This window comes from Malania oleifera, chromosome 7 (assembly GCF_029873635.1).
Source record: "Malania oleifera isolate guangnan ecotype guangnan chromosome 7, ASM2987363v1, whole genome shotgun sequence".
NCBI lineage: Eukaryota > Viridiplantae > Streptophyta > Magnoliopsida > Santalales > Ximeniaceae > Malania > Malania oleifera.
Genome location: NC_080423.1, coordinates 17,911,885 through 17,983,973, shown reverse-complemented (window position 1 = coordinate 17,983,973; position 72,089 = coordinate 17,911,885). Strand labels below are relative to the sequence as shown.

At 37.1% G+C, this 72,089-nt stretch overlaps 1 protein-coding gene and 1 non-coding gene across 6 annotated transcripts; both read left to right on the top strand.

Moving 5' to 3' along the window:
• The first annotated feature begins 8,035 nt into the window (after positions 1-8,035).
• On the top strand, positions 8,036-8,142 carry LOC131161051 (small nucleolar RNA R71). Its single transcript, XR_009138213.1, has one exon. It is a non-coding gene; the product is annotated as a small nucleolar RNA R71 (small nucleolar RNA).
• A 13,459-nt stretch (positions 8,143-21,601) lies between these two features.
• LOC131160502 (UDP-rhamnose/UDP-galactose transporter 6) lies at positions 21,602-47,934 on the top strand. 5 transcript variants are annotated; one of them, XM_058116263.1, is made up of 7 exons: positions 21,602-21,897; positions 21,997-22,102; positions 23,183-23,381; positions 40,937-41,121; positions 41,218-41,418; positions 42,174-42,335; positions 47,284-47,934. In XM_058116263.1, exons 3-7 carry the CDS (start codon positions 23,249-23,251, stop codon positions 47,611-47,613), a joined length of 1,011 nt encoding a protein of 336 aa, XP_057972246.1. In that variant the 5' UTR covers positions 21,602-21,897; positions 21,997-22,102; positions 23,183-23,248; the 3' UTR covers positions 47,614-47,934. The 5 variants fall into 5 exon arrangements, with proteins under 5 accessions (XP_057972246.1, XP_057972247.1, XP_057972249.1 ...); XM_058116266.1 differs by having other exon boundaries at positions 21,612-21,897; positions 22,058-22,102; XM_058116264.1 differs by having other exon boundaries at positions 21,602-22,102.
• Positions 47,935-72,089: the final 24,155 nt, after the last annotated feature.

Genomic DNA, 72,089 nt, shown 5'->3' with positions numbered 1-72,089 from the left:
TCCAGGTCTCCAAATGCCATCGTATGATATTGTCAAGATAAACCTACACATAAACTCGGCAGACATTAAATATCTGAGTATTTGTCATAATCAAAATAGGATATGACCCATAGGGTCAACATGTACATATATATATATACACAAATATCTTCTTATGAAATAAATCTCTCTCTCTCTCTCTCTCTCTCTCTCTCTCTCTCTCTCTCTCTCTCTCTCTCTCTCCCCCCCTCAACTGCTTTCTCTCTCCTCAATTTATTCGATGAATCCTACGTCGATTGAAGAATGAAAAATATCCTTGGGTTCCAAATTCGACCACCAACATTTTAACTAGAGTGGATTCGTCATTTGGGCATTGTAGGCACCTCTCCCGGGATAAGGTAAGGAGAATAGATTATGTCAGGTTTTTATTAAATTTGAACTGATTAAACGAAAGTATAAGATTGTAGGGTTAAAGTAAGGGATTTTTTGAACGATTTGAATGGTTGAAATTATTAGTTTGAGTTATTAAATATGTTTTGTAAAGGATTAAAGTGAGTAGGGATGATCATCTCCATTCTCTTTAAATATGAATTCTTAGGTTATTATAAACTGTGAAGATGATCATATCCTTATTTTCAGGAATAATGTATTCAAGCACATTATGGTATATTTTCTACAAGCAGTATATTACAGTATGGTTAACACTTAAATCGTGTGGCATGAGATTAATTCTTCATAATAAATCGGTTGTGATTATTGTGGTGGATAAACTTATATGTTTGGGTGATGTGTGGTTATTCGTGTATTTCACAATATAACGTTGGTAGGTATGAGGAGTTTGTTATATTGTCCTTGATATAAATCGCAATATAACGTTGGAAGGATATGATGAGTTCGTTATATTGTCATTTATATAAATAAGGTAAAACGTTGGCAGACCTAAGGAGAGTTTGTTTTACTGATTTACTATGAATATGTCATTGTGAAAGTGTAACATTGGATGTCTGTTGTGAAGTACGTGCTGAGAACGATGGGGAGGGATGCTTAATACGTAGAAGGAACGATGGGGAGGGATGCCCTGAGAACCATGGGAAGTGAAGAATTTGTGCATTATCCTTTGTGGGTGTGAGTGCATGTATGTGAATTAAATGTATTGTGATTGTGGATGTGTTATGGTATTACGTATGATATGTGTATACAGATTTATGTGGTATGATTGATGATGTATGTGTAAGTATAGTTTATGAGTGTCCTTACAGTTGCAGTTGATTAACAAACAGTTATGTTTTGTATATACTAAAACTCATGTTAGCCACACATTGGTAATGTTGATTTAGGTGTCATCCCAAGAGAGGGGGGGTGAATTGGGTATTTTAAAATTTTTTGAAACTATTTACCACTTAATCCCTATTTGTATATTTAACAAATCAATTGCAGGGATTTAAGTCTGAATTAAATTTATTTTATCAATGAGTTCTTTTTACCCAATTAAGTGCGTGCAGAGTTATTCAACATACACATGCAATACGATTAATGAAATGTAGTGCGGAAAGTAAAGAGATAAGGGAATAGAGAATGCAAACGCGATTTTATGAGGTTCAGCCAACCCGGCCTACGTCCTCGCCTTGAGAAACCCACTTAAGGATTCCACTATAATCCTTGCTCCTTAAATTGGGACGGAGCTTCCCTTACATCCGTTGCTTACAAGAGGTACAACTTCCTCCTACTCCGCTGCTTACAAGAGATACAACTCTCTCCTCAAACCCGATTCACAACCCGAACCGTGATTACAATCAAATCTGCAAAACACTCAATGTTGCTTCTAACAAAGCTAGTGAGTACAATTGAAATTCCTAATACATAATCATATGAAAAAACTTGAAGCTCAGAATGTATGTGACGATATAATTGTTATATGCAAGAGTATGATTCACTAACTATCCCTTTTGTTAAATCCCCTAAAAATATTTATATAAGTCAATGCTTTGGAGAACTTAGGTTAAATCTTTGAATACATAAAAAAACTTGGAAGATTGCAAAGATTTGAAACATACTTTGTCACAACAATCTTTCTCTCAAGTTTTCAACCACAATATGATTTAATATGTAACTTAATATATATATGATGTAATTACCAAAGATCAAAACCTAATATAAGATTTTTCAAAAAATATCCCTAAAAAATATATATATATAGTTATGAACTTCTAAGGATATTTAATCAAATGATTTTAAAGTATCCAAAATATCAAGTCTTTAACTAAGGACACACTTGAATGATAACTATTTAATCAATGGCCAAAGAAGAACTTTCTCAAGTAATGAACTTGTCAAAAACAATCTCTACATGTATATGAACACTCAAGATCAATCTCTCTAATGATATTAAATAACAACTGATGAGATGAGAAACTCTTGAAAATAATAAATTGATTTACCAAACCTCAATACACAGTTGATATCAAGATGTGTAAATGAACTCCCTTTGATTTTCTGAGTTGATTTGCCCAAGATTGATGAGTATAAGTTGGTGTGCAGGCAATCGTATAACAATATGTTCAAGTCTCTCAAATTTATTTCAAAAGCAATGTTCTTTTCTCTTCTCTTTGATCTTAACTTACGCACTAGGGTTTAGAAGTTCAATATATAGGTATCTCACCCTTAGGATAGATCTCAACCATTGGCTCAAAAAATAGCTTGCGTGTTCTCTCATTAAAAATCAGATTTTTAAACTTTTTCGCAAGTTCAGACGACTGAGGTCAAAGTCCTAGATGACTGAAGTTCCTTAGAGTTTCAAAAAAATAACTTGGACACATGGTCAGACGACTGAGGTTAAAGACCCAAACGACTGAAGTATTGGGTTCAAACGACTGAAGTCTGAGTTTAGTTTTCTAAGGTGCTTCTGCCAAGTTCTGTGTTTCACCATAAATTCTTCAAGCGACTGAACTTAATCTTCGGTCTTCTGAAGAAATTCTTCAGATAACTGAGGTCAACTTTGGTCTTCTAAAGTTGTAACTTCAGGCGACTGACCGTTGACTTCGGTCTTCTAAAGTTCTTATTTCCTGAATTTTTTCTTTCTAATTTAAAATTCTGCTTTGCTATCTTTCTTGGCTCTTTTATAAAAATATTTTTCTGGGTTTTAAAAATATTTCTAAGTCCATGAATGTCCCCTAATGATGTTCATGAAATGCAGGAGTCCTAAGGTCATTCTAAGATTTTGATTTGAGCCTCAAATTAAATCATATGAAAATTTAAATACATTAGTTCTAAGTACCCATTCCCATGACATTCTTGAACTTATTGCTTGCATCTTCATTCTCGTACTATTTGAGTTCCATGGATTGTGCTAAGATATGTATGCTTTAATATTCATGACTTCCATGACTTATTATCCTTCTGTGCATGATTAATATAGTTTCTATTCACAATCTCAATGCACAGATTAAATACCAAGTGCTTTGTCATTATCAAAGCAGGATTGGACTCATAGAGTCAACAGGTAATAATTTATTCCGTCATAGTGAGAAGTGTCTCACCCCATTGTACAACTCATTTTTTTCAGGACCTTCTAGTGATCGAGTTTAGCTAGCTCCAAGGCAGGGTTGGATAGTTTGGAATAGTGTGAGTGGTTGTAAGAACTTGAAGTATTTAAGTTTATGTTTTAAATTCTTGGTTATGTAATATGTTTGAATGGATACACCTTTTTGGATGCATAGTATAGTACTATAGTATTTTATTTGAGAATGTTTAATTATTTTTCGTTGTTTAGATGATATTTATGGTATCAGAGATCTGCGAATGGAACACATTACACACCAAACCCCAGTCTCGGGTTCGGGGCTCTGGGGTATTACAAGTGGTGTTAGCACTTTAGGTTGTTAGCTTCTGTAGATTTTAGGAATGATCATTACCAGAGTATAGGTATGAATGATAATGAGGGTAGGAATGGGTGCATGATGGATTTTATTCGGAGTTATCTTTATCAAATTTTGAGGACGAAATTTTTATAAGGAGGGGAGGATGTAGAAACCCGAAAAAGAAAAAATAAATAAATACTAATAATAATAATAACTAAATAAATAATTAATTATAAATATTGAGTAAATAATATAATATAATAAAATGATATATTAATATAATATAATTTAATATAAGGATATAAGATTATGATCTTATGATATATATATATGAACAAATATCTTCTTATGAAATATATATATGTACATATACAATATCTTCTTATGAAATAAATCTTTTTTTTTTCTCTCTCTCTCTCTCTCTCTCTCTCTCTCTCTCTCTCTCTCTCTTCTCAACGCCTTTCTCTCTCCTCAATTTATTCAGCGAATCTTGCGCCGATTGAAGAACAAAAAATACCTTTGAGTTCCAAATTCGACCATCAACATTTTAACTGGAGTGGATTCGTCATTTGGGCGTCATAGGCACTACTCCTGGGATAAGGTAAGGGGAATAAATTATGTCAACTTTTCATTAAATTTGAATCGATTAAATGAAAGTATAAGATTGTAGGGTTAAAGTAAGAGATTTTCTAAACAATTTGAACGGTTGAAATTATTAGTTTGAGCTATTAAACATGTTTTGTAAAGGATTAAAGTGAGTAGGGTTGATCATCTCTGTTCTCTTTTAAATATGAATTCTAAGGTTATTATAAACTGTGGAGATGATCATATCCTTATTTCCAGGAATAATGTATTTAAGCATATTATGGTATATTTTCTACAAGCAGTATATTACAGTATGGTTAACACTTAAATCGTGTGGCATGAGATTAATTCTTTATGATAAACCGGTTGTGATTACTGTGGTGGATAAACTTATATGTTTGGGTGATGTGTGGTTATTCGTGTATTTCACAATATAATGTTGGTAGGCCTGAGGAGTTTGTTATATTGTCCTTGATATAAATCGCACTATAACGTTGGAAGGATATAAGGAGTTCGTTATGTTGTCATTTATATAAATGGGGTAAAATGTTGATAGGACCGAGGAGTTCAATTTACTGATTTACTATGAATAGGTCAATATGAAAGTGTATCAGTGGATGTTTGTTGTGAAGTACGTGCTGAGAACGATGGGGAGGGATACTCAGTACGTAGAGGGAATAATGGGGAGGGATGCCCTGAGAACCACGGGAAGTGAAGTATTTGTGCATTATCCTTTGTGGGCATGAGAACATGTATGTGAATTAAATGTATAGTGATTGTGGATGTGTTATGGTATTACGTATAATACGTGTATGCTGACTTCTGTGGTATGATTGATGATGCATTTGTGAGAACGGTTTATAAGTGTCCTTACAGTTGCAGTTGATTAACAAACGGTTATGTTTTGTATACACTAAAACTCATGTTAGCCACACACCTGTAATAATTTATTCTATTTTACTGAGAAGTGTCTCACCCCATTATACAACTCATTTTTTTTCAGGACCTTCTGGTGATCGAGCTTAGCCAGCTCCTGGTCAGGGTTGGATAGTTTAGAATAGTGTGAGTGGTTGTAAGAACTTGAAGTATTTAAGTTTATATTTTAAATTTCTAGTTATGTAATATGGTTGAATGGAAACACCTTTTTGGATGCATAGTATAGTACTCTGCTATTTTATTTGAGGATGTTTAATTATTTTCCGCTGCTTGGATGATATTTATGGTATCAGAGATCTGCAAATGGAACGCATAACACCCTGGACCCCACTCTCAGGTTCGGGGCGTTACAAGTGGTATCAGAGCTTTAGGTTGTTAGGTTCTATATACTTCAGGAATGATCATTACCAGAGTATAGGTATGAATGATAATGTGGGTAGGAATGGGTAAGTTAAGTTGAAAGGTTTTGTTCATTGTTTAGCAGCTTGGAAGCAGAATCCATCAACGAATTTTTGTGATTTTTCTGAAGGAGTCGACGATTTTAGAAAAGCCATGGCAAACCATAGATAATTTTGTTTCTAAGTAAAGAGACTGAAACTTGAAAAATTAAAATTGGAACGTTAAGTTGGTTGTGTGTGTTGTAATTTCTATAGTGATTTTAGGCATGTTCCTTGAAATGACTAGATGTATACAAGAAAGGGATATTAGGGCAAGAGGTGTAATCCATTAGTTCATGTTAATAATTAGTTTTGATGAGTATGTTTACAAGTTTAACTTAACCCAGGTCAACACTCACGCCCAAGAATCTATTTGTCATGCCACTTCTTCGTTCGCTCTTTGTAGATTTAGGCATTTTCATACGCATCACCTGAGAAAGCATAGTGAAGATGCTCAGGGAATTGCTTCAACTCTGGAGATAAAGGTTGTTGCATATTTTCTTTAGAGATTACAGAATCAGTCTTTACTACCATAGGTTCTAGCCTCCCCACACGTTGCTGTGTTGTAATCTGCTGCAAGGATCGTTCTAGGTGATCAACTGGTACATCATTTTGAAAGGCTTTTTCTACACCTTGCTGAATGACATCTACCCGAAAGCAAGTGCTTGGATCTTTGGGGAATCTCATGTCTTGGTAGATGTTGAACATAACCTCTTCCTTGTCCACTCTCAAAGTTAACTTACCCTTTTGAACATCAATTAAAGCCCTTCCAGTGGCCAAGAATGGTCGGCCAAGAATTAGTGGAACTTCTTGGTCTTCCTCCATATCTAACACCATAAAATCAGCAGGAAAAATAAATTTATCCACCTTTACCAATACATCTTCTATGATTCCACGTGGGTACTTGATGGATCAGTTTGCTAGTTGCAAAGAAATGGCTGTTTGTTTCATCTCTCCAAGTCCCAATTTCCTGCAAACAGAAAGTGGCATAAGATTAATGCTAGCACTAAGATCACATAAAACTTTATAAAAAAATGAATTTCCAATAGTGCAAGGCAAAGTGACACTCCCTAGATCTTTTAATTTTTAAGGCAATTTCTTTTGAAGAATAGCACTACACTCCTCGGTAAGCTTCATTGTTTCGAACTCCTCCAACCTTCTTTTCTTTGAAATGATGTCCTTCAAGAATTTGACATAGTTTGGCATTTGTTCGAAGGCATCTGCAAAAGGAAAATTTATGTGAATTTTCTTTAAAATATCCAAAAACTTAGAAAATTACTTATCTAATTTTTGTTTTTGAAAACGTTGAGGATAAGGAAGTGGAGTAAAGAGAATAGGAGGATTGTCTAGAAATGAAATTGCTAGAGGCATGTCCGTCTCTCTTGGTGTATCATCCACAAATCCTCTTCTTCCCCTTTATTCTTGCTTTGGCCATTATTTTCAGCTATAGGTGTGGACATGGTTTCCTTTGATGGTGATTTCTCAATTTCTCTTCCACTCCTATGTGTGATGGCCTTGCATTGTTCCTTTGGATTCACTTCAGTGTTGCTAGGAAAAGTTCCTCTCTGTTGTGTATTGATGGTCGTGGTCAGTTGCCCAATTTGCATTTCAAAATTCTTCATAGTGGCTCCCATATTGCTACAATGAGTCTCAATGTTGTCCAGCTGTGAATCGGTCTTTTTAAACCTTACTTTTGTCTCCTTAACAAATGATATCGTGGCATCCTCAAGTGACATATTCTTCTCACCTTGATGACTATCAAGACCTGGAGAAGGTTGCAGCACAATCCTTGTATTTCCATAAGACAAATTCTCATGATTTCGAAGCCTTGGATGGTAATATTGTGGCAAAGGATCACCACGATAATTGTAGTTCCGATTGTTGATGTATTGAACATAATCTTGACTCGTTCCATTGCTTGGATCTATCCTACTTGTAACTGCCACATATTCTGCCCTTTGTGGTATCCTTTGAGTAGTCAAAGCTAAAATCTGACGAGATAGAGAAGCAACTTGAGTAGAAAGTGGAGCAAATGACTCCAATTCATGAATCCTAGCAACTTTCTTAGCCATAGTTCTTTCAGTTGGCCATTGATAGTTATTTGAGGTCATTTCTTCCAAAAGAGTAGTAGCACCCTCAAGTGTCTTTGACATCAAAGTTTCCCCAGACGCAGCATAAGCTAAAGTCTGAGTTTGCTCATTTAACCCATTATAGAATATATGAATTTGCAATCAATCCGGCAATCCATGTTGTGGGCAGCGTCGAATCAAATCCTTATACCTTTCCCAAGCTTCATAGAGTGATTCAAAATCATGTTGCCTGAATTGACCAATCTCACTCCTGAGTTGAGCTATTTTTGCAAGTGGAAAGAATTTAGTTAGAAATTTTTCTGCCATGTCTTGCCAACTAGTGATACTTCCTGGTTGTAAAGATTGTAGCCAACCTCTTGTCTTATCCCTCAAAGAAAAAAGAAACAATCTCAGTCTAATGGTGTCTTTAGTAACACCACTGATCTTTACAGTGTCACAAATCTCCAGAAATATCGCCAGATGGATATTGGGATCATCAAGTGGTGATCCAATGAATTGGGCCTACTGCACCATACTAATTAATGCGGGATTGAACTCAAAATTATTGGCATTAATGGGATGGCGTCTGATACCCAAATAGTTGTCATTTACAACTGGGCGTGCATAATCCTTCAAAGCGCATGATTGTACATTTTGTTGTCTGTTATCCATAGCTAGTACCCTCTTTTTCCCTAGTGCTCTGAGCGTTATTTCAATCTCCGGATCAAACAGAATAATGGCACAGGTTCTAGCACGACGCATCCAACATAAAAAACACACTTGAAATAAGGAAGATAAAAAAATAAAATAAAATAGAAAGAAATAAAATAAATAAAAAATATATAAAAATAAAATTACAAATTAAAACCAAGATTACCTTGTATCGATATTGGTAAAAATAAGAAAAACGCAATCCCCAGCAACGATGCCAAAAACTTGATTGGTGCAAAACTGCAAGTGCACAGTATCGTAGTTTTATAATATAGTGATGTGAAGAGTATCATCCTCAGGGATTGGTGTCTAATTTTACCAAGTACCGAAATTATACTAATCTTGATTATATTTAGAAAGATTAATAATTTTTGAATGTAAAATTGAAATAAGGCTACTTTAAATAAACTATTCAAGGGAAAATAAAACTGGTTGCCACATATCAAATTAGTGAGGATGAAAACTTCTAGGAAACCGATTTCACCTAGTTCCTTACTATGCTTTACGCATCTAGCTAATTCGACGTTGTTTTCTCTGTTTGTTAGCAAATCTCTAATTTTTCCAAAAGCCTCTTTCGATAGTCGATCAGAGCTTATTCTTGTTTATTATTTAACATAAGAATATGCAAATTAATAACGTAAGAATACAATAAGACCCTCGATTTTATTTATGCTACATAAGTTCATACAAGTCTTTTGATCTCTACATTCACCTATGCTGAATTATCCAAGATCTATCATATAATTCCCCTTTTCGGTAGAAAATCACAAGACCAATATCATCTACTTAAAGGCCAGTTAATTAAAAGCATTAAGCGCAAATTAACTCAAACAAACATTTAAGAAAACTACTTTAGATTAGCGTCGAAGAGCAAGCATAGTTTAAAACTAGGCTACATCATTTTCCTAGAATACAAAAATTAGTTCATGCCGAAAATTAAATCAAACATAAATGATTTCACCATGCTTTCTTTTATTTGGAGAGTAGAAGGCAAAACAACACCCACAGCAACGCCGTTGCGCGCCGTGAACTCCTCGAGCACTGCCGTTGTTCACCGCTTTTCGGTTACCGAAAAGATATTAATTTTTCAATGTACTGCCAACCACCCTTGTTGTTCGTGTGTGGTGTTTGCACAACACCCCCAAAAGAAAATAAACCTCCAAAACAGAGTTGTTGCTGGCCGAAGCCTCTACTACTCCTCCCCTATCTGTTTTTTTTTTTTTTTCAGCACCAGCCTCCTCTGTATGTCTCCCATGAAAAATTCAAACCCTCATTCAAGTCTCCAAGAAAGAAACCATAACCTCCCCCAGCGCCTCACCTAGCTCTCCTCACGCATGAGCCGCATGCGTGGGTCACATCACAACCCATGCACTTTCAATTCCAAGCCCAGCTCACCTTTTTTTTTTTTTTTTAAATTTCGTGTTTCTATTCTAGACAGCCCTAGCACTCCTCACACACCAGGAAGCCCATCTCCATGCAACCACACCAGCGCCTACACTTCTTTGTGTTGCATGGCCACGTCACATTAGATGGGCCGACCTCTCTCATTTTTTTTTTAATTGCCTGTTGCTCCACACACACACTCCTTTATGAAACCACAAGCCTCTAAAACCAACCCCCACCATTGTTGACTATTCAATTTTGAATTTCCAACCCAAAGCCACTAATTTTGACTTTTCAAAATTGAATTTCCATCTAAATGCATTCTCTCCTTTTTTAACTTGCATGCCCAACACACACACACACACACACACACACAGATATATATATATATATATATATATATATATATATATATATATATATATATTTTCTTTTTGATTTTTTTTAAATGTCCAAAATTACTCTTTTTCCAAAATCACACAGTTTCATTTGGTCCATGCACAAGCCCGCGATTATTTAACAGCTCAAGTACAAGGCACCTCTTCATGCTCACGATTTGCATAGTGCATGCGACATCTCCTTGTGTAGAGCATGACCTCTTCCGCATTTTTAATTTCCGGATTTAATGTCCAAAAATTTTCTTTCTTTTCTTCAAATTTGCATTAAAATCAAAAGACCGCAGTGAGACCTAAAATCGGAAAAAAATTAAATAAAATTAGGTCAAAGTTTAAAGTTAAGAAGTGCTAAATTATTCTAATTTATGCCACTCACCACCTTCCATCCTAGATTGGCAGAAACAATACCCGATTGATCAAAGTTGCAGCCTAGTTAAAATAGGTGTCTTTTATCTTTGCAGGCTTGCGGTTACAAGTAACGTAGGAGATTTCCTACTGTTACATTGAAGTAACAAAGCCTACAAAGAGGGGCAACTATAGACACCCCAATTTTAACTAGACCCACCTAAGAAGACTCGGCATAATAAGACTGGCTTTAAGATCAATCAAGCACTGGTAATTTTATCGGAGGTCCCGGTTGTGTTCCATCGAGTCTTTTTCAAAGTAGGTAGTCTAAGAAAAGTTTTTGAGTCCTTTTGCTATAGTTTTTAAACTAAGCTTTTATAAAGGTTCTTTTAGTTGCAAAATTAATCTCTTTCATTAGTTGAGGTCCCGTAATTAATCCCTTTTGACCAGGTTTTGTTAAGTAATTCTGTGGTTTTCACTCAAGTCCCCCAAATTTCAAAATTGAGTTCCTTATCTTTTTCATTTAGAAATTGAGTTTGCTTTAATTTGAGTCTTAGTCTTGAAATTTTGAATTTTTGTTTTAGTTTTAAATTAGGACTTCTAATTTTGAAAATCGAGTATTTGACAAAGTTTGTTTCAAATATGGATCCTTTGTCATTTTTTGGGAACTTAAGGTCATGTTTTATTGTTGTGGGTCGAAATTGGTCAAACAGGATTTTGTTTCAAGTCAAAATTGGAAAAATGCACGAGGTCACACTTTATTCAGAAAAGGGGTGGGCACGTGTCCCAAGTACAGGTGAGCGCAGCACATGCTGGCAAGCATAGTGAAATGCAGATACAGGAGAGAGAAAATACATACAAAAAACTACATACATACAAAGTGGCTATACAGAAAAGGGAAAGCAAGTACAAATAAATGTTGCACTGAAGGCTGAAGGCAATACGGGGGTATATGCAAAAATTACAAAAAATAAAAAAATACAGTGAAAAATGCAAAAGCCCTCCAATTCTCAAACGCCAGCTAGGAGCACTCCTTAGTTCACCTACGCATAGAGAAGCAGAAAAATCAGTTGATTGGAATTTCCAACATGAAAAGGAAGATGTATTCCCAAGGGGGGGGTGAATTGAGCTTTTAAAAGTTTCTTTTAAATCTTTTTACAAATTCCTAACCTTTTGTAAACTTTGCAAACAAACAAGAATGATTTTGATTTTTAATGCTTTAATTAAATTAACCACAATCCACACAAACCAAATACTTTCAACAATGACAATCCAATAAACCAATCAATCAAATACAAAATACTTAACCAACACAAAAGTTGCAACAACGCTTCCTTGAATCAGTGTTTGCAAAACTTAGCGTATAGTTTGATTATAACCTTGTATTTATGGATCTTATACGTTTCCTTTTAACCAAGGTTTCCGCAAATGATTGATCAACATACTCCCTTTAAGGTTTCCGTAAACGATCAATCAACGTACTTCCTTAAATTAAAAGTTTTTCTCAATCTTTGTTGTCTCAGCCACCTACACTTAGATACACAATCATACAATTTATATATGCAGAAAAATTAAAGAATAAAGGTTGAAAGTGAGACAGAGTTTTTTACGAGGTTCGGCTTATACCCAGCCTACGTCCTCGCCTTAGGCAAGACCACCTAAGGATTCCATTATAACGTTCCTTTGCGGGCGGAACAAATCATTACAATCCCTCCTTTAGGGTGGAGCCCGCTTTCCAAGTGATACCCCACGCTTGGTACAACGATCCAATAAACCTGAACTGTCAAAGAAAACAAGGAAACAAGAAAAGATTCTTGTGTACAAGAGATGCTCTCAGATAAAGTTGGTTAGTACAATTTATAACACTAATATACTTAAAAGTAAATATCAAAGAGAATGAGATTTGAAGCTTAAGAATGTATCACCGCAATTCTTCTCTTAATATGAATCAGTAACTCAGAAGTTTTAGCTCAGAGAAGAGTGATCAGAAACTCAGTATATCTCAGAAAATCTCAATAAGAATATGTGAGCAAGAGAGCTTTGAAAGAGAGTAAGCAATATGACTTGAAAACTAATTTTCAATTCTTGGTACATATTTGATTTCAGAAAACATGTAATTATAGGCTCAAAAAGTGTTTAATTCATGTTGCCCAAGTTACTTGGAATGTTTCCCAAGTTTATACGAAGTTTGGGGCACAAGAAATTCAAATTTTTGATTTAAAAAGTTGTTTTAAAAACTAGCCATTTGAGGGTCAATCGCCTAAGCCCTTCAGGGTCAGTGCCTGATCTTTTTAAACATAGTGTAGTTTTTCAACTTAAAACAGGGTCAGGCGCTTGAGGACTCAGGGGTCAGTCGCCTGATCCTTCACTGCCTGTTCAAAAATAGTTCAAAATAATCTTCAGTTGCCCGACCAATCACATGTCAGTAGTCTGAACTGTTATAAAATTTTTTTTTTCAGGTTAGTTTCAAAACTCTTAGCCATCTTGCTTTGTTACTTTCAAAAAGTATTTTCCGAAAATTTCAAAATAAGGTCTCTAAGTCCATATCAACCCCTAATGAGCTTTAAGACATTTCAAAATGATATTTATAATGAAGTACTTACATAAGTCATCCTAAAGACTTTAAAACTCTCTAAGCTTGAAGTCTTCATGTATATTTTTGCTTTAAATCCTATTAGACTTAAGCTTCAATATTTTTTAAGCTTCCTTTTGAACTTTCTTTTGATCACTTTGTTCGTGGAGTATACTTTATAGTACTTGTGATCTTGAACTTTCTTTGATCCTTTTGAACTTTGTCATACAAAGTTTCTTGAAATATTATCACTTAAACAATAGCATTTTAAATTAACCTTTATTTGTTATCATCAAAACAAGATTTGAAAGCCATGTTAGGCCAACACAACAAAAAAAAAAAAACGTAAAAAGAAAATCACATGTGCAAAAAGAAAGGTTGTTAAGAAATATTCCCTATCAGCTCAGAGGAATTATGTTGGAGGGGAAAGAATTGCCGCCAAATAACCCCCAAGCCTCCCTATAAATAGGGAGGCTCACACTGTAGTAGCACACATTCAAAGCATTAGAAATTCCTTGCAGAAATTAAGAAAAATCAGAGAGAGAGGGAAAAACTCTTTAGAAATTGAGGGAGGAAGCTAGAGAAGCTTTGTGGGGATTAAGAGTCAGAGAAGAGAAATTCAGAGTGAAAACTTTGAAAATTCTGAAAGCAGCAAAGAAGCAGAAGGCAGAATCCATCAGAGAAGCATTCTTAGCCTCTCAGACGCACATAGAGACTGGAGGAGATAGGAAGAGAAGGGTAAAATTCTAGCTCCATACTCGTGGAATTGTTTAACCCATGTGATGGTTGTATGTGTGTGAGTATGTGTATAGGTACCTCCCCTCGGGCTTCAGGTTCCTATTGGAACTTGAACTTAGAGCCTCCTTGAGCATAGGTATGGATCCCCTGATCCAAACTTGAACTCGATTGTGGGCTCGAACCCGAAAACCAAACCCCCAGACCCAAACTCCCCTAACCCATTTCATACTCCCCCAAGCCAGAACAACATTTTAACCAAGCCCAGAAGAACCTGTCTTAACCCGAAATCCAAGCCCGTTTTTAAAAGAAATTCCCAAAGTCCAAAAAGTTTTTAACACCCGACCAATCTCATTTTTAAAACACACCAGACTCCCACTACCCAAGCCCACTTTCTTTTTAAAACCCATAGTCCATTTTTAAAAAAAAAAAAATGCCCCAGCCTGTTTTCTAACTAACCCCAGGCCAGTGAGCTTCTTATTTAACCCATAACCCATTTTATAAAATCAACCAAGCCCAACTTTGTTCTTAAAACGTCAAGCCTAACCTTCTTTTGAAAATAAACCGAGCCCAACCTTCTTTTAAAATAACCCAACCCATTTTAAAATTAAACTCAAGACCATGCTGCTTTTGAAAAATCCAAGGCCCATTAAATAAGCCCAAAGAGCTGACTCAAAGCCTAAAGTCCACACGTGCCTGCAAGCACGTGACTCACTTGGGTCCACCTGAGTCATCTCACACCATTCACTGTTGCACCACCCACTGAGTTAAGGCGAGGTGACTCGCCTTCAACCCTACCGAAACCCTAACCCTAGAGAACCTAATCTCAACTAAAACCTTAGAAAATCTAAAACCATAGAATACACACACAAGCACTGGCACACAGGTAACATGAACTCACACTGATCTAAATGCTCTCAGGCATCCAAATCCCAAATTTTACAAATAGCAAAACTCCAATAGCAAAAAAAAAAAAAGAAGCAATAATATACACTTATCTTTTTTGGGGGGGGGGGGGGTTCTTCCAAATGGATCTTAGGTTTGAAACCTTTGGAGTCTGCCATCCTCCTCATGTGATCGAACTACATCTAAACAACGAACTTAAGCTTCGAGGGGAAATTTGGTCAGAGCCTTTTGTCACGCCCCAAACCCGAAAATAGGACCCAGGCGTGATAATGTAATCTAACCTATCCCTGTATCATATAAATCATCCATAGATACAGTATAAATGATAAGGGTCCGACCTCGTGGGGTTCCCAGGCACCCTATACACATCCAAACACAGACATATACTCAGTGGAAAAAGGTCATTCTATATACATATGCAGTACCATACCAGAATCTATACAAGAGCAGAACAGGCTCCATCATATAGCGTGCAACTGGGTGCCCAACACATCCCAAAATGGCAACCCATCAAAACACAGTCCTAGAACTTACCCAAGCGCTAATCGTAGTACACCGACCACTACGCTCCCTACACTAGGACGCTAGTTCCGGTTACTCGAAGGACTTGTAAAAATGTATGTACAGTAGGGGTGAGACACCTCTTAGTAAGGAAGAACACATGTTATATCGGTGTGTGACATTTGAGTGTTATCATAATGCAACACACACGCAGTTAAATGCAGTTCTAGTACTAATTCTACATAGTGCCAACACACACACACACACATGATCAGCAATCCCGGTGTCATCACACCCATCGGCCCGAAGCCGGCCCGCGACATATGGCGTTGGCCCATAGCCAACTCGTGTAACACGGTGCCACCGACACATGGTTAGTCCCCGACTCCCATGGCATTATACCGGCGCTAACTGGTGGATCCACACCCTTCGGATTGATCTATCGAAAGAGGCTCACGCCCTCAGATACAGAGCCGGACACTCTGCCAATCTATGGCCAACGATTTCATACGCCCTCGAATATAGAGCCGGACACTCTCAGTACCTGGAACAATTCGGAACCGTGTTCCTACTAGCATTTCAACCAATCACACATACATGCATGCTCATATAACCAAAAAAACTACACCCATTTGGTAATCTAAAATCACAGTTTTCCAAACACATACAGTTTAAACAAGTCAAGGCACGACCATCCCTATAACACAGTATAAATCAACATATACAATAGGTTTTCAACAAAACCAAGGATGCAGCCCGTTGCCCCCTTTTTCCCAAAACTCTAATCATGAAAAACCCATAGTTTTCCCCGTTAGATCCCCCCAAATGAGTAACCAAAACACACACAGGACTGTGAACCAAGGTTCTACTGAGTCCGATTTCAAAAATAACCAATATAAACACAATTCCCCTTACCTTTTTCCCAAGAGAGATTCTCGAACTCTAAGGTCCCTAAACAGCGAACCGAGTTCCAAAACCTATAATCAACAGTATAGAATATACTTACAACACTGTTCTCTACTAAACTACTAGATCAGAATTGAAAATTGAGCCTTACCTCGATTTTAAGCCGAAACCCGAAAATCTCCAAAACGAGATTCTGATCCGTAGAACTTGTAAAAAATCCTTCCACGATCCTTGTGGTAACTTCAGAATTACGATTCTAGTGACAAACAGTGAAGAAATCTAAAGAGATAGAGAGTAGGGAGACTTATAGAGAGAGAGAGATAGGATTTAGTTTTCTTAGTTTGGAAGTAATGAAAACTTCTATTTATAGCCCATTGACCTAGCCACTTCTTGTTGACGAATTGTGTCCTTGTCGATGAGGCTCTATTGTCTTCTCGTCGACGAGTCCAAGACCTCGTTGATGAGTCTGGGATCTCCGATTTTTCTGAAACCCCTCGGCTTCTCCTCGTCGATGAGCCTCTGAACTTCGTCGATGAGAGATACATGGACTTCGTTGACAAACTCTGGTTTCGTCGACGAATCCTGCAAAATTCCCAATTTGCCCTTATCTTATTTATTTAAACCCATTTATCACTGTTTGGGTTCTTACACCTTTGGCTCTGTTTCATGGTAAACGGAGGTTCAAGTTTTAAGGTGTCTGAGGGAGCTTTGAGGAATTGTAGAGAGAATATGAGAATAGTAGGGATATTGGGACTTAGATTTGTAGATTGGAGGTTAGAGGATCATAGAAAATAGGAAAGATAGAGTAGGGATTTAGAGAGAGGGTGAGGTGAGTTGCGGGAAGGAACTTCAGAGTTCCAGTTAGCAAGAAAGATGAAGGAGAGAAGTAAGAGAATGGGGGAAGAAAAATCCTAACTTTGCAGGAACCTTTGGGATTTTCGGGAGGTTGACGAAAGAGTAGAAGGAGACTAGAAAAGAATTTAGGGTCTCGGTCGAACTTGTATTAGAAGAGAAGAGTAGAGGTTGAATAAAAAATTAGGGTTTTGGTTTGAGCGGTTTTAGGTTGTAGAAGATTTCACAGTTAGGGTTTCACAGAGGAAGAGAGAAGGAGAAGAGAGGAAGAGAAACAGAGAAAAGGGAAAGAGTGCGAGGAAGAGGGAGAGATGCAAAATTGGCAGAAAACAAATTTTTGGGGCTTAAGTATCTTAAGCCTCTTCACCGTAGGATTAAGCCACATGGCACATTCATGCATGTCTGATCGGAAGGCCACGTGTTTCTCTTAGAGCCGCTTAATTCCCGTTTTCTGTGAACGTCTCGGATGGAGCCATGTAATCGGTCCACGCGCGCACGATTCACCACCATTCGATCGAAGCCTCTCCCATGGCCACGATTCACCCACGTTAGCAACCTTGACATACCACACCGTAGCCCTTGGATCCCTGACTCCCATCAACGACTATGATCACCTTGCACCAGGAGTCGTCGTCATTATTCGTTGCATCAGGCATCTCTCAGAACCTGCTCCTCCACCCGCTGCATGACACCTAGTGTTTCCACCTCCACCCGAAGTGCATGTGAGGTGGTTGTCTTCGGACCCTTTGATTAACTGCTCCACAAATGACTAGAATGTTGCCACGTAGCAGATCCTGACCCATATGCGCCCCCGAATCGAGCCCTGACACATGGAGTGGTCTTGACCAAACCTTAAACCGGTTGACCCCCCGTTCGTTTGACCGGTTTTCCCCAAGCCAGTTTGGGTCTATGGAATAGGTCCTGGATCAGTTCCTACTCGTTCTTTGGTTTCTAATCATTTTAAATGTTTTAAAAATTCACAAAAATCATAAAATTTTTGGAGAAACTCACAAAAATGTAGAAAAATCATCACAACAATAAAAATATTTTTGATTTTTTTTCTCACTTATTTTCATATTATGTATTGGATTTTAAATTCGAAAAAAAATGTTAAAAATCATAAAAATCAAGAAAAGGTCCAAAAATTCACAAAAAAAAAAAATCAAGAAAAATATTTTCAAACTCAAGTTTCATTGTTTTTTTGCCTTAATTCCATATTTTTTATTTAATTACTTAAAATTTGGGAAAAATATGCAAAAATTACAAAAAATTTAGAAAATAGAAGAGAAATCAAGAAAATATTTTGAAGCTCGAAAATCATTTTTGGCACTCTTTTTTATCCCGAATAAGTTCCAAAACCTCTCGAAGTATTATTTTCGTACTTAGAAAAACCCTACAAAAATTTAAAATTCTAGGAGTTTATTTTATACCCTATTTTCTTGATCTTTCATCCCGATAATTTAAAAGGGAGACATGAGCTCTTCAGAGTACGGTATGCCCCGGTTATGAGGGAATACTTTTATAGTATTTTTATTATGCGTTTCTTTACAATTTTCGAAAGGGAGTAACTTCAAAGACTTATTAAATTTAATTGGTGGGATATTTTTTGATTAATTAGGTACCGTTTGTAAGAACGGGTGTGTAGGGGGTGCTCATACCTTTTCCTCGCGTAACCGAACTCCTGATCCCTGCTTTGACAATGCAGATCGATTCTACCCTTAATTGTGTAGTAATCAAGTATGCTAACCACACTAAAAGGTTAGTGACGACTTCATTACACCTTATTTTCCACAAAAATATTTTAAAACCACCCTTTTCCAGTTCGCGTCGGGAACGTCACGACACTTAGTTTATAGAAATAGAACATACAAGAGAATGCAATTTGACCCACACTTGTATAAAAATTAATTGAGTACAGTACAATGCACTACCTAAACCAACTTGCTCTTTATTAAAAGGATAAAGGGGGGGGGGGGATATGAGCTTGGAAAAACCTATCTAGCTCTTTTAGGTCTTTATTGATCGAGAACTGAACTGGCCATCCTTTAATGGATTTCTTTATCCATTGAGTCCTTACTAATTTGTTAGGACGAGGGGAATCCCTATGTGCAAGCTTGATATACATTGATGAGTACCAATAGGAGGGTTCTACTTAAGAGTTTGTCCCACATGGTTGAGAATTGTACTGGAGAGTTTATCCCACATTGGAAAAATTGAGTGGATAAAAGGTGTTTATATGTATGGTTGGACCCAAAACCTAGTGGGTAAACTATTTTTCATGTTGGTGCTCATTTATGTATAATAAGCTTGCCTATGAGGACTCTATTGGTCCTAACAAGTGGTATCATAGTCGATTGTTCATAACTTTAGGTAAATGACATTGTAAAGTTGAGGTGTAAAGGTAATTCTCTTAACCTGCTAATGGTTGGAGGACCAAGAGCATGATCGAGACCAATAAGGATCATTTAGGTTGGGCAGATGGATCCAAATAGGGTGAAGATGTGAGAAGTAAGATTGATTCAAAGGCGTATAGGATGCAATCTAAGGCATGTAAGCTATGCGGGTAAGGGGAAGACAGTTTCCATGGACGCTAATATCACAGATGAGTGGACTCCCATGAATTCAAGGCTTTCCCATGGTTAAATAACGACTCCTAGCTAGTTGGTTATGTAACAGTAAATGATCAAGAACGACATTCATTCTAGGGAAAATGGTTGAAAAATCACAAGTAATTGGGAGATTGTTAAAGATTACACTTGTAAGTTTGTCCTCCATTGATTTAGTAGGTGAGTAATGGGCGCTACGTGGTTGAGCCTAAGATCTAATGATTTAAACATTCAAGTCATGGTGGTGCTCACCCCACTTATACATAACAAGCCTAAGGACTCCATTGATCCTAATACTACTACTTTGCATCATAAAACACAAAGACAAACATGCCTCGCACATCATGAACGGAGGAAATGACATCCAATCTGAATTAATTTACACAATCAATTCTAGCTAGCATCCATTTTTCCTTCCTTTATGCCCCTAAAATTGTCATGCCATTTTGAAGACAAGTCCACAACCCTTTCCTTGATTTCTATATGTTTGTAATGGTAGCTCAAATTCACCTAAATACACATTTGATTTTCATGAAAAACAAAAAATAGCCCCAAAAGCTCATCCTTTAATGCTCCCTAAGTTATGAGGGGTCCTTAGAAACACTAAAACTAAGTATAATTTATAATTTATGATTTCTATTTTACTTTTAATTATTATAAAAAATATATATATTTTTAAATAACGATATCCGAATCTCTTTAAACACTCTAAATTAATTGAGAATTTTTTTCAATCATCTTAAGTGGGGCAAATGCACGTTTTTTTTTTCTTCTAGTATAGCATGGAAAAACATGCTTGCAATGTGGAGTTAATGGACACCTATCAACACAAAATTCTAAGAAACCACCAAAGAACAAAGTCCCAAAAAAGATTAAAAAATAAATAAATAAATAAACAGAGTCCCTGCAGTATCTCATTAAAAAAAAAAGAAAGAATAGAAAAGAAAACAGAGTCCTTCATTTTAAAAAGAAAAAAAGAGTCCCTGCAATTGCCCTTACAAAAAGAAAACAGAGTCCTAGAAAGAAAACAGAGTCCCTGCAGGGCTCCTCTCTGATGGAAAGGATAGGTAGAGGAACATTAGGCGTTTCGGAATTGTAACAGGGAGCACATATCCCTGTTTTGAGGAGGGCATTCAACTTGTGAGAGAAGTTTTAGCGCTGGAAGGTCTATTCAATCAGCCTTTCATGCCCAGCTGAAAATGCCCATTTAATTGGGATTTAAATTTTGTACTTTTAAGTTTAAACATGCTCACTTGCTTGCATGTGGTTTAATTCAAGATGGAGGGAAAAAAAATAGTAACTGAAAAGGGAAAAATCATTGATTGAAGGTTGCATTGCATGTGGGGTTTTTTTTTTTTTGTTCTTTTTTTTTTTGGGCATGTGGGTCTAAAAAATTTGAGAAATTAATTCACTAAAATGAATTTAAGTAGAATTTTGCACAAATTAAAATAATGAATGGTGAGTGAAAATATGTGGACTCTTCTACTAAAATGAATATTTTCTAACTTTTAATTTGAAATTATTAAAACCTAGGTTGAGATTAAGGTGCGAGCTTGTTATATATATATATATATATATATATATATATATATATATATATAGATACATATAGCATTCATAGAGATCTATGAACAATTATAAAAATATTTTTAAAATTAAAGTTATTTATTAAAATACTTAAATATCTAATTTTTAAATTCTGTAAGGTGAACAAATATTTTTAAAAATAATAACAGAAATATTGATTTTTCTTTCCTACAATTTTTTAAAATAACAGTAGAGATACAGAGTCTTACTTTAGCTATTTGATGAACAATAGTATCATTGTATCAAGGCAACATCATTGGGAAAAAAGAAGAGAAAAGAAAAGAAAGGGAAAGAAAAGAAAAGAAACGAAACACCCCACGAAGAGACAGAAAGAGACGTTTACGGATCAAATTAGATGAATTGAAACCTACAGCTTTGTGATGATCCAATTTCATGATTACGATTCCTCATTAAGCCCATTACTACCCACTAGGAGGGGTTCATCTCTCTCTCTCTCCCTCCTCAAGAATCCGCAAAACATGGACAAAACAGAGCACCGTAAAATAGAAAGAACATCTCTCAGTACTCCCTAATGGTCTACGTCTCTCTTTAAATGCGAATATGGGACTCTCCCAATTCATAACCGATGCTACTCCCTCTATTTGTAGTTTAATTTATTTTTTCATATTCGCAGATTCACTCTTGTTCTACTCACTTCCCTCAAAACAATCTCTTCTCTTTTCTTCTATTCTCAGCACCCAAACCAGCGCCTTCCCAGCTTTCTACCGTCCGTTTCCGAGGTTTGTTTCCTCATCTTATGCCAATTTTTTTTGCCATGAATTCGTGTTTGCTCTCTTGGGTTTTGTAATTTCACGTCTGTTCTGTTGTTGTTGTTGTTGTTGCTTTTGAAATTATGATTTTTTTGTTATTTCCGTATTAATATTTAGACCCTGTTTGCCTGTTGAGAAAATGAGGAGAAGGTTGTGAAGGGATGTTTGATTCAATTGAACTGATTAATTGTGCCGGGTTTTGGGCTTTCTGGGTTGCCAAAAGGAGAATCAGTTTGTGGTTGAATTTCAGTCTCATGTAGTTAAGGTTTTTTATCTGTATAAGAGAGGATTTGGCTTAAGATTAACAATTAAGTGGTGGGTGGAGAATTATTGTAAAAGAAACACTATCACGAATTATCACAAGAGTTGTTGATGAGCAAGTGTCTGCGACCGCGCATGCAAAGGATTAGAATTTTGGGATTAAACTGTGATGTTGTTAATGATTCACATGCACTAGGTTCGTCCTGAATGCTTGTGGGAATTTCAAAGCAAGCAAGCAGGATATTTTGTGTGGGAGTGTTCTTGTTGGCCTAGTGGTGGACCTAAAAAATTTATTTAGCGGAGGCAAAATATTTGCATACAAGAAAAAATAAGTTTATGCTAAAAGGTGTGGGTTTCTCTTTTGGGGCTGGGTGGGAAGTTGCTGCTTATCATATTATTTTATATGTTTCAAACTTAATTGAAAATTAGTTTTCTTGTTATAAATTATACTGTAAAATTTAGGAGTTCATACTCTTGGAGGCAAGAAGAGATTGTCATCTTTGTTTTCATATGCCATTGAACAGTTTCATCCTAGATGTTTCCATTTAATTTATTTAATTCTTGAGTATGTTGAGAAAAAATGCATGTATTTATTCTTTTGTACATTACTCTTTTAACTTAAAAAACTAGCGCTTGTTCTTAATTTTCTTCATCTAGAAATGAGTTTTGTTTGGTCAATTTATCCTAATTTTGTAATTGTTCTGAAAATTTATTTTCTAAAAAAATGGAAAAGCTTCTGTTCTATTTTATTTCCTTTATTTATTATTTTTCTTGTTTTTTTATATTCAGGCATACTTTCTGCTATTGCTATGAAGAGTGATTGGTGAAGATTCTAGTGATAATTGGAAACTAAAAATGAAAATGTCCCCAGCAAGCAAGGTTGATAAGGGTGCTGTTGATGTGGCCTGCTGGACGTTCAATGTTGTTACTTCTGTTGGAATAATCATGGTCAACAAAGCCTTAATGGCTACATATGGTTTCGGTTTTGGTACATTTCTTATGACTATCCTAGCTGCAGTCTTTTATTTTTGTATACATTTTTTGGATCTGGATCACTTATTCAACATGCTTCATCTTATGGGTTTCTGAAATTTAGACTAGATTGAGCCTTGTGGTCCTCACGAGCATTGTGAGTTGCGAGAGGAGGGTGAAAAAAAGATGGACAAACCTGAAGGCCTTTTGTTTGGTTAAATTTGGCATGAATTTTGGTTTCAAGTCTCCTGTGATGAATTAGATAACATAGTCATGACAACTGTGCAACCAGTTGTAATACTGCTATGCACAACATATGAGGGGATAAAATCTCTTTTGGAAAGAGCTATGCATATCTGCCTTCTTTCACTAGATATTAATTTTTGGGTAAATTTTGATGGAGGATCATATGTCTGCTGGGCTTAGACTTCTTTGAGTCAGAAGCCCTTCATCATATTCTCAATCGTTGCACATTCTTTTATGCTATCCAAATTTTTTGGCTTTCCTTTTTTGACTTTTCCTAATTTTTTGTAGTTGGTTGAGTGAGTTAATCATCTCCTGTTCGTTGCTTTTAATGCTATCTGGTCTACTATCCTTTATTGCTCTGGGATCTTGTTGGGGCTTGTTTGTTAGTAATATCCTGTCTTGGTTTTGTGTGGTGTTTGAGTTGCAAACTTTTTTTTTTAATTTATTTTGCTTCTTTTTTTTTAAAAAAAGGGGAGGTGGGTGGGTGGCTAAGTGTTTCCAATTCCTGCATAGATAGGCAGGGAGAAATTCTTGGGGCTATAAGGTGGGATGATGCCTCTCAAACTAATAAGCATTTCAAAGTCCTGCATAGAATAGGTAGGGAGAGAATTCTTGGGGCTTATAAGGTGGGATGGTATCTCCACGTGATAGACTGCTTTGTGAGTTGGGAGCCTAAGCCTGTGCTGATTTGGGATCAGAACCAACCTACCATTTTATATGAAGTCATGTCAAGCACTCAGATGATTTGTGCTAAGTGTTCTGATGCAGTTTAAAGGTTCTGATATTCTGTTCTAGTGTTAATTAAAACTATTCCATGTTTTAAAAGATTCCTAGCAATAAGATAACAGAAAATAATATAAAAAGGCAAAATAATCGAAGCTATAAGGATAAAGCATTAGATTCGCAATCTGATTTCTGGTAAATACTGAGGAAAAGCTGATTAAGAAAGACTTCAGGAGTGTTTTTGTACAAGGACTAAAATGCCCAGCAATCCTAGCCCTTGGTTACTCTTAATACCTTTTCGTGCCATTTATTTCATGACATTTGAAATGCTCTCTGGTGCTATGCTTCCTGGGAATCTTGTACCAGGGACGTGAAATTCTGAGGAATATAGGATTTCCACATTTGGTTTAAAAATTAATAGGTTCTTGGGTATGCGGTATTCCCATGTTTGGTTTATCCTAGGAATGATGATAGAATAACTTTCTATTCCCAGAATATCCTTAAGTTGGAACGAGTGATATTTTGCAAAATTAGGTTTAGCACAAATCCAATGGATGGAATAAAATATTAAAGAATTACCCAACTTAATGAAAGACAATATCAAAGGTGATAATTAGAATAAGATTATAAATTTATACATAATTTAAAGGCTAAATTCAATAGTTTAAAACAATAATAATAATAAGAACAACAATAACAACAATAAATGTGCAATTCATACATATGCTGCCAGTCAAGCTATGTCATTTAATCATGTACTTGTCACTTCATAATTAGGGTGCTTTTGAATTTTTAAAATATACCTAGGGTCTTTGTTATCACTTCATAAATTTTTGGTGATATCTGGATACCCACCTTTTAAAATGGGGATAGGAATGTCAGTATTGAAGAGCTTTATGGAAATATGTACCATTCCTGGGAATGAGATTCCTGATCATAAAATGTCAATCAGACGTGGGAATACCTGGGAATCATTGAGGATTCCTATGAATTGTCTGTTGAATTCATGAACCAAACATGGCTTAATGCCCTTCAATTATTAAAGCTTCTCTGCTAGTCATCCGACTTCTTAAAAACTAGTACTAAAAAGACAAACCACATCTAAACTCCTGAAAGAATAATATGCTACAATAGCATGAATCATGAAATAGGACGCATCATAGTGACATGAAGAGTGGTTGGAAGTGTGAACAGTAAATTGTTGCAATAGCCTGAACAATAATTGGACTCTTAGGCATTTATTTTGAGTATGTATGCCCTTGCATCTAATTCCCATGATCACCATGGGCCCAAGTGGTGGGAGGAGAGTGGAAAGCACATGCGCTCCTGCTGAAGAAAAAACTTGTCCTCAAGTTTGAATAGATCTTCCTGCAATCAAATGATTTTCCAACTAATCCATGCCTTCCTTTCCTCTGATGTACAGAAGCAACAATATATTCTTTCTGGAAATCTGAAACATAAATTTTATCCACAAATACTAGTTGAGAATTGGAATACCATTGAAGCTTCCCAAACCCATCCTTAGCTGCAAACCCTGTTGATCCAACCCAAAAAGCAGGGATGGCTGAGGCGGGATGTGTTATTGAAGATTTATTGTGAAGATTTGCAAGTGATATGGGTACTCCAGTGATGGGAACAAGTGGAAGTGTGTGGGGATCCCGGAGGGTGACTGCAAACCCTTGGACATATTGGAAGGATGTCTAGAGGAGGACAATTTTGGAAGCGCAGAAAAGTCCCTTTTATGATCTTTTTGTCAAGAAATTGCAAATAGGTGTGTTTGGAAGATTATTTGGATTGTGAAGAGATATATAAAATTATTTTGAATGAAAGCCTGTGGAAGAGGACAGCTTAAGCTGAAGGGTGCACTTCAATAGTGGAAGAGAGTCTAAGTGTAGTGATTCCAAAAAAAAATTAAAAAAAAAATAAAAATAAATAAAAATAATTAAATTAAATTAAATTATTAATTAATGTATTAAATAAATAAATAAATAAAAATTATTAATTTAATAATATAATATAATATAATTATATATATAATATAATATTATATATATTTTATAAGTTACCTGAGGCTTAAGGAAGCCTCAGGAAACCAAAATTGATTTCATTCACTTAGACCCCCCCCCCCCACAAATCCCTGCGCCATCTCATCTCTCTCCTCACGTCTCTCTCATCTTTCTCTCTCCTCACTCTCTCTCTCCTCAGTTTCTTAGCGATAAGTGCATCGATTGAAAAGTAGAAAATACCACTAGGTTCCTATTTCGACCACTAACATTTTAACCGAAGTGGATTTGTCGTAGGAGCGTTGTAGACACCACTCCTGGGGTGAGGTAAGAGGAATAGATTATTTATTTTGAAAATATTCTTGATTAAATTGTAGTAATTGGTTTCAAGAATAATATACCGGATTTTCTGAGTATTTAGGCTTATGGGAATGGAAATTTTGAATTATTATACGTATGTTTTGGGGAATAAATTTTAATTAAATTAAACTGCAGGGTTTTGATCATATCGGGATTTGTGGGAATATATTCTAGTTAATAAACTCTAGGGATTTGATCAAATCAGATTTTTTGGGAATATTTTGGAGTTAAATTAAATTGCGAGGATTTGATCATATTCGGGTTTTAAAAATATATTGGAGATTAAATTTAAAAATGGGGAATTGATCATACCTGTGTTATAATTAAATTTACGAACTATATATTTTGAAAATTCTGCAGGTAATTGGTGAAATTATAATTATTGAATAAATCGTGTGACATGAGATTTAATTATATTTTACTGCGTAATTGAATTTAAGTATTTTTGTGGTATTATCATGGAAAAAAATGTGATTTATACTGATTGATGAAAATACTGGAAATGTGGGAAATGGTGAAACTTTGAAATGACGGCTAAGTGTCGAGTTTTAATATGACGACTATATGCCGAGATTGATTTGACGGCTAAGTGCCGGGTTTTGATTTGACAGCTGTATGCCGAGGGTTTGATATAACGGCTGAATGCCAGGTTTTTATATGATAGATTTTATACCGAATGACGAAATGAGTTTAAATAACAGTTTTTATTACTTAAATTGCATTATATGGTTTAAGAACCCTAAGGACCAGATGTGATGAGAGCACGGTACCGTAGCTAGTATTTGAGATAGTGCAACCATACTGTTCTGGATAGAAGTGTTGGTAATGAAAAGTCGATCTGGCCACGGAAAGTATGTGTACCCCCTGAAGTCTAGACCAGGTTAGGTAGGCAAATCGGACTTGCAGACATGAGGTTTGACTTAGCCTGATGGGCCAACCAAGGTTAGGTCCAGTCTTCGGACATCACAACCTGATCATGGGGGTTTATACATAATGATGTTGTATGTCCAAAAAGGGGTTCTTCTATGCATATATGTAAATTTATGTAAATGTTATTATTTACTGAACAAATTATATTGCGAAGAAAATGTGTATTTCCAACTGTATAGGTGTGAGTTATATTACACAAATGTCATATTTTTCAGATAAAGTAAATTAAGTGAGGTGTTTGATTTCACTAAAACTCATGTCAGCTACACACTGACAATAATTAATTCCGTCTTACTGAGAAGTATCTCATCCCATTAAATATACAAATTTTTTAGGACCTTCAGGAAACCTTGGAGCTTCAGGGCGGGACCTAGACGAGCTAGTTGAGAGTGAGTAGTGTTGGGACAATATTTTATTTATATCTAGTTGTTTTGGTTATTCGGGGTTGTAATATGTTTTGGGGAGATGTTGTTATTAAGGTTGAGAGGTAGTACTCTGGAATGCGTGGTTGTAAAAGTATGTTCGGGGCGCTACAGTTGTGATTTCAAAGCAGACTTATTTTATATGGAAAAAAAAAATAGCATAATTTTTTGGGTCGTTACACTAAGAACAGCATGCCTCCAAATTGAGTATTAGCACAGGGGAGCACATTTAAGTGAACCTGCGGAAGCAGTTCTGTCTAATTATGCAATGGAGTTCTTCAAGGAATTTAATTACTTTAAGCAAAGAGGGTTGTTTGTGGAAGATTACATAGTGGAGCTTAATAATCTCTCTGTTTGGAGTGGTTGGAGTGCGATGAGCAGTTAACACCTAATTACCTTGCAAGCTTGAATCAATCCATTAGAGAGATGGGAGTGATTTGTTTGATCAACCTAGAAAATCTTTGACGACATGCCTTAATGGCAAAAGAGGTTGTGGCATTAAGGAGCAAGGAGACCACTTTTTGGACTTCTTTAGCATGCAAGGCAGGAAATGTCAGTTGCTCTTGGGGTGTTCAGTGGACAGAAGAAATAGGCCCTAAAGGTGATTGAGGATTTGTTACTTATGTTGGATAGGTAATCAAAGGGCTAGCAGTAGTGAGAAGAGAAAAGAAACAGCAAGATTTGACCTTCAAAATAGTAGTTCAAGTAATTCAAACACATGCTATGTTGGTTTCAGACTAGGTGTGTTTCTTGGATTTTATTGTTTGAGCAGATAGATTCAAACACCATATAAGTGTTGGGGGTGGATCTATGAGCAACAATCGCACACGAGCAAAATACACAACCACAATGCAACCCTAGATTTACGTGGTTCGGTCCAACCTGACCTATGTCCACGGAGCACACACAACTTTACTATAAACTGAGAGAATTACAAGGAAGGGGAGGAGCACTTACTCAACTCAACTCTCTCTCTCTCTCTCTCCGCAACTCTCTGTCCCTCACTCTCTACACACACGCATGCAGCTCTGCACTCACAACTACTGCAGCACACTCCGCAACTCACCACACACATATATATATACATGGATGTTGGTGGAAGTCAATAGTAGGTGGCTGAATTTCAACATTGTAGGCAGAGTAGGTGGAGGGTTGTAGGTCTCCATTTCAACAATTTCAGCTGGGTGGATGCCGACTCCATTACGAGTCATACCCTAACAACCTCCACCTTGGCGAGTATCAATTCTCAAGTCCACAGCTCCACCTTGATACGAACTCGATCGAGGCAAATCTTCATAGCTTGTTTCAAAAGTTTGAACCATGCAAAGAACACCGCTTTCTTCATCAGCAAACCAAACTCGTCTGTCCGTACCTGACGACGTACAACTATCATCATCCGAGGTCAAACCACCAACCACTATGGTTCCCATCAACTAATACAGCCCACGAGACTCTTTCCCAGTAAATACCATTGAGTCACGTCGAGTCACCTCCATAGCTCCAACTGCAACAGAGATTTGGTAACCCTTAGAATCCAACCGACTAAGGGAGATCAAATTTCTTCGCATCTTTGGAACGAAGTTTACGTCATCCAAAACATAGACCGTTCCAACAAGCGTCTTCAGCTTCACAGATCCAATCCCTCTGATATCGCATGAAGAACAATCATCGAGTGATACCGTGCCGTGAACTTCTTTGAAAGAATGAAAAAAATCTTTCTTAAAACAAACATGAACCGAACTCCTAGAGTCCAAAACCCATCCATCATCGTTTGGACTACTACGAGTATTCATGTTCTTTCTTATCAATTTCTAGCACTCTCTTTTCATATGACCATACTTCTTGCAGTATCAGCACTGCACATTATTTCGATTGATTTGTCAATGTAAGCTGCTTGCCGTTACAAGGACCTCATCATTATCATGCCATGTGGCATGCTTCGATATATTGACATCATCTTGTGTCTTCTTTTCTTCTTCATATCGTTTTCGATCTTCACAGTCCCTTTTGAAGTGCCCTCTTTTATCACACCAATAGCATACAACCTTGCTCGTATCTTGTCCTCTGGATTTTGAACGCCATTGTTTACCTCCAAGCTTTCGATCTTTGTTTCTTCCTTGTCTCTCATTATTAGCCACCAAAGCCTGGTCATCAGAAGTCGCAACCGTCTTTTTTAGCATCTCAGAATCTTGAAGTGATGCCATCACATCATCCAACTTTAAGGTATCCTTCCCCACGAGTAATGCAGTTACCAGACCATCAAATGAAGCTGGTAGAGACGACAAAAGTAGAAGTGCCTTATCCTTTTCATCAATTTTCACGCCGAAGCTCAATAACTGGGTCAAAATCTTGTTGAAATCATTTGTGTGATAAAAAAGACTACTTCCTTCGTTCATTTGGAGTTGATAAAGTTTCTTCTTCAGAAACAACTTATTAGTAAGGGACTTCGATATATACCTTTGCTCCAATTTCTTCCAAAGCTCCATCGGTGAGGTTTCGTCTAACACAGAATATTTGACTTCATTTTCCGGACACAATCGGATTGTGCTGACCGTCTTCATCTCCAAATTGGTCCAAACATCATCTTTGATATCATCTGGCTTCTTCCTGATCAATGGCTTGATCAAGCCTTGTTGAACCAAAATATCCTTCACTGTGCTTTGCCACAAGCTGAAGTTGTTTCGCCCATCAAACTTCTCCACCTCAAATTTTGAAGTGCCAACACTTGCCATTCTACTTCGAATCTCACAAAAACGGACACTGCCAATGGCTCCGGAACGGTCGAAAACCTTAGAAATGGTTCAATTCGTTCGGAAAATCGGCTCGAAATGGCTCTGAAAAGGCCGGTCAAACTTCTGGTCAAAATGGTCAAACTCCAGTCAACTCTCTGATAAACTTAACGGAATATTCCCTCCGTTAACGGAATATACCTGACTCTGTTAACTATCACTGACGCCTTTACTTGACACTGTCTGCTGACGTGGCACTGTGGGGCCCACCTGCTGAGGTGTCCTGCTGGCATGGCTGTGTGGGGCCCACCTACTAACATGACGGACGACGTGGCACTGGGTCTTCGGCAGCTGATGTGTCGTGGATCTCGACTGACGTGACTTGCTAACTCGGGGCTGATGTGGCGAGTTGACGTAAACATCTTCAACCTCCATACGCTCGCCGGCGTATGGGAGCGCGTGATCCCACCTTCCAATCACCTGCCGGCGCATTAGGGCGCATGAGCCCACCTGCCGATCACCTACTGGAGCGTGGGGACGTCACCTGGCCATCGGTGGCGCGTTGAGGCCCATGCGGCCTCGTCTGAGCTCCGTTCGAGCTCCGGTTACCACTGTTGGCTTTGTCTCGACAAGAGGAACATGTTGGTTGCCTCAAAACTAAGTTTTGAGCTACTAGACAGAGGTTCCAATCTGGGTATTTTGCTCCGCTTTGGCTATTTTGCTTCAACCTTGCTCTGATACCAATTGTTGGGGGTGGATCTATGAGCAATAATCGCACACGAGCAAAATACGCAACCACAATGCAACCCCAGATTTATGTGGTTCGGTCCAACCTGACCTATATCCACGGAGCACACACAACTTCACTATAAATTGGGAGAATTACAAGGAGGGGGAGGAGCACCTGCTCAATTCAACTCTCTCTCTCTCTCTCTCTCTCTCTCTCTCAACACAACTCTCTTTCCCTCACTCTCTACACACACGCACGCAGCTCTGCACTCACAACTGCTGCAGCACACTCTGCAACTCATCACACACACACACACACACACACACACACACACACATATATACATGGATGTTGGTGGAAGTCAATACTAAGTGGCTGAATTTCAACATTGTAGCCAGAGTAGGTGGAGGGCTGTAGGTCTCCATTTCAACAATTTCGGCTGGGTGGTGCGGTTGCCAACTCCATTACGAGCCACACCCTAACAATCTCCACCTTGGCGAATATCAATTCCCAAGTCCACAACTCCACCTTGATACGAACTCGATTAAGGCAAATTTTCATAGTTTGGTTCAAACGTGTGGACCATGCAAAGAGCACCGCCTTCTTCTTCGGCAAACCGAACTCATCTATCTGTTCCTGACGACGTGCAACTGTCATCATCTGAGATCAAACCACCAACCATTGTAGTCTCACCAATTGATACAACCCACGAGACTCATTCCCAGTCAATACCATTGAGTCACGTTGAGTCACCTCCATAGCTCCACCCGCGACAGAGATTTGGCTACCCTTAGAATCCAACTGACTAAGAGAGATCAAATTTCTTCGCATCTTTGGAACGAAGTTTACGTCATCCAAAACATGGACTGCTCCAACAGGCGTTTTCAGCTTCACAGATCCAATCCTTCTGACATCGCATGAAGACCCATCACCGAGTGATACCGTGCCGTGAACTTCTTTGAAAAAATGGAGAAAATATTTCTTAAAACAAACATGAACTGAACTCCCAAAGTCCAAAACCCATCCATCATCATTTGGACTGCTACGAGCATTCATGTTCTTTCTCATTAATTTTCGGCACTCCCTCTTCATATGGCCGTACTTCTTGCAGTATCGACACTGCACATTATTTCGATTGATTTGTCGATGTAAGCTGCTTGCCGTTACAAGAACCTCATCATTATCATGCCATGTGGCATGCTCCAATACATTGACACCACCCCGTGTCTTCTTTTCTTTTCCATACCGTTTTCAATCTTCACAATCCCTTTTGAAGTGCCCTTTTTTATGACACCAATAGCATACAACCTCGCTCGTATCTCATTCTCTTGATTTTGAACGCCATTGTTTACCTCCAAGTTTTCGATCTTTGCTTCTTCCTTGTCTCTCACTATTAGCCACCAAAGCCTACTCATGAAAAGTCACAACCGGCTTTTTTAGCGTCTCAGAATCTTGAAGTGATGTCATCTGTTGAAATCCCGAGAATCCTTGGGAATATTGAGTAAATTAAGAAAGTGGGTAAATGTAGAAGATTGTATATTGTTCTGTAGGGAGATTGTTTCCTTGTTTAGAATATTTGATTGTATTATATATTGTAAGATTAGGATGTACCAGATTCAGAATTCAAGAAATAAAGAAATTTCATTCTGTTTTCATGGTGTCAGAGCTAGGGTTTCCAAACCTTAGTTAGCAATGGCCGACAGCACCGTCAAAAACAGCCAAAGGGTCGTGCTCTTTTGAAACTTTCGACGGTGACTATGAAGCCACCTCCATTGTGGGGTCTCTCGGATCGGGTCCAATGGTGACATCGCGGCGACTCTGAGAACTCCAATCGCATCCATCAAACAAGACTTGCGTCGATTGTTCGCAGAAGAACCCGCAATGGGTGTTGGTATCGTACGGCCTCTTCATGTGTCTCGAGTGCTCTGGCAAGCACTGCGACCTTGTTGCTCACATAAGCTTCGTCCGATCGGTGACAATGGACTCCTGGTCGGAGATCCATCTCAAGAAGATGGAGGACGACAGCAACGAGTAGCTTAACGTCTTCTACAAGTGCAGTGGCGACCATTTCGTGGATGACCTCCTGAACTTCTCGTCCGATATAGGCGACGATGACGACAAAACCAAAGCGAGTCTACCTTTTTCTATTTCTATCTTGGCCAAGCTGGGCTTCGATGATAGCAACCGTTCATTCCTTGAAGTTGCAGAAGAAGAAATGGAATGGCTATCGAACAAAGATGCCTTCCCGAAGCAACGGAGCCTAGTGTGAGGTGGTGGCAGGATGCATTCAAACTCTCACAGGAAGGTAATGGAGATGAGAAAGTTGAAGCAGAGTGAGGTGGTGGCGACGAAGTCTCTGGATATGTCCCCACAGGATAAAGTGGCAATAATTGCAAACGATGGTGCAATTAAAAATTATGGAGGGGAGCCCTTTATTGATGGACAGGGCCTACCTAGTTTGGTGGATTAGACCTCGTTTAGTTATTGTACGATTTCGTCTTCCACGAACATTTTTTTGGGTTCTTTAGCCCAAAGAGGTAATTTTTTGCAAGCCTTGAATATAACCTCTAAATCCAAAACTTCTTCGATTATTGATTCTGGTGCTTTTGACCACATGACCGATGCCTATCATCTTTTCTCATCATATTCACCCTGTGCTGGAAATTTGAAAGTTAAAATTGCAGATGGATCACTCTCATCTGTCGCAGGCAAAGGGACTATCTGACTCTCTGACTCCATCACACTAGAGTTCGTTCTTCATGTTCCTAATTTATCCTGCAACTTACTATGCATTAGCCAGTTAACTAAAAACTCCAATTGTTCTGCTAAATTTCTTCCCTCTCATTGTGTTTTTTAGGACCTAGCATCAGGGAAGACGATTGACAGTGTTAAGGAGTATGAGGGACTCTACTACTTTGAAGAAATTAATGTGAGTGAACAATGTAAAACTACTATTTGTGATTCTGCTTCTGTCTTTAGTGATAGTGAAATTTTGTTATGGCATTATAGGATGTGTCATCCTCATTTTCAATATCTAAGACATTTATTTCCTTCAATTTTTTCAAATAAAACGTCTTTTGAATTTCAGTGTGAGATTTGTGAACTTGCAAAACATCAGCGTAATTCCTTTCCTAAATCCACATACAAACCATCCAAACCCTAAACTATGATTCACAGTGATTTATGGGGGCCCTCACGCTCTCTCAATCGCACTCACATGAGATGGTTTGTTACTTTTATTGATGATCATACTCGTATTTGTTGGGTTTAATTGTTGAAAGATAAAACTGAAGTTCGTTCCATTTTCGCTAGTTTCCATTCCATGATTCAAACACAATTCCAAACTCACATTCAAATTCTACATACTGATAATGGTACGGAATATTTCAATTATATCTTTGGACATTATCTTCAAGAAAATGGAATTGTTCATCAAAGTTCTTGTGTGGATACCCCTCGACAAAAAGGGGTTTCTGAACGTAAAAATAGACATATTCTTGAAGTAGCTCGGGCATTGATGTGCACTACAAATATGAAAAAAATATTTTTTGGGCGATGTCATTTTAACAGCTACATATCTCATTGATTGAATGCTTGGTCGAGTTCTTTCTTTTGCGACTCCTCTCTAGAAACTCCAGGAATGGTTTCCCAACACTCGGCTCGACTCCAATCTCTCTCTAAAAATCTTTGGATGTACTGCATTTGTTAATGTTCATGCTCATAATCGGGATAAATTGGAACCTTGTGCCATTAAGTGCATTTTTATTGGTTACTCTCCTACTCAGAAAGTCTACAAATGTTTTGATCCTATCATGAAAAAGTTGTTTGTTAGCCTTGATGTCACGTTCTTTAAAACCACTCCTTACTCCCCCAAGCCATCTATTCAAGGGGAGAAATGGAGTGAAGATCGGTTCTTTGATTTCTCTATTGATGAATCTGTGCCATACACTGAGTCTACCATTGCATCATTTCTTGAGTCTACCATTGCATCATTTCTTGACTGTCATGCACAAAAGATCACCGAACCTCAGGGGGAGATGCAGAAAAGCAAAACACGATATCCTGTAGACAAGCTTTTATAAGACATGTATTTAGACCAGGGATATTGAGTACATGACCTAGTTTGTTTTCTGACTGCAATGGGTAAATTGATGTCATCAGGTACAGGCTTATCAGAAGGGAGCTCATGACCATCTATTATCTGATCGGGATTGGGCATGGACTCATGGTTGCTTGGAGCTATCACTGGTTCCAATGCTATTGGTGCCTCAGGTATGAGATTCTCCCTGTTCTTTGTGTTCGGCTTTCTTGAGTAAACAAGTATTTCTGTGTTGTTTTGCTTTTCTTCCCTTTTGATAAGCCTGTACCCGATGACATCAATTTACCCATTGCAGTCAAAAAACAAACCAAGTCATGTACTCAATATCCCTGGTCTAAATACATGTCTTATAAAAGTTTGTCTACAGGATATCGTGTTTTTACCTCTAACCTTGACAAGATGAAAATTCCAAAGAATATTCAGGAAACCCTGGAAATTCTTAAATGGAGGGAGGCTATCATGGAGGAAATGTGGGCCCTGGAGAAAAATGAAACTTGGGACGTTTTGAATTTGCTGAGAGGAAAGAAGTCAGTTGGTTGTAAATGGGTATTCACAGTGAAATATAAAGCTGATGGGACAGTTGAACGATATAAAGCCAGACTTGTTGCGAAAGGATTTACACAGACTTATGGCATTGATTACAGGGAGACATTTGCACCAGTGGCAAACTTGAATACAGTTCGGGTCCTCTTGTCCTTGGCAGCTAACTTAGATTGGCCAATACAGCAACTCGACATTAAGAATGCATTTCTAAATGACGAGTTAGAAGAAGAAGTCTACATGACGATACCACCAGATTTCAATAAGAAAGGTGAAGAAAAAAGAGTATGTAAACTCAATAAGTCCTTATATGGACTCAAGCAATCTCCTAGAGCATAGTTCAACAGATTTGCAAAAGTAATAAAGAACCAAAAATATCGACAAGGGCAATCAAATCACACTATGTTCTTCCAACAGTTTGAAAGTGGTAAGAGAACAATTTTGATAGTGTGTGTTGAGGATATAATCCTAACTGAGGATGATACAGTAGAGATGGAAAGATTAAAGAAAGTCCTAGCTACTGAGTTTGAAGTTAAAGACTTGGGAAAAATGCGGTATTTCTTGGTAATGGAAGTTGTTAGATCAAAAAAGGGTATCAGTGTCTCTCAGCAAAAGTATATCATTGATCTCCTAATCGAAACTGGCATGCTTGGATGCAAACCTAGTGAAACCCCGATTGAAGCAGTAAAGAGGGTTGAAAACTGCGGAATACCAGTTGAAAAGGAGAGGTATCAGAGATTGGTTGGTAAGCTAATCTACTTATCACATACCAGACCCAATATTGCATTTGTGGTAAGTGTGGTAAGCCAACACATGCATTCACCAAAAAAGACTCACCTAGATGCTGTGTACAAGATCCTCAAGTGCCTTAAGGGCTCTTCGGGCAAAGGACTCTTCTTCAAGAAATGTGAAAGCAATGAAGTATAAATTTTTACAGATGCAGATTGGGCAAGATTAGTGGAAGATAAAAGGTCTACCACCGGATATTGCACCTTCTTATGGGGCAATTTGGTAACTTGGAGAAGCAAAAAATAGAATGTAGTGGCTTGAAGTAGTGTTGAAGCTGAATTTAGGGCAGTTGCACAAGGAATATATGAAGGACTGTAGTTACGGAAACACTTGGAAGAGCTATAGATTCCGATGAAATTTCCTATCAAACTCTATTGTGACAACAAATTGGCCATCAGTATCTCTCTCAACCTAGTTCAACATGACATGACTAAACATGTGGAAGTGGACTGACATTTTATCAAAGAGAAGGTTGAAGAAGGAACCATCTGTATGACTTATGTACCTACCAAGGAACAAATTGTAGATATCTTTATTAAAGGGTTAGCACGATAGAATTTTGATAATTTCATTAGCAAGTTGAAGATGATTAATATCTATGATCCAACTTGAGGGAGGGGGAGTGTTGAAATCCCGAGTATCCTTGAGAATGTTGAGTAAATTAGGAAAGTGGGTAAATGTAGAAGATTGTATATTGTTTTTGTAGGGAGATTGTTTCCTTGTTTGGAATATTTGATTGTATTATATATTGTAAGATTAGGATGTACATGATTCAGAATTCAAGAAATAAAGAAATTTCATTCTGTTTTCACCATCACATCATCCAACTTCAAGGTATCCTTCCCCACGAGTAATGCAGTTACCAGACCATCAAATGAAGCTGGTAGAGACGACAAAAGTAGAAACGCCTTATCCTCTTCATCAATTTTCACGCCAAGGCTCAATAACTGGGTCAAAATCTTGTTAAAATCATTTGTGTGATAAAAAAGACTACTTCCCTCGTTCCTTCGGAGTTGATAAAGTTTCTTCTTCAGAAACAACTTATTAGTAAGGGACTTCAACATATACTTTTGCTCCAATTTCTTCCAGAGCTCCATCGGTGAGGTTTCGTCTAACACGGAATATTTGACTTCATTTGCTGGACACAATCGGATCGTGCTAACCGTCTTCATCTCCAAATCGGTCCAAACATCATCTTTGATGTCATCTGGCTTCTTCCCGATCAATGGCTTGATCAAGCCTTGTTGAACCAAAATATCCTTCATTGTGCTTTGCCACAAGCTAAAGTTGTTCCACGCATCAAATTTCTCCACCTCAAATTTTGAAGTGCCAACACTTGTCATTCTGCTTCGAATCTCACAAAACGGACATTGCCAATGGCTTCGGAACGGCCGAAAACCGTAGAAATGGTTCAATTCATTCGAAAAATCGGCTCAAAATGGCTTTAAAAAGCCCAGTCGAACTTCTGGTCAAAATGGTCAAACTCCAGTCAACTCTCTGTTAAACTTAACGGAATATTCCCTCCATTAACTGAATGTACCTGACGCTGTTAACTATCACTGACGCCGTTACTTGACACCGTCTGCTGACGTGGCACTATGGGCCCATTTGCTGACGTGCCCTGCTGGTGTGGTTGTGTGGGGCCCATATGCTGACGTGGTAGTTGACGTGGCACTGGGTCTCCGAATGTTGACGTGTCGCGGATCTCGGCTGACGTGGCGAGTTGACATCACGCGGACGTCAGCGTCTTCAGCCTCCATACACTCGCCGGCGAGTGGGAGCGCGTGATCCCACCTTCCGATCACCTCCTGGCGTGTGAGCCCACCTGCCGATCACCTACTGGCGCATAGGGGCGCGTGGGGGCGTCGCCTGGCCATCGGTGGTGCGTTGAGGCGCATGCGGCCTCGTCTGAGCTCCGGTTACCACCGTTGACTTCGTCTCGACGAGAGGAACATGTTGGTGGCCTCAAAACTGAGTTTTGAGCTACTAGACAGAGGCTCCAATCTGGGAAGTTTTCTCCGGTCTGACGATTTTGCTCCAACCTTGCTGTGATACCGATTGTTGGGGGTGGATCTATGAGAAACAATTGCACATGAGCAAAATACACAACCACAATGCAACCCGAGATTTACGTGGTTCGATCCAACGTAATCTACGTCTATGGAGCACACACAACTTCACTATAAATTGGGAGAATTACAAGGAGGGGGAGGAGCACCTGCCCAACTCAACTCTCACTCTCTCTCTCTCTCTCTCACAACACAACTCTCTGTCCCTCACTCTCTGCACACACGCATGCAGCTCTGCACTCACAACTACTGCAGTACACTCTGCAACTCACCACATACACACATATATATATACATGGATGGAGGTGGAAGTCAATAGTAAGTGGCTGAATTTCAACATTGTAGGCAGAGTAGGTGGAGGGCTGCAGGTCTCTATTTACTGCAGGTCTCCATTTCAACAATTTCGGCTGGGTGGTGCGGCTGTCGACTCCATTACGAGCCACACCCTAACACTAAGAAAGTTTGGGCAATCAAAAAGTGAGCATCCATAGGGGTTGTTCACAATTTTCATGGAGGGGCCTCCTTTTATAGGAGGTCCATACAGAATTTGAGTTCCCTTATGCCTTCAATTACAAATTGCATGGGGAAAGATACTCTTGAATGGCAAAAGCAGCACACTAGGTCTTTTGAGAAGATAAAAAAATACTGATAAAAGTCCCTGTCACCTTATGAGATTTTGAGAAGCTCTTAACCATAGAATGTGATGCTTCACATGTGGGAATAGGGCTATCCTCATCCAAGAGGAGAGAAGCCTGTGGCATTTTTCAGTGAAAAGTTATGAAGCTTCATCATTCACCCAATGAATTAGAATTCTATGCCTTGTTAAGCTAGTTGGCACTCGGAGCCCCTTAGCATACAGGGAATTTGTCATATACTCAGATCATGAAGCATTGCAGACTTGCAATCTTAAAATCTCAGAAACTCTTAATTCACGTCATGCCAACTGGTTTGCTTATCTAATATAAGATTGGCGAACCAGACAAGGTGGCAGGTGCCTTAAACAGGAGAGCTGTGTGCTGCAGTGATATGAGTTCACAGATAAGAGGGTTTTCTGTAACATAGTGTGACACCCTCTCCTAACAGCTGTAGTTTCATTTCTTTCTCAGAATTTAGCAATAAATTGTCTGACATTAGTTCCCTTTTGTGAACATAAACCCTATGGACTCATTTAATAAAATAAAATAAAAAATCCTAGAGAATCTTTTTTCTGTTGCTTCTTCAATTTCCTAGCATTCTTTGGCTATTTCTCTGTTTGTATTGCTGCTGGAACTGTTGTGTTCAGCTCAGGAAAGCAGCTTTCACAGCCCAATGCTGCATCATGTTCTAAAACATGAGCACACAGGTAGATATCGGCAGGATGGTCCAACTGCACCGAAGGTGTCACAGTTCTGGGCGAGAAAACTGTTATGATGCCCCATATCAAATAGAGTGGGGAAAGCTCCTGGTATAGTGCAAGGTGTTCTTTTGGGTTGGAGGCTGGCCCCATGACAGTAGAGGTGTTGGCCTGTTTTGGAAAAATCTTTATTTGATCCATCAGTGGAGCAACTGAAAATAGTAAAACTGGAGATTTAAAAAAAAAATAAAATTAATGGGTTATTACCCCATGGTACAGGGTTATGTTCTCATTTTGGCTTTTTTGGGGTGCTCAACTTCCTTTGCATATCTCTGTCTTAGATTGCTGAGTTGGTGAATTTTTTGTTGTCATTTGTTTAGGTTCTGCTCCCGCAAAATGTAATTAATCAATAGATTCAATGAATTCATGTTAAAATATTTGTTTATTTAATTTTCCTTCAAAATATGGACAGGGCCAAACACAGACAAGTAACTCTTTTTGAAGCAGATATATTGTATTCTGCTGTACATTTACTATCTTAGAAATGGCTTTATGTGGCCTTCCTGACATTCCGTTTTACGATCATCTTATTCTGCAGCTACAACTTTGACTGGTCTGCATTTTGCTACAACAACCTTGATGACTGCTGTTCTTAAGTGGCTGGGATATATCCAGGATTCTCATCTACCATTTTTTGATCTTCTTAAAATTGTTTTTTTTGGAAACTTCTCTATTGTCGGGATGAATGTGAGTTTGATGTGGAACTCTGTTGGGTTCTATCAGGTTAGTTCATGTGGATTACTGACATTTTTGTTCTATTTTTGTCATGTAGACATTTGAAGTTAAAATATTTGCTCACCTTTTTAATGTTTCTTTCAGATTGCAAAGTTGAGTATGATTCCAGTATCTTGTTTCCTGGAAGTTGTCTTGGACAAGATGCGGTACTCTACAGATACCAAACTTAGCATAATTTTAGTTTTGATGGGTGTTGCAGTCTGTACTGTTACTGATGTGAGTGTCAATGCCAAAGGTTTCATTGCTGCAGTTGTGGCAGTTTGGAGCACTTCTCTCCAGCAGTATGTAAGTCATTGAACTGTGATCTTAGATTGAGATTTCAGTACTTAGGTTAAATTATTAATAGGGACACTATAGCATTAGATATGCATGTGTGTGCATGCACTTATAAATAAATTGGGCACCTAAATTTACCTCGGTAGGCTGCCCCATTCCACACCCCCCCCCCCTCACGCATCAATTCACCTCAAAATCTTTGTCATTCTTAATTATTCATTATATAAGGATTATTCCCCACAATTCTGATCTAGAGCATCCCCCCATCAGTGACTAAGTTAATTACTATAAGATTTTCTGAGAAAGAAGAATAAATACGAAATGATTATTATTTTTTTTCTTCTACTATCTTCATATAGACAATTCTTTTCCATTCATGAACTAATAGACTGTCCAACTGTTTTTAAACTAAATGACAATTTAAACATTTTATGATATTGATGTCAGGACTATTTTTATTGATGGATTAAGTTATTTAATCAGTTGGGTAAACATAGGAGTTAAATCTCACTATATTAGCTAGTGAAAGAGTAGGATGCAAATTGGATTTTTAAAATAGTCCTATAATCATTTTGATTTTTGACAAGAGTCTGTTTGATTTGTCTTATCTAGAAGGTCTATGGTTTGAGAATCACCCCTCTCAATTCAGCAATGTTGTTCATGAAATTCTATTATGAATTTTTTTTAATATCTATTATCATTTTTCTATTACAAGTTACAGATATCTATGGTTTTATGATTCAACTTTTCTAACGTATCTGCAGTACGTTCATTTTCTTCAACGAAAGTATTCACTAGGATCTTTCAACTTGTTGGGGCACACTGCTCCGGCACAGGCTGCATCTTTGCTGTTGTTAGGGCCCTTTATGGACTATTGGTTGACAAGTAATAGAGTTGATGCCTACCACTATAGCTTAACATCTTCGGTAAGTGTTGAATCAAAGCCTTATGAAGTCCTAATGATACCATTACTTATGTGGCAACTGCATCTTTACGTACATGCATTAAAATAAGTGAAAAGTTGGTTTCCTTTTGTAGAACAGTTCAAATGACTTATCATCCCTTTATAATTTTTCATGTACATGCACATCAACACATTTTCATGTTTAGTTGCATGCATTTAAAGGCTTGCCTGATCCAAATGTATTTTCATTTTTGTTTTGAGTAAATATTTAATGCTCCATCATTTATATTGATGTCATACAACACACTATAAGGTACAAAAAATATATTTTGAGTTGCTGTTAGTATGTGCACAAATGCATCTACTGTGAAATCCTTTTTCTTACTCACATCTTAAACTCAAATCAACCTTGATTCACAATTAGTTCAGTCAGCATTTTTAACCATCAAAAGAAGCAATTAGAATGTTGATCAGGGAGCTGAAGGTACTATTGATGAATTGGTACATTTAGACTTTCATTGCCAACCATTGGCCAGCATAGGATAATTGTGGTGCTGAAATCAATTGTAGCTGAAATATGAAGGAGAATTTTATGAGTAACAAATACTCGTCATAAATGTAGAAGTTACATAATTGGTCTAAGTGTGTTTCCAAAACAAAGAGAATTTAGTCAAAGTGAAAAATAAACTAAAATTTTTCTTCAGCAGTTTTTGTATATTTACGCCTGGTTACCAGGAAAATAGAATTAAACCTTATTGCAAATGTCTAGCACCTTTGAGATAAATGAAGAAGACTGAAAAAAAACTGAAAAAAAAAACCTCATAGTTTTGAAAATCTTGAGCTTGAGATCTCAAGAACATATCTCAAGGCTTTCGTTTCATGATAATATCATTGTTTTTGCCTAGCTTTGAGTCATATCTTTGGCAATTTTGTCAATACATATCTTTCTGAAAGAGAAATTCATTCTGTTGCTGAAAAGGTCATACTGTTGCCATGAGCAATATCGGTGGTTTCCTGTGGCGGCAGTCCTAGGAGCAGTGATGATGACATATCCTCCTTTTCCTCCTCCTGCTTAACCTGTTTCATCTACTTTCTCCACCTTAAGAACGGGATTTGAATCAAGTATTAGCTCCCTAACTTCTACTTTTATTTTACTCTCCCACCTCTTTAATTCACCATGCTTGCTCCTTCACTGTCTAGAGTGTCAGAAAGGGCTTTCTTTAATAACTTTTTGCTTTTTAATTTTTTTTTTTTATACTTTTGTGTTTTGACAATTGACAATCCAAGATGAAATTGTAATTGTACACTCAATAAACAAATGTACATAAATGTTTTTTTTTTTTTTTTAAAGAAGGGCGGCACCTCCATTTATTTATTGATAACCCCTCACTTTTGGCGGAGGAATACCATGGTTAAATGGGCTTATTTAAAAGAAAAATAGAAGTTAATATAAATAATTATCCTTTTGCTCTCCTACCTCCTCTCTCTCTCACCCATGCATGCGTGTGTGGATAAATATGCTTGCAATTTGCAAATGGCACCCAAATTTGATGAAAAGTGCCAAACAATCTAGGCCCTTTCACATCTTCTGCAGCTCCGTACCTTGCTTGCTCCATGGCTTTCTAAAATGTAAAAGGAGCTTTCCTCTTTTATATATATATTTCCTTTTTTACATATTTTTTATGCTTTAGACAGTAGTAGTTGAAATAGTAATTGCACACTTAATGTAAATCAAAGGACATAAATATTTTTGTTTTTAAATTTTAGTTAAATAGTTTATTTAAAATAAATAGTATATAATTAGTTATCCTTTTGCTCTCTTGCCTCTTCTGTCCTCTCCCTCTGTTGTCCATGCATGATTTTGTGGATAAATAAATAGATTTGCGATTTGCATATGGCATTCAAATTTGGTAAAAAAAAATCTATACTAACATTAAAGATGCTCTTCCACGTCTTTTTCAGCCTTCAATTAATGCTTGCAAATAGGAAATAAAGAAAAGTTATAAAGTTTTTGCTTAAAAGGTTATAAATTTGTTGTTTAATTTCCCTTTTTTTTTTTTTGCAACTCCGCTGCTGCAAATCTCAGTCTACTATGTTATTCTCTAACTTAGTGGCTCTCTTAGTCAATCAGAAACTGGTTCGCAAATTCACTTGATCTTAATTTTACTAAATGATCCCCAAAACCAGGGAGCAGGGGCCTGTTTTCTTCATTTTTTACTCTTCTTTCCTTGATTTTGCTTTCTTAAGTTCCATTTCGTTGTTTAGCCTTGAAAAGAAATTGTTATTTCATTTGAAGTGAAAAGACCCAAATTGTGTTTCGTAGGGAAATGTGAAGACGAGGTATTGTACACATAGAAATGTGTATTTTGATTTTTTTTTTAAATAATATAAATTAGTTCTACGAAAGCAAAGCTATACATTAGAAGTAGATGAACCTTTTACAAGAGCGAAATAGTGTTGGATAATAACGATATTAAAAGTAGATGAATGTTTTTAGACATGTCGAGATCATCCTGGTTTCAGTAGAAAACTGGTTAATGTGCTTTCTTCTGCAAGACTATATGAAGAAGATTGTAGAAAGTCTCCATCTGTGGGAGATACAAAGCCAGTCCCAAGGTGTTCTCTCAAAGTATTCCTGAAGTCAACAGGAAAGAGATTTACTTACTTACAAACCATCTAACCTAGGGTTAATATGAACCTATTAAAGCTTTTAACAGCTCTGTAAATGGAACCTCATTGACTTTAGAAATTACAAGCTAGAAGGTTGTATTTTCAGTTTTAATATTCTTTCTAGTTCTGCTACTGTTAATTCTGATTCTATCATGATATGAGATCTAATTTGTTTTTTATTGATCTTTGGGAGAACCTAGGAAAAATAAAAATTAATTTTTCTTTCTGGATCTGATTTTGAAGACTAGCATATTGATGTATTCCACTTTTTCAAAGCTTGTAAAAACTCATAAGTCACATTATTTTATAAATTTTTATTGAAAAGCTATACATAGACATCCTTTTATGCATCATTAACATTCTCAGTTTCAGTGCACAACTTTTTTTTGAAACAAATTTTAAAAAAAATATATATTTACAATAATGAGGCAAATCAAGAAAAAATTGATAGAACAAACCAAACTACAATTCACTTTATTTCAACTATAAAAAAATCACTTTATAATATTAGCAATAAGAATTCACATATTTTCTGTGATTTATCCTCCTTGTCGCAGGCATATCTAAATGAATTTAGTTCACTAATTGTGAAACATTTAATTATTCGAAAGTATCAACAGAAGCATTTGCTTATTTTCGATAATGATTCGAACCAAAATCCTTTTTTTGGGCACAAAAAAAATTTGTATTCTCAAATGATATTGACAATATTAGAAGCATTCACAATCATATTGGAATTTTGGTTTGGTTTATGTTGGTTAAGTTAGTTCTAGGGTCTTGGAGTTTGCTTTTGTTGTCCCAAAGTCTCAAGATTTGAACCACGGTATTCCTCCGCCATAAGTGAGGGGTTTTCTAATAAAGTTAGGAGGTGCTGCCCTCTTTTACCAAACCAAAAAAAAAAGTATCTTCCCCCCTAGTAGGGAAAAAAAATAGCAAAATCTCATGATTTACTATCAATTCATTCAATATTTCCTTTTTTAGAGGACAAATTATCCCATTTAAATTATATGCCAAGTATACTAATATCCTATCACGTTCATTTGGAAATCTTGGTTCAAATTCTTCTCTACTAGGTGAACGATACCTCTTCTTTGCATTTCTTATGATTTTTTCTCCACAAGTATCGTAATTGGAACAGTATTATTTCTCCAAAAAAATCAATTGCCATCCTTTCAAAAAGGAATCAACGATTGTTCTTGTTCCTATATAATTCTCATGTATGTGAATACAAATCCATCCTCGGTTTTCTCCGTAACCAATCTTCTCATTTATGATCAACATCTTCTGAAACCCTTCTTGAGTGAATATATTTCTATGGAAAAATAAAGCATCTTGTCGAAGTCTTTACTAAGGATTTTCAAGTCATCTCATGGTTGTTCAAAGATCCTTTCATGCAATTACATTAGATATCAAGGAAAATCGATTCTGGCTTCAAAAGGGATGCTATGAATAAATGGAAATATTACCATGTCATTTTATGTGTGGTTTCAATCAGGAAGGGTCTATATAAACCAATTCTCCAATCGTCCTTTTGACTTATAGGCTATCTTTCAAGTGTGCTACTCAATCCTTTAGTAGTACGGAATCAAATGCTAAAAAATTCATTTAGAATAGATAATCCTATTAAGAAGTTTGATACCAAAGTTTCAATTATTTCTCTGATTGGATTATTGGCTAAAAATCAAAGTTTTGTAACGTATTAGGACATCCATACTTCTACCATTTAGCCCTGCTAGTAAATATCTTGAGTTTTGCCAACATAATAATGATGGGTACTCTGCTGGAACACGTGCCATGTTACTGGTTCTGGTCAGGTAATTGGACCCCCATTCTTTTGAGTCAATGGTTCGTATACAAATTGTAAACTGCAATCTTTGGAAAAAATATATGCACAAGGCATGCATTTCATAGACACATATGTACCTATCTCCTATGCACAAGACGGGTTCACATCCTTGCACACGAGTTTTTGACTTGCATGGAATTGAATGTCCATATTATTGTTACTTAAGTTCTGCTTGGATTTGATGACATGGTGAAAAAAAATCATAGGGTTGTCATGCTATTGGTTCAATAAAAAATCAGCATGGTAAAAAGATTAGAGCTAGAATTTAGATCGTGCCCTCTTCTAGTTCTCTCTCTCTCTCTCTCTCTCTCTCTCTTTTTGAATGGAGCTACATGGTAGGATGGTACGCCTGAATTTTGAGGCTGGACATGTGCTTGTTTATGTGCATAGATGTACCCCTATTCTGCTCGTCTCTGTTATCAATTACTAATTTGGACTGCTGTGATTTCTGCAGCTATTTATAGTTCTGTCCTGCACCATTGCAATTGGGACCAATCTCAGTCAATTCATCTGCATTGGAAGATTTACAGCGGTGTCCTTTCAGGTTCTTGGCCACATGAAGACAGTTCTTGTCCTGATCTTGGGATTTTTTTTCTTTGGGAAGGAGGGTCTTAATTTGCAAGTTATTTTAGGTATGGTAATTGCTGTTGTGGGAATGATCTGGTACGGCAATGCCTCGTCGAAGCCCGGAGGAAGGGAGCGATGTATCCAAGCAGTCCCAAGCAGCAAACCACTGAAACAAGATGGACTATTGGAATCTACTGAGCACGATGAGAAGGTCTAGGCTTCACCGAAGGGGGAGCAAAAGAGGAAAAATGGAGAGGGCAAGACAGATTTTCTTTTCTTTTCTTTACTTGTGTTTTTTTTGGGGGCATGGTGTCCGGGGGATGAGAGGAAAGAAAATTCAGTCTTCATTTTCAGATGTTTCCAGGAGTTTGCATCTGAAACGTTTGATGTCTTAAATGCTGAAAAACTAGGTTCATTGCTTCAAATAATTTTTGGGTCATAGTTTTCCATTTTCTCGTTCTTGAAATTATTCAAGGGAATGAAAATACTCTTGAGAGAGGATGAATCTCCATAATTCCATTATCGCTCTTCATCACAATTTTTCATTTCCACGGAACAAAAAATCTTTATACCCTACTTTATTTCCCATATAAATACTTGTAACAGACAGCATGAAGTTTGAAATGCAAATCTGTCGCAGCAGTGACACACCTCTTTCAGGCTTTGGTATCAGTTCCTGGAATTCAGTTTAATCATTTTGCTATCACCAGATCTAATCAGAACATTCAAAACAATCTGATAAACCCGGGCTTTGGCCCCTTTGGAGAGGTTCAGGGCTCGAATCCATTTGGTGAGCATCCTCCCGAATTTTAGAGAGGGAGGGTGATGGTGGGGTTGATGCTGCGGTTTATCACAGCAGTCTGCTCTTAAAAGGAACATAAAAAAAAAAAAAAAAAACCGACTCATTAGATGTCGCTAGAATAGTAAATGAGCTTGCCATTGTGGAACCTGAAAAATGAACCGTTAGTTTTGTTTCCTGTGGTCCTAGATGGTAAGATCTGCCCATTTAAGATGACTAGACACTGGAAATGCCAGCTCTGTAATAATATCTCTCATTTTGAGACCTTGGGGAGTGATGTGCATTCATGGGAGCAGTAAATTTGATGTGCACGAGCAGGTTGGCATGAGTTAATACTCTCTGAATGGCAATCTAGGCTGTCTGTGGATTGGAAGATCATGTCATGTGGTTAACGATGTATGCATTCATAGCTTTGGCTTGGAATTTGGATGCTAGGTGAGGGTACACTTTGGCTGCAGCTTCATGCAGAAAAGATGAACTGCAATGGCTGCACAACAATCACATTTCACTTGGGATTTCATTGCGATTGATGTTTGGGCAGGTAAGATAAGAAATAAAAGATGCCCTTTTTCTACTCAGATATTACTTGTAATACGAACCAAACAAAAATATTTTTAGTTCTCGTATACGTTAAATGAAATTCCTCAGGTGGGCACTTTAGAATCGGTAAGACAGTCAATAGATTCAATACCTAAAAATGTAGACTAATGGATGGAAAGAAGTCTATTTCTTTTTCTCTTTTTTGGTTCTTGCGAGAATGGCCTAAGCTACATAATAATGGAAGGCATTCATTATTTCATGATCTCATCCCATGTCCCTTCTTTCCCTTTAGATCTAAATTTCCAACTTCAAACCTCTTAATTAAGGTGAGAAAAAGGTTAATGGTTGTGGCGTAGCCTGAAAAAGAAAAAAGATAACTGCATGCCCGGGCCTGTCTATTTAAACTTCTTAATTGATTAATTGTCCTTGTCCGTAGGCTTTGGAAAAGCTTTTTAGCTTTACTCCCTATGAAATTCACAATCAATTCAAATATTTCGGGTTAAATTTCCACATAATCAAATTAATATGTATATTTGGGTGATATTCGTGAGATAAATGTATTAGAAGGTGGATTTGTTGCTAGTAGAAAAATATCGAAACTGTTTTTTAAATAAAATTTATCTAAAATTTTTACGAGACTTATTTAACTGTGAAAAATTATTTTTTACCACTTATTTTTATAAAAATTACAATAGCGTGCGCCATGTTATTTAAAATTTTTTTTTTTTTATGTTTTGCATAGAAATTTTTAAAAATGTATGTTAATTTGTACTATTTTTTGATTAAAATGCTAGCAAATTAAAAAAAATAAGAAATTATTTTTGCAGGTAAAAAGAATATTTTGGTATTTTTAGGAGAAATAGGAACTTCATAAATTCGATTAATGTCACGATCTCACGTTGAAAGTATGTGTTAGGGAGATGTTTACATATAGTAAAGATAATTCAAATCCTAATTATAGGTTGAGATATTTTTTTATAAGACAAAACTCAAAATGGCATTATCAGGATTAGGCTAAAACTAATACACACATGGCTATGTCAATGTTGGGAGTTTTGGATTCAAATTCTGAAAAGTCTGAAAAAGAATATAGAGTGAAAAAAAGGAAGTATCATTCATAATGAGAGAGGAGTTATGTTTCACTGGAGTAGAAGTCTGAACTGTTGGCCTCTCTCTCTCTCTCTCTCTCTCTGCGATATTCACGTGATCATAAAATAAACTTTCATTACCAAGGAGAACACAAACACAAACACACACAGACACACTCTCTCTCTCTGGTATTGGTGGTGTGGGGGAATTCATGTGAAAGTAATTGGGAGTAGGGTCAGTTAACGTCATGTGTATATATATATAGTAGAAGAGGTCTCCCGTGGGTTATTGATTTTCATTCTCACCTCCTCCTTTTTGGTACTTTTGTATTCATACCCAACAAGACCACCAAAAAGCTAGAAAAGAAATTAACTCACGCCCACGATCATCCCCCAACTTCTTTATTATTCATCATACCCCTTCCCCCCTCCAAAAAAATAAAAAATCTCTCTCTCTCTCTCTCTCTCTCTCTCTCTCTCTCTCTCTCTCTCTCTCTCTCAGACTATTAGCATTAGGACATATATATATATATATATATTATCCTGCATGCATGCATGGACGCCCCCACCACTTCCTCTCCTTGTCCTCCAGTACCACCTCCCCTAATAACATACCTCCCCCATTTAGCATCTACTGTACGTACTCCAACACTCTCTCTCTCTCTCTCTCTCTCTCATAATTGTCAACTTTAATTGTGCGAGTTTGGACATGAAAATTAACGTGCACGTGTGGTACTGTTTTGTTATTGTTTCTTTTCCATGCTAATATTTGTTTTTGTGATGATTGCTAGATGATAATTGAGTAATTAAGTAGTAGCTAGCTATTAGTGATCATAGCACCACAATGATAATTCATGGCTATCTTATTTTATGTATGTACACAATCATATGGTAATAAATGCAAGGGAGTGATGATAACTAATGATAAACTTGCCCTAATTTGTCTTTAATTTTCTTTGCTATTTCATTAAGGTGTACGGTTCGCCCTTTATAGTTGTCTTTTTGTTCCTTCTTCGCAAGATTCCTTTAATCACATTTGTTATAATAAGCTAAACATTCTTTATTATTTCATTGAAAATAGTTAATATTTTGACAACTGTATCTCGGTGCAGTGGTATCCTCACACGGGTCTTACATTCATGTGGCTAGTCAAATACCACAAAAAATGTAACAACTATTAGGATATTATTAAATAATGCTCAATCAGGCTACCTCAAGTGGTAAGAGCGACTTGTGACTTTGGTGACCCTAAAGCCACCAGTTCGATTCCCCCCCTTGAGGCATTACGTCGGTGAATTATCAGGAGTGCGTCAATGGATGAACAACTTTCACTCCCCAAGTTTGGTACCGCACCATAGTATCTAAAGTGGTGCAATGGTGGGTGGAGTCCCTGAGTTATTTAAAAAAAAAAAAACTATTGTTGTTCGATATATATATATATATATATATATATATATATATGTATAACCTCAATCAATAACTTTCGTAGTTACAGAACATAATTAACGACCTGACAGTTGTATCTCAAATAATATTCTTTACATATTAAGTTCTACATCTATGTATTGAGATGAAATATCACTCATAATGCAATCAAAGGTGAGGAGAGTGCATAAGCAACGAGAGTGCATACACGTATGTGGAGAATCATCAAATTTTTATACATGTAACATTAGGGTTTGTTTTGGTAAAAGAATTTTATAAATTATACAAATATATTTATTTATATTTATATTTTTTGAAAACATTATGCTGTTGTTTTCAATTGTCTTTGAAGAAATTGAAAAATCATGTTTTGTGATTTTCAATTGCTTTGACAATTACTTGCACTAGTTATCCTAAATAAACTTTTATAAAATAAATAATTTATTTCATACATAATTTTTAAATAGAATTAAAACAAATGATGATGTGTTTTAAAATATAATTAAAAAATGTCCAAAAAGAAAATTTTGAAATAAATTTTTTATAACACAAAGAATTTGTCCCCTTTATTTTTACTTAATAGATTAAAAAAAAGAATTAAATGGCATGGAAAATAATATAGTAATTTTGGGGGCATAATATTCTAAAAATGTCATTTCAGAGAATCAGGGGAGATTTTCGTCGCTAAAAGGAAAATAAAAAAAATAAAAAATAAAATAAATAACGGGTGGCGGGGATAAGAGTGAAATTACTAGCGTAACAGTGACAGACAGATACTCCGGGGAGGAGTGGTCAAGGCGATTGATGGGTACCGCCCACTCTACGTGCGTGAACGGGCCACGTCCGGGAGCCAGACATGGGCACGTGTTGATGGCAGACCGTGGGCCCCGCGGCCCACACTATCCGGGCCCCAGCCCAATACTATTATTACTACTATTTTTCAGTGCCCACGTTTGTACAAAACCTATTGACTAATATTATTATTAGAATCAGAAATGATGATGCAGAAGTATGGGCAGAAATCCTCTGCGCCTCACCCCGACCCCCCTATCCTACAATCTTCATTCTCGTTCCCACCCACACGCACGCATAGAAATGCACGCCTCCTTTTCCGAGAGATGGTGACAGACTGACAGTCCAATCAGCTTCATCCACCAAGAATTTTCTAAGCCCCAACTGGCTGCACTCCCCTGTCACCCTATATCTATCTATCTACCTATCTATTTATTTAGATTCACAAAATCTATGCAAGAACAAAAATTGCTTGCCACAAGATTCATATTTTCAAAAATTAGCTAAGTGGGTTTGACATGAAGCGATGTTTTTAAGTTTATTTTTGGAAATAAACTTTTATTTTATAAAAATATCTTTTTTTAATGCACTTTCCAATGTATGATTTTCCTAAGTTTACATAATTTATAAAAATATGGACCAACATTTCATTAACAATATTTAACATAAATGAAGAATGATTGTATTTTCAATAAAAAAAAATTTATTAAAACTAAATGCTTAGCTAAATTTATATTTTTAAATTTTTAAAAATCATAAATTTAAAATTTTAACAATTTAGTAATTAATTAATCAATAAATTGGTGATAATATAGTGTATAAACATTAATCGTTATATTATAAAATTATAAAATAATAATATTATTATAATTTTCATTTCGTTAAATATATCATGTAGGGAGGAGAGAATGAGACAATTATATTTTGTGAGATTCATTACATTTTTAGGAATGTGATCATTTTTGTTGTGTCAAATTTTCATATTAAAATAAATTAAAGAAATAAAATGTGATGGACATCACATTTTCAAAAACTAATCTTAAAAGACTTCGTGAATCAGATATTTTTAAGGATACCAAGTCAGCATGTTACTACTGATACATCAAATCTAAGTCATATTCTTATATGTGTCCATACATAAGATGTGAGACCAATTTTTTTCGACTGGATTGAGCATTTATAATAGTTTGTAATCTTTCATATTGAACATGTGACAGAATATGATTCATCGTGTTAACTAGTCGATCTTTTGATTCATTATGTAGTAGATAGGATAAAGAGATCAAGATTTTAGGATAAATATCTTATTTGATAAATAGTCTTAAAATTTGATATGTATATATTTAAAAAAATAAGAAAGAAAAAATTTACATGTGACATAATTTTATAAACCCAAACTCCTTTTTCTATATAATTATAGACAAAAAATGTAGGGAAATAAATAAATAAATAATTAATTAATTAAGCCAGCTAAACCCTAGAATGCTTTTATTTGTGAAGAGTTGTCATGTGTGGTAGGAGTACATGTGTAATCCCTATATATTTTCCATGTCACAACAAGTATTAATTTTTTATTGATAAAATTTCTCACATAATCATGTTTTAGATGATCATTTATAAGATGTTTAATGTTCTGCGCATGGAACCTTACTAAAGGGGTTCTTAAGATGCTTCAAACTCACAATATCGGCAGCTATTTATTCAAAAATTTGGAAAGAGAGAAACGAAATAATTTTTCAAGAAAGCCACTCCACAGTCTCCTTGATTGCTCACAATGTTTGTAAATTTGCATCAAAGGAGCCGATTAAACACTAATTTGAAATCGTTGAACTGGGATGAGTATGTATTTATGGTCTCTGACTTTGGGGGGGGGGGGGTTTAAATGATATGTGCTTTTTTTTTTCTTAGGTGCTCCTAGTAGGCTCATTAGGAGCTCTCTTATTTAGAATATGATTCGTCATGTTAATTGGTCTTTTCATTTGTTATATAGTCGATAGGATAAAGAGATCAAGATTTTAGGAGAAATATCTTATTTGATATCACTCCCCAGTTAGACCTTCTAGCGAGAGCAATCATCTCCAACTCAATAAAGAGGTTAGAGATCCATGCTGGTGCCTTAAACGCTTGGAGTGATACATGCTGACACTTTATGACCCGAGAGCAATCCACGCCCTCGCATTATAATGACGAATCGTCTCAAGGGTCAAACCACACCACTATAAAGAGGGGACACAAACAAGCGAAGGTATCTTATTCTTAACTCACCTTTACTGTTGCATTCAGTCTCTTTGAAGCATTTTCCTTACTAAGGCATCAGAGTGATCTCTTGGACTACACCCCGGGTCCTCCAAGCCTATTTTGCTTTCATCCATTTCAGGTCATCGGAAGTCAAATAGCAATCTTGCAGGCCATCGCCATTTTTATCTCGCAATAGTTGGCGTTAGTATTTGAGAATCGCTTCTAAGAGGTGCTCATTTTGCTCCCAACCTTCGACACTTAAATAATGACAACCACTCACGGCTTAAGCTCCGACCTTGCCATTGAAAAAGAATCACCCCAGTCCATTCACTCGACACCCATAAAACATTCAAGGGTCACTAGGGAGGAATTTCTCGCCTTCCAAAAGAAAATGGAGAATATGTTCAACCTACTCTTGTAGAAAAAAAGTGACGAAGAGTATGCCCCCCACCAACAATAGGTTAGTTCCAACCCACCTAAGAAAGCAAAGAAACTAAAGGAGAGTGAGGAAAAAACTAACCTCACCAAGAAGGTAGAAGATGCGAACAGCGTAGGAGTCAACAAGCAAAGATCGATCGAGTTAGAGGAAAGAATTAAGAAGATAGACCAAATTGAGAAGATGATAAAAGAAGGCCAAACCAACCCCTTCTACGGGGAAGCCTCTCTAAAATCCTCGGAACTGCCATTCACCAAAGAAGTGATGGAGGTCCCGCTGCCTAGTAAATTCAAAATGCGGACCTTTGAAAGGTACTAGAGTTTGACTGACCTGGTCGATCATTTGATCACCCTCAAGGTGTTGATGCAATTGCAGGACGCATCTGATGTCATCATGTGTTGGTCATTAGCAGCCACCCTTAAAGGTAGTGCTAGGGATTAGTATCAAACCCTACGACCTGGATTAATCAACTCCTTCTCAGAGATGGAGCAGCTGTTCACTGGCCATTTCCTTAATAGTCGAAGAATCGTCAAAACTTTGACTCATTTGATGAGCATGGTTCAGGGAGAATGGGAGACACTAAAAAAGTTCATGCACCGTTTCCTCACCGCGACCTTAGAGATCCACAACCTAGACATGGGGGTGGCTTTGGCAGCTCTGGCCACGACCTTTCAACTGGGAAATTTCCTATACTCATTTGGAAAGAAACCATCAATTCATATGGGAGAACTAATGGCCACAGCACAGAAGTATATCAACCTAGAAGAAATTATGGATACTAGAGGAAATAGGATCAATTTAAAAAGAAAGGGTAATAAGGAGATTGGCAAACCTTCCAGACCAGTGAAGAGGCAAGAGAACAACACGTTGCATGTCAACTTTAATGCAAGAGGGAAACCAAGTAAGTTCCCCACTTATACTCCCCTAAATGCATCACAAACCGATGTGTTGATGCACATAAGAAAGAAAGAGTATGTCTCGTGCCCGAACTTATGCGAACACCCTCATATAAATTGAACATGTCAAAGTTATGTCAGTTCCATAGGGATCACGGGCATGATACAGAAGAGTGTATTCAACTGAAAAATGAAATTGAAGTCTTGATTAAAAAAGGCCACCTATCGAGGTTCATAAAAAAGGGGGATCATCAAGGGGAAGCTCATGAGCAGAAAAGGCCAAACAGGGACGAGAAAGAGAAACAGATTGTAGGAGAAATCTCTGTGATCTTTGGAGGATCCTCTAGTGGTGGAGATAGCAAAGGTGCTCGAAAAAAGTATGCTAAGCAGGTACTCTTAATGGAGAAAAGGGGGCCAAGCGACAAAAGAAAAAAACAAGACGATGCTATCACCTTTGCTAGCGAAGATGAAGAAGGAGTACAACAACCCCATGACGACGCTTTAGTAGTCTCCCTTCTGGTGGCTAACTACAAAGTGAGGCGCGTACTGATAGATAATGGGAGCTCGGCCAATATTATATTCTAGTCGGTGCTTGAGGGAATTAAGATCGGTAGGGAATGCCTCAAACTGATCTCCACCCCCTTGGTCGGATTTATAGGAAACATAGTACATCCCATGGAAACAATTACACTCTCGGTAACAATAGGGACAGCCCCACAACAAATCACTTTGTTGACAAATTTCCTGGCGGTCGATTAGGCATCAGTATACAACATTATACTAGGCTAACCCCTCGCTCAATGCGGCCTGAGCCATAACATCTATGTATCACCTAAAGATAAAATTTCCTACTCTACACGAGATAGGGATGGTTAAGGGAGATCAAACAACAGCTCGAAATTGCTATGTGATGGCATTAAAAGGTAAAATGGAAGCAAGGGAGACCTTGACCGTTGAAGACCTGGAGGTGAGGGGAGAGTACCCTTCAATTAGCACATTGGATGATGACCTCACACGTATACCCATAAACGGTAATCAAGAGAAGTGTGTGCAGATTGGGAGTCACCTGCCTGATACTTTGAGAGCAGAACTAAGTGAGCTACTAAACGAATTCACAGATGTGTTTGCCTGGTCGGTCGAAGATATGTTAGGGATTAACCCTACAATCATGGAGCACAAGTTGCAGGTAGATCCCAACAATAAGCCCATAAATAAGAAGAAGAGGAGATTCACGATGGAGCAAATGAAGGTGATAGATAAAGAAGTGACGAAACTGGTACAAGCCAAATTCGTCAGGGAGGTCAACTATTAAGACTGGTTGAGCAATGTAGTTCTAGTAAAGAAACCGAATGGAAAGTGGCGGACGTGTATTGATTTCACAAAATTGAATAAGACATGACTGAAAGATAGCTTTCCTCTTCCTCGAATCAATCAATTGGTGGATTTGAGGTCTAAGCATGAGCTCCTGAACTTTATGGATGCGTACTCGGGATATAATCAAATCCTAATGCATCGAGCAGACAAGGAGAAACCATCTTTCATCATCGAAAGAGGGCTCTACTACTACCGAGTAATGCCCTTCAGGTTAAAGAACACGAGGGCAAAATACCAGAGGTTGGTGAACAAGATATTCAAAGACTAGCTCAGAAAAACGATAAAGGCGTATGTAGATGACATGCTGGTAAAAAGCCTAAAAGCAGGGGAGCACTACAAGGATCTGAAGGAAACATTCGAACTATTGCGTACGTATCACATGAAATTAAATCCATCAAAATGCGTGTTTGGTGTCTCTGTAGGGAAGTTTCTAGGCTTCATGGGGACACACAGAGGGATAGAAGCCAACCCTGAAAAAATAAGGGTATTGCTAGAGATGAAGGCCCCTCGAATGAAGAAGGAGATCCAAATCTTGACAGGAAGGATAGCCTCCCTCAATAGGTTCATCTCCTGTTTAAGAGACAAAGCTCCACCCTTCTTCAAGGCACTGAGAAAGAAAGGGAGCTTTGAATAGGGGGGAGGAGCAAAGTAAAGCCTTTGATTAGCTCAAGTAGTACCATGGCTCCCCCCACTACTAACAAAAGGCAAAAGCAGGAGAAGACCTTTACCTGTACGTGGCTTCAACTCTATATGAGGTTAGCTCGGTCTTAGTCTGAGAAGAAGAAAGGCAGCACAAACCCATAAACTATACCAGCAAAGTGCTAAGCAGGGCTGAGAGGAATTACAGCACAGCAAAAAAGGCAGCCTTCACCATCATCTGTGCCGCTTGAAAGTTGAGACCCTACTTTCAGGCGCACAAGATAATTGTGTTGACAAACTTACCGTTGAGACAGATCCTCCAGCGGCCAAAGAGTTTGGGAAGAATGATGAGGTGGTCGATTGAGTTAGGGAGTTCGACATACAATACCAGCCAAAGCCTGCCATTAAAGCTTAGGTACTAGCTGACTTCACGACCGAACAATACTACAAATGGTAGAGAAATCAGAGGCGTGGACATTGCATGTTCATGAGTCATCTAACGCAACTGGAGGGGGAGCAAGGCTAATCCTCAAGGCACCGAATGGTTCAGAGACACTATACGCACTGAAATTAGAGTTCTCAACAACAAACAATGATGTCGAATATGTACCCCTAGTAGCAGGGCTACGCTTAGCGGAGGCACTGGGGGTAGCATGAATTTAGGTAGAAAGTGATTCCTAATTAGTGGTGGAGCAAGTGAAAGGAGAGTTAGAGGCTAAGGATTAGAAAATGAAGAAATACCTAGCCAAAGCCCCACGAACACATCAAAGCATTCGCTCATTTTGATATAGAGCGCGTGCCATGGGCGAAGAACATAAAGGCTGATGTGCTGGCAAGATTAACCTTAGCTACGAAGCCGAAATGGAAGAACGCCATCTACTTGGAGCGAGTCGAAAATCCTTAATACGAGAGGGTCAGTGTTAACATGGTGGTAGCTGAAGTCAACGAAGGGGATTGAAGAGCTCCTCTGATGCAATACCTCCACGACGAATCCCTACTAGAGGACAAGAAGGAGTCTTTAAAGGAAAGGAGGAGGGCAGCAAAGTACACACTTATAGACAAAGAGTTGTACAGGCAATCCCTAACACTGCCATACCTACGGGGCCTGGGTACCGAAGAGGGAGAATACATGCTAAGGGAAATTCATGAAAGAGTATGCGAAAGTCATCTGGCCAGTAGAGCTCTAGCCCACAAGGCCCTACAACAAGGGTTCTACTGGCCCACAATGAGGAAGGACGTGATTGAGCTAGTCAAACGGTGTGACATGTGCCAACGGTGTGCAGGAGTACCACACATGCCATCTAGTTTTCTCTCTCCCCTGACCAGTCCTTGCCCCTTTGCTCAATGGGGACTGGATATCTTGGGGCCACTACCTCAAGCGACTGGGCAAAGGAATTTTTTTGTTGATGGCGATCAATTACTTCACCAAGTGGGTAGAGGTTGAAGCCCTAGCTCACATAACTGAGCGAAACATCACTCGATTTGTGTGGCATCAGTGATTTTCCAGTTCGAAATCTTGTGGGCCATAGTCACGGACCATAGGAGAAAGTTTGACAATGAGCGCTTCAAGAAGTTTTGCGCCGACCTATCCATAAAACTTCTATTCACATCGGTTGCGCATCCCCAGAGCAATGGTTAGGTGGAAAGCATGAACTGTACGATATTGCACAGTTTGAGGACGTGACTCGAATCTTCACAAGGCAAATGGGTGGAAGAGCTCCCGTCCATAATCTGGGCGTACTACACAACCCGACGAGTAGCAATAGGGAAAACCCTATTCATGCTGGTGTTTGGAGTAGAGGTTGTTATTCCTGCTGAGGTTAAGATTCCCTCTTGGCGGAGACAACACTTTGACGAAAAGCTTAACAATGAAGAGCTAAGGGCAGAGATAGACCTCCTAGAGGAGAGACAGGAGCATGCACATATAAGAGTCTCTGCGTACCAATAAAAGGTGGCGAGGTACTACAATACTCGTGTAAGAGTTTGAACATTCCACCTAGGAGAGTTGGTCCTCAAAAAGGTGCAAACAAGCCCAACAGAGCCTGGACCAAACAAGTTAAAATTGAACTGGGAGGGACCATAACGAGTTGCAATAGAAATAAAGCCGGGAACATACACATTGGAGGACATAGAGGGAAGGGAGATAAAAAACAAATGGAACTTTGACATGTTGAAAAAATACTACTCTTGAAATTTCATTCCTTAAAATGTTGTACAACATAATTGAAATCTCAACATTCACAAGGTTACACCACATAAAAATTCAAAAGTACATTATCAAAAGGCCTAATCAAACCATAAGATGGACTATTCAATAATCATTAGGATTTACTTCCTTCCGCAACTTCCTTCTCCTCAGGTTCATCCTCCTCATCCATTTCATCCCTGGACTCGAGACTTTCACTGCCATACCCATGCAAGAACACACTAACCAGAGAAAGGTCAGGGCGCATTGTCCTGACCTGCTCTCGGCACCTCCAAAAATCAAAACGATAGGTGGTGGAGGTATCAAAGATGAACTGTTTGAAAGCTTTGTACTTTTTTACCGTAACTTTAGTGGTGTCAGCAGCAGCAGCAGCAACAGTAGCAGCGGGAATCTCCTCCCCTCAAATCTTCTCTATTTCCTCCCAGAGGGCCCTCTCACGGAGTTCAACTTCGTGGATTTGTTCTGGGCAACAACATGCTTATCTTTAGCCTCCAAGGTTTGCCGGTACATCTTGGTTACCTTCTCCTCTTGATCCAAAACCATGGTCTCCAGCTGAGAACAACAAAAGAATAGAAGGAGTTAAAATTAGTAAAAAGAAAAAGGGCTAGACGGGACGCAAGCAAACACACGGGTTCAAGAGGTACCTGGTATATAGCATGTCGTATATTCGTAGACAAGTGATCTGAAAGGGAACACTGAGCCGCCACTAGATCCTCTATATTTACCGCCCGACACAGTGCAAGACCATAACGAGCCGACTCGTGAAAGATGGCCTCGCTAAAAATTGTCGAACTAGGTGCATTCACCACAGTAGGGGGCTCTCTCTCGGCTACAACAACTGCCTCTCTCTGAAAAGACTCCTCCTCGAGTTCCTTCCTTTTCTTCTTGCTCCTTCTTAATCTCTGCTTCTTTGCCTCACCCATTAGGGACTCATACTTGTTGAAGTCCATATCTACAAAAGAGAGAAAGAGAGAGAGAGAGAGAGAGAGAGAGAGAGAGAGAGAGAGAGAGAGAGAGAGAGAGAGAGAAGGATACAAAGAACTACTGGGAGATACAAATATACATATCGTGAGATCAAGGTCAAGATAAGACTTGGAGAAATGAGGCAGAGCCCACACTGCACAAGGACTCGCTCCTTGAGCAACTCTTCGTGAGGGACAATCCCCTGCCTACCAATAGCTCGCAAGTCTTTAAGGATGGCCTGCTCAGAGGGAGACAGCGTGGGGGGTATATGACGCAACGAGCTAAAAGAAAAAGAAGAAAGAGGTAAGCAACAAGTACCTACATATAGCTCATGCATACACAGTAAGTAAAGAAGGAGAAGAGAATATCACCATCGAGAGGAGTAGACCAAAGACCCAGGATAGTTTAACTCCCAAGATGCAAAAAAAGTAGCAGGCTTCCAATTGCGAATGGAAGAGCTACCCGAAGTAAATAGCTTATAGCCGGGCAAGGAGTTGAAGTAGTATAGTTCATTCTCTACAGAGTGCGTCCTTATCTGGAAGCAGCTCTGAAAGAGGGGCATTATGGGTTGATGACCTTGTTGGAGCAGAAGAACAACAAAACACACCAACGACGGGTTAGAGTTGGGAACAAGTTGTGAGGGGGCTATGTAATAAAAACTTAACACATTAGAGATGAAAGGGTAAAAAAGTAGCCTAAGTCCTAGGTCGAGATAGTCGGTATATAAACAAACTTCATTGGGACTCGAATCGAGAGCAAACTCGAAGCTGGTAGGTAACCTAATGTTAATGTTTGAAGGGACAGCAAAGAAGCGATGGACATTTTGCATATCCTAGGTAGAAAGATCACATCGAGCACCCCTCACAGTGATTAGAGTCTTCGCCCGAGGCATCGAAGACTCCATGAGAAAATCGAAGTGCGCGACAAACAAGGCAAACAATTTACGTTATTTATACAAATGGATCAAACAGGCAAACTTTCCACAAGAACACGAAAGCTACTACGCAAAAGTGGATCCACAAGGCAAACTTTTCGCAAGAACATTGAAGAACATGAAGAAAAAAACAAAAAAAAAACATACAATGCCAAACACAAATAGAATAAAGCCACGAAGACAAAGGCAGAAGGAGAGTGTACCTAGTAAACAGAAGGGGACCCTTTGGGTGAGACGAGGAGCAAAAGAGTGAGCCCACGTCCTTTATAGAGAAGCCTACATAGATCCCCAAAAAGTTAGCATCCTGAGAAGGCGAGAGCTCATCAATCTAGGTGTACGTATCGAGGGAAAGAAATCTAATCTCCATACATACGCTGACGTGACGCCAATTCCAATGAGTCTTAATCCTCCCAAGGTATGGCGCAATTGACAAGTGATTATCAATTTTTGCAGGGGCAGCGAACGTCATGAAAGGACTCCAACATCACATCATAGCTAGCCAAATTGACAAGCAATAATGGCGAGGCCAAAAGGGAGCCCCAATAAATGAGCACGACTCAAGAGGCAAACAAGGCCCAATTGATGAGCACAGCTCGTGAAGCCATGCAACTGCCCAATAAATGAGCACATCTCATTCGGAAACAAGGTCTAACCGACGAACACAACTCGTGAGGCCTAGCAACAGCCCAATAAATGAGCACAACTCATTAGGCAAACATGGCCCAACTGATGAGGACAGCTCGTGAGGCCACACAACTACCCAATAAATGAGCACAACTCATTAGGAAAACAAGACCCAACTGACAAGCAACACTTGTGAGGCCAGAAAAATGCCCAAAAACTGAGCACCACTTAAATAGGCGGAGAAGAACCAATTGACGAGCATAGCTCGTTAGGCCACGAAGTACACCAACAAAATGCCACCAAGAGCAACTCAAATAGGGAGCAGCTCAACACAAGTAGCTCGTAAGAAAAGTCATTAAGAGCAGTTCAACAGAAGCAGCTTGACAAGAAAATCCGTCAAAAGCAGCTCGGAAAAAAATTCTATCAAGACAGCTTAATAGAAATAGCTCGAAAAAAATGCCATCAAGAGCAACTCGACAGAAATAGTTTGGAAAAAATGTCATCTTAAAGCAGCTCGAAAAAAACAGTTCGGCAAGAAAAGCCATCAAGAGTAGCTCGGAAGAAATAGTTTGGCAAGAAAAGCTATCAAAAGTAGCTCGACAGAAACAACTTGGCAATAAAAGCCATCAAGAACAGCTCAGCAAAAACGGTTCGACAAAAAATGCCATCAAGAGTAGCTCACCAAAAACGACTCGGTGAGAAATGCTACGAATGGCAGCTTGGCCAAAATAGCTTGGCAAGAAATGCTATAGGGAATAGCTCGACACAAACAACTCAGCAAGAATTGCCACCAAGAGCAGGTTGACCAAAATAGTTCGACAAGAAATGCTTTAGAGAGTAGCTTGGAAAAAAAAAAAAATGTCATCAAGAGTAGCTCGGCAAAAGCGGTCAGCAAAAAAAAAAATGTCATCAAGAGCAGTACGACAAAAACAGTTCAGTAAGAAATACCGTCAATAGCAAGCTCGTCAAGAAACGCCCAAGAACATAGCTCGACAGAGAATCGCTCCGCACGAGTTGCCGTGAAGAACAACTCGGCAAGAGCGTCTTGGCCAAACCCGCCGGACATCGACCCAGCAAACATCGACTTGGACCATTTGAACCCCAGTATCGTCAGCCCGGCAAAAAGTAGCTTGGCATGCAAACCAGCTCGGAAATGCCGAAGGAGAACACAATCAGCTTGGACCAGCCAAACTCCGTGGCATCGGCTCCGAAGAATGCAGCCTGACACACGAATTAACTCGGCAGAACTAAGGGAGAGTCTAACCGGCTCGAACCAGCCGACCCAAAAAAAAAGAAAAAAAAGAAGAGGGAGACAGAAGGAGACCCTAGTTCAAAATTTCAAGAACAAGTTTTGAAAATTTGAAGCTAAGGGAGGACAACTGATATGTCCAATAAAAGGGAGTCAACACCTAACAATCACTACCTAAGTCAGACTTTCTAGTGAGAGCAATCATCTCTAACTTAAGAAAGAGGGGAGAGATCCACGCTGGTGCCTTAAATGCTTGGAGTGATACATGCTGGTACTTTATGACTCGAGAGCGATCCACGCCCCTGCATCATAATAATGAATCGCCTCAAGGGTCAACCCACACCACTATAAAGGGGGATACAAACAAGCGAAAGTCTCTCATTCTTAACTCACCTTTACTGTTGCATTCAACCTCTTTGAAGCATTTCTCTTTACTTAGACATCAGAGTGATCTCCCAGAGTACACCCCGGATCCTCCAAACCTGTTTTGCTTTCACCCTTTTCAGGTCATCAGAAGTCGGAGAGCAGTCTTGTAGGTCATCGCCATTTTTATCCTGCAACAAATATGATATATATTTATATATATATATATAGATATATATATATATATATACATATTTAAAAATTAAGAAAGAAAAAAAAAATTACACGTGACACAATTTATAAACCCTAACTCATTTTTTATATAATTATAGACAGAAAATGTAGGAAAAAAGTAATAAATAAAGAGATGAATAAATAAATAAATTGAGCATGCATCTAAAAACCAAAAGTTCATTTTTTATTACATGCTAAATGAAACAGTAAGGAAAATATAGGAATAATTACTAACTACATTATCAAAATTTCACTATATTTCATATTGTTTTAAGGAATAACTTTTTCGCATACCAAACAAAGCATAATTGGTAGCCTTTATGCAGTTCAAGTTTTTTTTTTTTTTTTGAAAAAATTAAAATTTGATTGATTTACTTAGTTAAATTACTATTTAGAATTATAGTAAACAAATCTACTGTTGACCCTTTCCCATTGATTAATGTTTGCCAATGAGATGCAGAGTGGTAAAAAGAGATAATGTTGTGATCGAATATTATTAATGATATCAACGACATAAAAGGGATGCGACAGTAATGATGATATTCATTGCAAATTTCATTAATATTTTTAACATCATTGCCTTAAATAATTGTCTACACAACACATACAGAACACACACACACACACATGTAGGGAGGGAGGGAGAGAGAGAGAGAGAGAGAGAGAGTTTAAGCCTAACTTTGAAATTATTGAAAAGAAAAATTCTTGTATGATCTAAACAGTCTTCAATATAATTTAAATGCTTTTTTTTACTATTCAAAATTATTCTTTATTTAAAAACAAAAAGGTCTAAAAATATTTATCACCAAAATAGACTTTTTGACTGAAAAATTTTTACTACAAAGCATAAAATATTCAATTCAACAACATTATACAAATAATATATAGTTTTAAAAAGTTATACTCACAAATTTTGGACTGCAAAAACTTGAAAATTTTTGCATCAACCAAAAATATAGAAATATTTAAATCACCAAAAGAGGAGCAATTTGCACAAAAAAAATTTATATCATCAAAAATCAAATGGCTTTATCATTATCATCGTTTTCTTCTTCTTTGAATTTGTAGAGGATGAAAATTGATATAGATTTATGATTAATGCATTGCCCAAACGATCACAAGAAAAATAAAATATAAAATTGCTAAAGGGTTCATCCAAATTCATAAATGAAGAAAATTAAAGCAGCAATAAATCCTCTTTTTTTTTTTTTTTACCTTTTTGGTTTGCATAATGAAAAAAAAAAAATAAGAAGGAAAAGGAATCTAATCGAAAAAAAAGGCCATTACTTTTAAAAAAAAATATGTATCATAAAACGTTACATTACGTGAAAAGAAGCGTTAAAAAGAAATTACGATAGAGATTAGCTCTTTCTATTTTTTTAAAAATATTAATTGAAAAATAAATAAATTAATAAATTAATAAATAAAGATCTACAACTTTATCAATCATTGATTACTAAAGAGGGATGTAAGAGATAGTATATGACTATCATTGCTGACGTTCGTATTTTTGTCTTCAAGAGAGACACGATAGTAAAGAGGGATAATCGTTTTAGATGTCATTAGCTAGAGACATCAGCATAGTCGTCTTGTTCGTCATTCCATGCGGGTGCTCCTTGGCCCCACACATATACACAAAGTTTGGGGATTTTCACCAAACTCTAAATTTCTTGAAAAGAAAATTCTTGCATGACTAAATAAGTAGTCTTTAACCTAATTCATATACTTGACTTTCTAAAAAAATAGAATTCGACCAATTTAATAAATTTGTTCACTGTATAATTATTAGTCAATAAATAAGTAAAATGATAGGTTTGTTGTTATACTTGTAGTTAAAATTTATTTTAGTCCTATACTTTTAATTTGTACAATTAAGGATTCATATTTTTAATTTTATTCAATTAAAAATACTATCTAAGCTAATTAAATGGTTATGAATTGGAGAATTGAAATTAATAGAAGACCCTCCCACACTTGGAGATTAATTAGCTCATTTGGGTCTGAATACTGCTATTAGTTACAAAAGAAAATAATATTTTTGAATTACTTTACACTAATTATACACTTGAAGTAATAATTATTTCACGACAAATAAAATGTATAACATCAATTTTTATAAATAACTATAATACAATGTATGATATCAATTCAACACTTTATATATGTAAGCAATTTTATTAAGATACAACCATAGTTTTAAATTTATTAGGATGATCGACAAAAATAACTGCTAAGGAATAAAATAGATTTTGTTCATGGTATAAGGACTAGCTTATGATTTTAGGTGTCAACAAGTATATTCTTGGCTCTTCTTCTTTGATTAGTGATTGCCAATGATAGAGTTGTGGTAAAGCGAGAAATGTTGTTAATATTATTAATGATATTCACTTTTTCAAAAATTAGAAAAATACAATAGTAAATATGTTCGTCAACAAATATATTCTTGGCTCTTCTTAATTCTTCGATCAGTGATTACCAATGAGCGAGCTGTGGTAAAGAAAGATAATGTCATGGATATCGTTAATGATATTCACTTTTTCAAAATTATAAAAAAAAAAATTACAAGAGTAAATTAAGAAGATAATTATCATTGATCTCATTAATAAGTATCATTGGCATCATTATTTCATTTATATAATACATGTTCATCCGTGCATAGACGCATACATAGCGCGCGCACACACACACACATAGAGCTACAATAGCGAAGAGGGATCGATATTGTTTTATATTTCGTTAGCAATATTAGTTGCTTGTCTCATTCATCTCATAGTAGCTCTCTCTCTACACTCGCGCATGCGCACACACACACACATAGATTAGGGGCTTTCACCCAACTCTAAGTTTCTTGTTTGATTGTATAAATAGTTTTTTAAATGCTTATTTATTTTTTTTTGTAAAAATTAAAGTTTGGCCAATTTACTTAATTACTTTACTATTTAAAATTAGTCAAAATATCTACCTTAATAACAACCTAAAATTTCATACCATTAAAAAAAAAAAAAAGTATAAATAGACTGATAATCATTTACTCTGATACCCCTGTAATGACTACTGAAAAATACCTATGCAGCCAAAAACATAAAACTATACAATCATATACATAATATCAGAATTCAGTATTTCTCCAAAATATACGTACATAAATATATATCTTTCAAGTCTTATCTATCAAAAACTCCTAGAATCAACCCAAAACACTTCTCCTTGAAAACACTTACCCTACAAGTAGGGTGGTGCAACCGACCTCCCTATCTTCGAGCCTGATCTGCTCGCCCAACTGGATTACCTTAAAAATGTTAATTTACTGGGATGAGACAACTTTCAGTAAGAAGAAATATGCTATTACCAGTGTGTGGCAACTGAATTTACATAAATAATTTACTGATAAATAACTGAAACTGAGATAGCCTGTAATATAATACACAGTATAACTGACACCTATGTGACTTAAAATTATATCTGTAATATCTGAACTTTCTATTTAATCATATTTCTAGTATTATAATATATATGTTGTTACCCTGTAAATCTGTATATATATCTGTGAAAATTACCTTGGAAATCTGTATGTCATGATTTGACCCCTCATGACAGGGTTATGCTACCTGTAGGCAGAACTTAACTCTGGTTGACCCACCAGGATAAGTCAACTGAAACTCTATCAATAATCAGACTGGCCCTACTACAATCCCTCCAAAGGCTCGGTGACCAACCTTTTTTTGTCAAACCGGCCTCTTTAACCCAGATTTCTGGAGAGCTTGCAAATCCTCCAAGGCACGGTTGACGGAAATTCACACACTATCTGAGATATATGGCTGCACTCTGATATGAAATAGCTACGGTACCGTGCTTTGCTGATTGAATTTAACTGAAATAATTCATTATGGTCCGATACTATATAATACTAATATATATAATTATCTTATTGTTTCATCATGATTCCAAAATAACCATAACATTGTAAAACTAATCTAAAACTATTGTAATATCTGGATGAAACAACTAAAATATCTTATCTGTATTATCTGAACTGAATAAACTGTAACATCTAAGTGTTATGGTTTTGAAATTCTAGAAATTATGGTTTTTAGTAAATACTGTAAAATATCTATCTGTATATACACTGTAATTCATAATTCTGTAAAATTTGGTAAAACATATTTCTATGCAAAAATACTGTAAATCATGATATTCTGAAAAATTGTATAAATTCTAAACTATTCAGATACTAACTCATGCCACACAACTAAATAAATAAAGACCCTATAATGAAATCTGTATTTTTTGATAATGAAGATAATTTATACTCTGTAGAATTTACCCCGAAACACATATATATATTACTGATAAAATTTCTAAGATTCCTAACATAACATATTTCCTTTACCTAACAAACTAGGTTCATTTACTGATTTCCAACTTACGCCCACAACATTCATACTTCCATAATCCTGAAATTATACACATACATATTTCTCTGTTAATCAACTGAATTTTCTGAATAATTTTCATACTCACATTTCTTGAATTTATAAATTATTTATCATTTACTTGGATTCCTGAGAATACCCACTAGGTTCTTTAACCTGCCTGCAATATAAGCCCCAAAATCCAGAATTCACATCACCCAAATTTAATCATCCCAAACACTTATATAACAACATCTAAAACCAAATATGGGTTAAAAAAAAAAACCTACAAGCCAAATAACCCTTAAATAACCTACTTACCTTGATTTTGGGATGGTTCCCAAACTTATCAAATCGAAATTCTACTTCAGTTAAGTTGTAGAGAATCTCCCCAAGATCATCGTGGTAGCTTCTAATCGTCGAACTAGGGAGAAACAAAGCCAAAAATCTAGAGAGAAGGTAGAGAAGCTGAAATTTTAGAGAGAGAAACAAAAGAAAAATGAAATTTCTCGCTAGAAATGTGATTTTTGCATATTTATAGGTGACCTGACATGTGGCTTCGTCAACGAGACGAAGAAGTTAGTTTATCGACGAAGGTAAGAATCGCGTCGACGAACCGATAGATCCAAAACACCCCCTCTCGGTATCTCTTCGTCGATGAAACACTGAAGTTCGTCCACAAACCATATAAGGGAGTTCGTCGACGAAGCCAGGGCATTCATTGATGAACCCTGTTTTACCTCCTTTAAATTTTCCTTTTCCTCTTTATCTAATTACTATTATTTTCCAAGTCTTTACCACTTTGAATCTTCTTCTTTGATCACAAATTACCAAAGAGAGAGATGTAATGATAAAAATAAATAATGTTTTTGAATCATTAATGATATCATCGCCACTTTCTAAAAAGAGACTTGCAAAAGTAAAGAGCCATACTTATTGCATATCTCATTAGTAGTTTCATTCGTATGAGAGAGAGAGAGAGAGAGAGAGAGAGAGAGAGAGAGAGAGAGAGAGAGAGAGAGAGAGAGAGAGAGAGAGAGAGAGAGAGAGAGAGAGAATTTTCACCCAAAGTTGAATTTCTTGAAAAGAAATTCTTGCATGACTAAATGAGTAATCTCAAATGTAATTTAAATATTTTTCTTAAAAAATAAAAATGTTTGTCAGATTCACTAAAATTGTGTAGAAATTTAGAACTATTTATCATCTAAAAATAAATTATAAGTAAAAAAGAGCTTTAGTATAGAGCCTAAAATATAAAACACAACTTTATAAGGAATAATAATTTTTATGTTCATTGATAATAGATTGCTAAGGGAATCGAAGGGATAATATTGTGAATATCATTAATGATATCGACATCGCAAGAGAAATGCAATAGTGGAAAGGATGTTCATTCTAGATCTTATTAGTATCATCAATGTCATTGTCTTATTTGTATCATGGATGCTCATGCACATAGATACAAACAAATAAACGCACACACACACACACACACAATTGTAACGACCTAGAAAAATTTTAACTATTTAAAATAATAAAAGAAAAGGGAAAAATAGAAGAAAGGGAAAATAAATTTTAAAAGGATAACAAGTAGGCACTCGTCGACGAACTAGATTTTCTCGTCGACGAGCAATCTTCTGAGCCTCGTCGCCGAGTATGCATGTCTTGTCAACGAGGGTTATCGAGAGTGGTTTTTATATATCTGAATTTCGTTGATGAGCTCTTGGTTTTGTCCACGAGCGGTGTTCTTGGGCTCGTCGATGAGTCCTGATGTCTCGTCGACGAGGCCACATGGCAAGTTGCTTATAAATAGGAAAAATCATAATTTCAGCGAAGGATTTCATTTTTTCTTCAGTTTCTCTCTCTAAAAATGGTCTCTTTGCCTTCTTTCTTCGATTTCGGCCCAAATTTAGCCCGATTCGATAATTGGAAGCTATCACGAGACTCCTGGAAAAATTCTCTGTAATATAGGCGGAGCAAAATTTCGATTTAAGAAGTTTGGGAAACATCCTAAAATCAGGGTAAGTGAGATATTTTAAGGTTTTATTATTATTTTGAAATATATGGAACCTAGGAAGTATTAAATGGGTTTTTTTTTTAAGATTTGAGTAAGTTGGAATTTTTGGAATACAGGATCTCGTGTTTATTCGATTTTTAGGCAGAATCCCAAGGAGCAGATAAGGGGAAATACTTTATAATAGATTTTTATTAATTTTAAAATGGTTCATTTATGGGTATAAAATTCTATATATTTAGGTATAATTTTCTGAACAGTGCAGGTATTGAAAATATTGTTTTTAATTACATATTATATTGAAAAAAATCGTGTGGCATGAAAACAACTTTGATCATTAAATGGGTGCGGGTGTTGCTTGATTTAGATTAATGATTGCTTGTGGATACTGTTTGGATTGTGAATACTATTTGGTTGTGATGCTGTTTAGATGATTAAATTCTGTGAATGGAAATGCGTTGATGTGTTTTCCTGTACTAGATGTGTTTTGTGTTGTGGTTCGTGTAAAAGTGTGATATAACGTTGGCGGTGGTATGAGGATGTCGTTATATCGTACCTGATATAAAAAGCCATATAATGTTGGCGGTGGTATGAGGAGGTCGTTATATCATACCTGATATAAAAAGTTATATAACATTGGCAGTGGTATGAGGAGTTTGTTTTACCTATTTACCCTGAACAGGGTTGTGTGTGTGTGAAGGAAGATTGTGCGAGTAATTTTTTGTAGACTGTGATACTTGCATGGTTATGGAACCTTTGTGGGTGTGATTGCGAAGTTTGTGTTGTAACCTGTGTCGTTAAGAAGATTATGTGTGTATCTTGTGTGGATTGGGTGTGGTATGTGTACATGTGGAATTTGTGAAATAATTAACTTTGGCTACGTTTAACTTTAATTGTATAAGTATTTATGGTAAAGTAGATTACTCCGCCTGAGAGCTTGCTAAGGAAGGCGAGTGCCTACTTGTATGGGGGGGCGACCTTCCCTATTTTCAGAGATTTTACCTGGATACATAACCTGAGGACTTATTGAGAAAGGTGAGTGCCTTGGTATTAGCATTAGAACAAACGAAATCAACTTGTATGAGCGGGTAGACTTCCCTATTCTCGGGAATTATCAGTAAAATTAATTATGTTTGTGTGTATGTAATTGGGAGATAGAGAAGTCAACAATGATATGATTATGAATGCGGTTTCTTGACTGCTATGGATAGTGAAATATAATTGTATGTAAATTTTGTAATTATATATTAAACACTTCAGTCATACACTATTATAACTTATTTCTTCCTTACTGAGAGGCATCTCACCCCGACGATAATTAAATATTTTCAGGTCTTCTAGGTGATTGAGCTTAGAAAGCTCTGGGCGGAGTTTAGTTGGTGTGTGGATAAAAGAACAGATTTATGTAATGTTTTGAGTTAAATTATCTTGGTTATGTAATATGGATGATTCAATTGTACCTTTAAT

Coding starts and splice junctions, on each gene's coding strand:
- LOC131160502 (XM_058116263.1), top strand. CDS start 23,249: ATGAAAATGTCCCCAGCAAGCAAGGTTGATAAGGGTGCTGTTGATGTG. Junction 41,122..41,217: donor ACTCTGTTGGGTTCTATCAG/GTTAGTTCATGT, acceptor TGTTTCTTTCAG/ATTGCAAAGTTGAGTATGAT. Junction 42,336..47,283: donor ACTATAGCTTAACATCTTCG/GTAAGTGTTGAA, acceptor TGATTTCTGCAG/CTATTTATAGTTCTGTCCTG.